A 53,848-nucleotide genomic window follows, 5' to 3' on the forward strand; every position below is an offset into this window, starting at 1 on the left:
TAATTTTATGAACCGTCAAGGTCGGATTTTTCTTTGAAAAGCCAAAAGAAATTTTATTAATTTCGTGGATAAGTAATGAATTAATTTTGTGTGAGCTTTAATTAAACACGTAACCTGCCCTTACCTAAATTGTAATAGCGACCCATCCCATGTGGCCTTGGCTCAAGATTTTTTTGTTCAGCATGACACTGACATGGTATGCCATGCTCCGGAAGATTAAAATAAATTTAAGGTTTAAGTTTAAATGTAACGTGGTGATTGACGACAGACTTAATAGGAAGGACTACTGTTTGATTTCCACAACTGCAATTGTGAAGGGGCTGTAAGTATAATCACTGTTAAGACTGATCTCCAAATCAGATTAGATCATCCTGTGGAACAGATATTGATTGTAAAAAAAAAAAATTACGAATTTTTATCTATTTATTTTTACTGAATTTAAATTTTTCTAAGTCTTAACCCCCCTACTAAAGAAAATATGATAACATAAAAAAGTTAGCAGCAAATTTCAACTAACTATGGTTACTGGTTAGGATTAAGATATTAATTAAATTAAATACTCAAATGGGTAATTACTAATTAGTCCTACAGAAATGGAATTTTTCATAAAGGGGATAGACTTGTTGTGGGTAATGGGTATGGCTAAAATGGGTCCCACTGGGTGTCACCTATTTGCATTACACCTAATCTAAGTTGTGGGCCCAATCTAGGTGTGCTTCCTTTCTCCTTAGCAATAACAATTTTGACAATCCCTTACCTCCTCCCCCTTGACCCCTAACCTACAGACCAAAACTTCCATTAATAATTTCATTTATTTATTCAATCACCTCTTTTCCCTTTTTATTTTTTGTGGTTGGCTTGCTAATTTTTTTATTTTTAATTATGTTTGCTGGCTAATCTTACTTAAGACGGTGGACACCTAGTTGTACTATGTGTATTAGACGAATAAGCTATCGTGGACACCCTCTTAAAAAAACTTATCATGGTACACAAATATTACTATTTAAATTGTTTTGTCTTTATCAATTTTTTTTTGTTGAATTAAAAATCTTTATCAAAAGTTTTTCTCTTAGTCATGAAATCAAATATTATTTTATGAAACGTGTGACACACATCTTTTGAGGGAACGATAATTTAAGTAGTTTTTTTCATCTCAAAAGATTAATCTTTAACTTATGATTAAGAGATACTTTGAACATCACAGAGTCACTGAATGGAATCCCCCGTTTCTTTCGGAGGTGCTAACCGGTAGTGAGGCAGAGATGACTAAGTTACATTTTGAACATGACCAAATGCGTAGTTCATTCAAATCTCACAATTTTGGAAGAAAAAAAACTAACAACAACAAACATAAAAATGAACTACAAAATATTTATGTAAATATTTTGGAAATTTTATTAAATATTTTAATGTTCATGATCAGATCGAATCAAACTTTTTTTATCAAACTATTTTAAATTAACAACATATACAAATGAAGCTATTATTTTTAAAAGGAGACATTCTTTCCTGGGAACAAAGTTACATTCTTATCTAGGAACAAAATTATAGGCACAAGATTTGGGCACATACACATTACTCAAAAAATTTAAAGAAAAATAAAATAGCCACATAAATTAATATAATTTTAATCATTTTTTATTAATTTTTTTTTCTTCATGTGTGTGTGCTTAACACCTCAAATTTATGATTGTGCCCAATTAAGTAATTCCCCTGATTTTTAAAAGTTATACAAAATGGTGATAACCAAGGCATTTTTACCATGTATTACAAGAATCCATGAAAATTTATAATTATGAATAAAAATAAAATGATTTTCTTGACCAAAAATAAAAAAATAAAAAAATGATTTTCAAGGAGGAGGAACCAACACCTTGTAAAGTAACGACTACATACAGTCCCTTTTTCTTTATCAAAGTACTGTACAGTCATTGTTAACTATGACCATGATCATGGTCCCACAAATATATATAGAGGATGGTGGCTGCAAAATTGAACGCTGTATAGATGGGAAGTCCCATAATCAGCCCATCACATCCTTAAATTAATAATATAGTTGCTATATACATTACAACATGACCCAATAAAACCAACCCCACCAACTTCAGCCCCATTCTTCTCTCCATGCAGGTTGCTAACAACTAACCACTGGTTTTCAGGGACACTGTCATCTTGCCAAGAGAGTGAGAATTTCATTGCCAACACAGCTGGATTCGATTGCAAGCTTAAGAGGAGTGTTGCCTTCTTTATCAGCTAAATGTGGATTGGCCCCCCTGTAAATGATTGACAACTCAGCAAATTTTCCCAAGTATACCAGAAAATATCAAACCATGAAAAAGCGTATGGATAAAATTTCCATGAAATCAGCTCTAGTTTGATATTAAATGCAACATTTATCATGGTGTTGTGATAAAGTAAATTCATGGTTAGAAAAGAAGAAAAGAATAGTGTTCAATCCACCAGTGTTCAGCTTGCTAAAGGATTTAATGAAAGACAAATGCTAACTAGTGCACGTAACTAGTGCACCACGTGCACTAGTTAGCAAGACCCTTAACGATGTGACAATAATGAATTAGAGACACTCTCTCTACTTCCGAAATAAAACAAGGTAAAAATACGTTGAAAAATAGCAGAACCAAATCATCAAAAATAGCAACAGCCAAGTAGAAAAATGGTATAATTATTCACTACTCAATGAACCAGACAGTAGAAATGACAAAAATAGCAGAATAAAATCATCAAAAAATAGTTTTTCAGCATGTCCAAGTTAAGTTTTGGGGCTTATGCTTTTGAGAAAGTTAGATGTACTACTATTCCAATACGTGGAAATGAAGAAAGGAATAGTGTTAAACTAATTTATCACTTTAAGGTGTATTTGGAAAATTTTACAAAGTTCTGCACGTACTCTGTTTAGCATGTATGATAAAATTAAAATTTTGACATCTTCGTCCAGTTTGCCGTGCAAATGCATTATTAACTAATTGATCACATAAGGAGAATTTGGGTATATAATACAATGGTTGAAAGTGTCTACAATACCTCAGAAGAAGCACTTTAGCAGCTGCGGGCTTCCCTCTGGTAATACAGTAATGTAGTGGTGTCCAACTTCTTGAATCACAAGCATTTACATCTGCCCCATGCTGTAGAAGAAGATCCACCATGCCAGCGTCACTTGTTAAGCAAGCCAGGTGAAGCACACTAGAACCATCTTGTATGTCCTCAATCAACTGATTCTCACTTTCAGATGATTTTTTGAAATTAATCAAAGAAGCTATGTTGGAAGAGTTACCTGCACAATACCTAATTATTCTTCGAGGACTTCCTGGCTTTTCAACACCAAAAACTTTTCAGGAGTTCAGATAACTTGGACAAGAAGACATACCAGAAAATGCTTGCTTACTGATGGCATTGACATCCATTTCTGACTTGACAATGTGCTGGTACACTGCCTTCTTGTCATTAGCACAGATGCTTTCCAACATTTGTTGTGCAGGGGTTTTGTCTTTCCGGCAAATAAATATTTTCTCAGCATACTGCAATAAGTATAAACTATTAAGTTCTGACTACAGTGTGTTAAACTTCCATTCATGCTACTACATGCTAGATTAGATAGAAATCATTCATAACTGGAGAAAAGGTAAACTTATCTTAAGTTTAAATAAGAAATAAAAATAAGATAACATACAGTTACCAAATATTCAGTATAGGCATTTATTAATCCCATTATCAAAATGCATTTGGGGTATCAGACACAATTTTTCACTGTAAGAAGAAAAGGGTATGGTGGGCTTAAATGTAGTTAAATAGGCTTGGTTGGGATTTGATTTGAGATCAAGCTGTCCCCAAAGTGATTTGGTACAACTTGAGACCCTAAATGGCCTTAAGTTAAAGAGAATTAAAGCGATAAAAAGAAAACCATAAATTAAATAGTTCATGAGTAATGAGTAAAACTTTTCTTTTTCTATTTTGTACTCATGTAAGTTGTTACAACTCACTCCAGCCCCATATTGCTATCATTCCATTGTTATTTTTACAGTTTCAGCATCTTATTGTAGAGAGCATTCTTCCTCTGCTTTGATAGTTTCTTCAATATAAAGAGTACTATTTCTTCTTCATTTCGCCTATCTGGTTCCTATCAAAAGGATTCAAGCCTCCCCTCATCTTTCTAAACAGGAAATGGCAAAAGAAACATAAAGTTCTCTAAGATTTACCTTTGCGTGAATGAACTTTTCCTTTAATGGATTAGAATCATCATGTTTTGGTTTTCTTGCATGAAATAGGTTGTCTCTATTTTCCTTGGATGAACTACATTGGAAGGTGCTTATAAACATAAGTTAAAAGTCCAAACAGATAATCCCATCAAGTTTTGTGATTCTTACCCAACATGAGTGTCATCATCTTGCAAAGTACTCTCTGAACATAACAGCTCCTCCCAAACTGAGTTTGCAAAATTATTGCCCAGAGACTCGAACATACTTAAGACAGAGTGGTCCCATACTTTCACATCAAGTGTCAGTGATCTTACCTGCCAAAAGTATTCTCCACCTTAGCCTTAGCTACAAAAGTGGAAATTAAAACAAAGGACTTTATTTTGAAGAAAACTTAGAAGCAGTTCCTTAACTGCTGTTCATACTGTTTTCCATTAAAAATACAAAGCAACTGTCAAAAATTATATCACTGAGATGCATTTTAAAACCGTTTTGTTGTATCTGTTTAATGAAAATAACTTTTTCTTTGTGTATAGCTAGCACAGTATTAACAGTGTCAACGACAATGTTTCAAAAAAATTAGAGTTCAAAAAAATAAAACAAAATAATGCAAACCGTTGAAAAAAGGGGAACAAAAAAGAAAAAGAGAAAAGAAAGAAAGCAATGTGTAGACTCTCATTTTATAAATAAATCAATTATTAATCGGAAAAATTGCTAGTAGGACTTGAATATATTGGTCTTATATGACGATCATTAATCAGTTTATTTATTTATTTATTTTACTTTTTGTACTTCCTGCATTGGTACTCATGCAATGATAACTTTATAGTCATACTGCAACATTCGTTCCTCAAACCCTTTCCTGCTAGCCTAATTCCCTGGATATTTTTGCTAGTTTATGTTTACAATTTTCTTTGCATGCTCACATTAAGTTTTGATCGGTTAATTTTAGTCAAATTGTCTTAATATTTTGCAGTGTTGGGACTCGCTAAGCTTAAAGATATAAAATGAGCCAAAATATGGTGTCTAAGACATGAACTTATTGTAAAAAAAAAAAGACATTGAAGAGTAACAACTGTTAGCTAGCAGGTCAGAGGTCCTTTAACCTTGTTTTAGCTTCTTCTTTTTTTTTGGTTTATAACCCTCTGGTTCCTAGGGGAAAGGGCCCCTAGTAGTCCAGAGTTCGGCCGCAAGGTAAGTAAAGTCTGGCCAATAAATTGCTCCACCCAGGAATCGAACCCGGGTTACCTTGTTTTAGCTTTTATTCAGTAAAAGATGACTCGAAATAAACCATCTACAACATTGAAGGCAAAAATTAACGTGTGACCTCAAATACTTACTTTTGATATATGCACCCCAAGATTACGATGAACACCGGAGCATTCAATGCATATAAGGATGCCGAGGTTTAGAGATGCCCAGTCTGGTTCAGGCTTACCACAATCAGCACATTTGTCATTCCCGCTCACCTTTCTAAGAACATCAATAGGTTTTTCATTTTTTATACTGCGTTTTTGCAACTGCATACTTTTAGATAAACGTAAGTGGTTACTTTTGGATCCAGACTTTACGACCTCAGTGCGGTCATCATCTGGAGAACTTTCTAACATATCATTCTTGTCGATTGAGCAAGAGTCACCGTTTTCTGAGTCAGCTGAGGGAGGCTGTAATATAATTATTTTATAATCATAGCAATCAAAATTAGTATGGAGATCAAAAGATGCATTTTAAAAAAATACGTATATTACATACTGATCCTAGGGTCTGGACACTCAACAAGGAGGCAATTACTCCATTTATCTTTTCCATCCACTCCATCTGGTCCACTGCATTTTCTGCCTGATTTGATTTCCTTAGTGTCATATAAGTAATAATAAAGGCCAACTACACATTGATAAATCTAAAGAATAAATACCTGCAATGTATAGCTCTTTGATGGCGAAATTATTCTGAAGCAAAATCTTAAATCTAACTGATCAGCATCAACCTTTATAGTTGATGTCAGCAGATTTACTGTATGACGTGCTACAGATTTTTCATCATGGACACCCCCATGGTAATGAGAAGAAAGCCATCGACTCAGAAACCCAGAACCATTTTCAGCGGCATTCTTTCTTGGAGATGGTTGATCATTGTCCTGAGACAGAATGCTCAGCATTTAATAAGAATGTACATCATCTTATTTCATGTGTTAGAAAGTTGAGTATAGTTGGTGACTTACATATGACACACTCCATGGTTTGCGGTAGTAATACAACATTCCTCGGCTATCAAGAACAAAATACCTTCTTTTCCAGTCACCTCTCAAATTGGAAGATCGCTTTGAAAGATATCCTTGTCGAATGATTTGAACCTAAACTTTGTACACGAGATGAACAAATGAAAATGAACAGGACTCAATATTGTTTTTGCCAGTAACGGGAGTCAAAATTGAAAAGTTGTGAAATTTAATGAAGTACTACATATCCTCAGAGAAAGAGGGAAATGTATTCTAAAATACCTTTCCATTTGCGGCAGATTCCTTTATTACATCTACTACTTCAGGTGATATCCTAGAAAAAGGTTGCACAGAGTCTCCAGTAGGAGAACCATTCGGGCCATTCAAGGACAGCCTACTTTCTTGATAAACCTGTTTCTTGTATTCCTGCATTCTTTTATAAAGTAATATCTGGTCCTTATCGAAACTTTCTTTTGACTGTTGTACATAATCCAAAACCTGCAACATAACTTGCTTAGTCAGATATTTAGGCATTCGATCCCTTACTTCTTAGTAGTTCTTAAAGACCAAGTTAGAAGAAAAATGGTTCCCAAACTTCACAGTTAATAATTCCCACACATAGACCAATATTGTGGCTCGCATGCAAGACTAGGTCTTATAGTTTCTCATTTTAGCCACTACATTGATCATAAATTTTAATTAATGATACAAAAATAATTTCTAAGACAATAAAAAAAGGTGCCTTGTAAGACAGGAAAGAAAATATTCCATTCAGTCAACATATTGAAAATACCAATCAAGGTTTCAAGCAAAAATTTATATTATATGCTTGTCACTGGGATAAACTAGTGGTTTCACATCTGGCTGATGCAACCCATGGTTCAAGGTTTTGAGTTTTGAAGTACGCTACACCAACAATTCCAAACATGTTATACTAACCCAATAGTCAGATGATAGATAAATTAACTACGTTTCAGCTGCATAACCTCATTGGTTTATAATTTTTGAAAAATCAATAGAATATTATATATACTTTTCGGTGAAAGAATTATGTACTATCAAGCAAAAATAGAGCTAAGAGCAAAACCTCGCTAATGAAAGGTTCCATCTCATGTAGTAGCTGATATCCCTGCGAGAGAAAGAATTTCCAGATATAGCATAAGTGCAACACTACATATGGAAAAGAGCCAGTTATGTGAATATACCTGTTGAAAGTATCGAAGATGGGCATCCATAATTCCAGTAACAACCTCTAAAAACTCAAATCTCTTCTTGACCTCAATGTTATTAAGAGAACCAACCTAGATCATGAAATATGTTATGTAGCTAAGACCTAATAATTAATATTTCATTCAGAGCAGATCCTGTTGCAAATTAAAATACCAGACTGAAACGGGCTTCCTCAAACGATGTTCTTGCATTCTTCAATTCCTGGAATGTCTCTACCAAATTAGATTCAAAAGGATCACAGTAACTCAAACAAGCTATTGGATAAACTTAATGAATACAAAATGACAGAAATTTTATGGAAATACCTCTTCTACGACGGTGGCAATATCAATCTTAGTGCTTTTTCTCAGTGACATAAACTTTTCACGTGCCTGCATCACAAAACCCGCATTGCTTGTGTTATGATAAAGAAATATGTGGGTGACCTTTCAGCAGCACTATAAACTTAAGAAATAAGTCACCAATTAATAATTTAAAATGCTAGAACTTTTCCAAAATAGCAAATCCATGAATCGTGTGAGCAGTTGAATATATCACAAAAAAAAAATGTAAGAACATCAAAATCGGTTTCTGATTCAGTAAACAATACAACTTAAACCAAACACGTGTAACAGAACGAAAGCAAATCTATGGATGCAGAGTTCACCACCCTCTGCAATATTTTCACAATGAGAAGTACCTGGTCATATACAAGGGAAGCTTTATCAAAACGCTTACGAGCTTCCTGCAAGCATTGCTTGAAGTGTTAGAAGGGAAAATAAAAGCAATACTACCAGTCATATGAACGCAAAATATGAATACATCAAATTGATATAAAAACTCAGGCTAAACAGGCATCATCTTTAAAACTGAATTTTGTCAACAAAAAAACATTAAAACTGAACAGTGGTAATTTTCACTATGAATAGTCGTATGATATTGATAGTTTCCCCAAAATAATATTAGCTACGTGTTTGAACAGAGAATTGGATATAAAGAAAACAGATAAAATAGCGCACACAAGAACGCAACCGACTGGTATCACGGAGTCTGGCCAATTGTGGCCATATCTTCAACAGCTGAGTGGCTGTTGGAATTTCTTGTAAGTGGGTTTAGGGTTACAAATTACAACTTGAGTTTAAATATTACAGTCCAGTTTACAAGTTTACCCCCAAAGCAAGCTTAACCCTCGCTCAGTTCCCCTTGTTGTGGTTTCAGCTCTACTCGCTTCGCTATGCTTGAGCAACTGCCCACTTATCAGTAAATATGAGCCATACACAACATTATGTTCCTTCACCGATTGTAATGAGTGCTTAGGATTAAAATTAGAAACAAAATGAGACTGTAGACCACCTGAGGTATCTTTTAGGAAAAGATTGTCATAATGAAATTTTGGAAGTACTTAATCTAGATGTTCCTTTACTTATAATTATAAGTTATAACTAAGTGTTTCAAGCTATTAGGGCAATAAGAAATCTTAATCGTAAAGTTATTAATGGAATTAGCTTAAGTCCTGGCATGGACACTGTCTTGGACATACACTAGAAGTTGAGGAACTGCTAGTATACCACATTAACACGTTTTCACCAAAAGATATTGGATTGCGCTGTAAGTACGTGGAACATTCTTTGGTTGCTGGGCTATAGTATTACCCTCCTTTAATTAATTTTGTTGAAAGTTTATGATAGTGATCTAATCATGTTTATGTCTTTAAATTTCTAAATATGACCTGAGCTATGAACTTTTAGCTAAATATTCTACTTTATAAACTTGTTTTACTATTGTTTAGAGAAGAGAACGGGATAATTGCACCCATTGATTGAGACTCGAGAAATGAATGGGAAATTTTCATCTATTATGGCTCCCCCACCTAATGGACTAGTCATCTGGGTTGACCTCTCCTCATGAGCCTAAGTCATAATGAATACGTGCTTTCATTGAGAGTTGGGGTACCAACTATTGTAGAAAAGATTATTTAATCTCAACTTAGGAGGTTCAGGCATGTGCAGAGAGACCCGTACAGTGTAGATTACATATTAAGGAGAGTATATCAGACAGAGAAGCGTAATCATTAGAGGTAGAGGAAGATCAAGAAAAACTATAGGTGAAACTATGAAGAAAGATTTAGAGTCAATGATTTGGTTATTAACATGATTTATATAGAAAATTATTACGTCGTTTGATCTATGCAGCCGACTCCACCTAGTGAAATAAGGCTTGGTTGTTGTTGCACTTAATAAAATAACAATATCAAAGTCTTATCTCACTGGGTAAATTCAATTGCATGGACCAAACAACATAATTCCCTATCATGTGTTTATTTTAGAGTTGTGTGTTTACCTCTAAATCTCTCTTAATGGTTTGACCTATAGTTTTTCATTGTTGCCCGTAACTGTCAATGTCATCAAGCTATTTGTATGAAATTGAGTGTATGGTGTGGGCTGCACATATCATGCTCTCTGTATTATCTATATTACAAAAGAATGAGTTAAATTATTTGTTTATACTCTTTTCCACATGCTTACATGCTCATAAATTCATTGATTATTTAAGGAGTTATCTATACCATTCTAATAGCAGAACTGAATATATGTGATATACCACATTATGTTAAATTCAATTGAAAAAAAGATGTCCAATACCAAGAGTTGTACAACAACAACTTGAGAGAGGAAGGGAAGAATCAAATTTCTTTATCACTACTTTACTTAAATATATTCACTATAGAATCTACTAGAGCTAGGCAATATCATAAAGTATGACATCTTAAAAGTACACAGGCTTTGTGTATAAGAACAAACACTGGTAGTATAAACATTAAAAACATCTAGAAGTATACCTTGACTTCATTGATGTCAATATTGACAATTTGTAGTAACCGGTCATCAATCATGTGCTCTACCTAAGAAGCCATATTAAGTATAGTCAGCATAATTAGAACAATTGCCTCTAATTTACTGAGTGGAAAAATCACAACCAGCATCAATTGACAAATTAAACTCCCCTAGAATCTCAAGGTTTATAAGTTAAAATGGTGGATAGCCACCAGTTTCACCAATGTTTAAGTGTTTTTCTTATTATCACTGGTTAAAATTAAAAAAAAAATCTACAAACAAAACTGCACTAGAACATAGGCAACACAAAGACACTATTTAGCAAGTAATAAATTTATATGCGCCCATTTTATCACAATTTGTTAATTGCTATTCTTTGTCAAGGAATAAGTACAGCAAACAGGAACGTGTTTAGAAACAACAAGATGGTTTAAGTGTCAAAAAGGAATTGCAATAGTAGAACTTTCATCACGTAAAATATAAAATCAACCATTAACGAAATAATACACTGCTGAAAAACAAGAAAGACAATGATAGCAAGAGTTAAACATTACCTGCGACCTAAGAAGTTCCTTGTATGTACTGATTTCTCTCAAAGCAATGGTAAATTTGTTCATTACAGGTCCTGGGAATACCCAAAACAAAATTTATCAAAATCAACAGCAAAGATAAAGTTGTATTTAATGGACTTAATGCAGTATTATGTATATTCAAAGGAAGCACCAAGGTTGAAGAAAAGCACATGCAAAGAGTAAACAAATAAAACATGCTTTATATCTGAAGCAATTTCACCCATATTTCCAGGGGATTTTGGAAGCTTATTTGATTGCTTTAAAGTATTCTGCACAGCATCGGATAAACCTCCAGCAACAATGTCCAGTTATACCCATCCTAGTTTTCATGTCAATTCAAGCCTTACATAGCCGGTGATTATCTTCATACAAGAATCTTTCCAGTTATTGCTTCTTACCAAACATAGGAGAATGAAAGTCATTATTATTATTTTATGAGACAGGGCAGTCGGTGGGGGAGCGAACTACATGGCTTACCTCCCAAAGCAACGAAATGAGGATCATTATGCCCTCCTCCAAAACTTTCAAGGGAGCTTACAAATGCGATCTCTCCATCATAAGCCTCTCCAAGCCCTTCCCTAAAAATTGTCAAAAGTACCAGGCATATGAGAAATCTTAAGAACAAAAAGACTTTGGTTATTTAATTTACCATAGTGATCAAATTCAAAGGTAATCCTTGGTTCATGATACTAAATGTTCTGGTATTTGCAATGTGTGTGGGTCGTATCATGATGAACATTTTTCCCCATAAGAGTCTTACATAGTGCACACACAAAAACTAGCTTTCTTCCTCTACTCCTATTCTGTTTTTTTTATATAAGTTGTTAACTCAAGACCTTGTGCACCCAACCCTGTTCAAATATTTTTTTCTCTTACATGCGCTTTTACATCCACTTTGGTAAAACCATGAAGCAATTAGTACATAGAGAAACTTTTCAGTTACTTGGCACATTCATAAAAGTTTGCATTTCACTCAAGACACACTTTCTTGCTTGTTTTTGTCACTTTGGTCAAGAATCAATCCACGAACAAGAATCACCGTGTTGTTTATAATCATTCAACAAATGACATGTTATGCAATTCCAACAATATACTTTAAAATTGTTTTTTAGTTATATACTATGAAGAATCGACTCAACCCGGACATAGACACCAAACACAACACTAATATTGACAAATTTTAATTGAGAAAATTGGAGTAATTGAATGTAACTATATGGTGAGCATCGAACCCACTTGGGTTGGTCTGGTGGTATTGGTTTGGGACCTGAGAGTGTGCTCCTCCTTAAGGTCTCTCAGGTTCGATATCTTATATGCAACTAAACTAACCAAGTAAGTAATTAATCGTATATATAAAAAGTGTAACAGTGGAAAATTGAAATTAGGAATGAAATGAAAATGATGAATTAAAACGTACGTATACTTTCGACATCCTTTGTAGAACTTGGTGCTTCTAAGGCGTAATGATTCAGCACTTTCCTCCAAGCATTGGAGCTGCATCCACAACCAATTCATTCATGATTTTAAAAATGAAACAACTTAACTAATTAATTTTCCACAATGAATAGAAATTAGAATATATAGAATCATAGATAGAAAAATAGAATGAATGAAGATGAAATTGATAAGAAGGAAAGAGAAGAAAGATCGGAAAGAATTACCTGTTGACGGAACATAGGAGTGTCATCGAGATTTGTGAAATGCATTTTGGAATAAGTTTAAAGAAAATCAAAATTATGATTATTCTTCTTCTTCAGAAGAGAAAGGAATCGCTATATGTATGTAAGTAACGGTTGCAGAGAGAGAGAGAGAATGTTGAATGAATGTTATTGGTATTTGTTTTGGAAGGAGTTGGGAATGAAGAAAGACGAGACGGTTAGCGCTGATTGCGATATTTCATGTCCATCGCTCTCGCACACACTAATTTTTACCCGCCTTTTCCCTTTCTCTCTCCAAAACAACCAACGTGTCCTTTTCATTTTTTATTTTATTTTTCATATCAAGTCCTTATCATTTCAATATTTATGTTTTTTCAGAAATTGGACCCTCACCTGCCCTATTCAGCCATATCCATCTTCTTGTTTATCTAACGGTTGGTTGATGAGCCAAGTTTATGGTGTACAAACGAGACACGTCTTTCACTGTACACAAGTTTGTTTTTATCATTAAATCAATAAGTTTAATTATTAAATCAAATGAGATGTGATATTTTAATCAAATGATAAGATTTATTTATTCAATACTGAAAATAAATTTGTGCATGGTGAAAGATTTATTTCACTATCTTATGCATGTTAGGGTCGGTCTAAGGTGAGAGAGCCTATCATATCTCTCACCTTGCGCTAGCACGCGCCACCATCCATCCCCATCTTTGAAACTGCATGGAAAGTAGACAGCTTCATTTTCATAAGTATGATAATGATGTAAGGTGAGCTATTGTTGTTGCTGCTGGAACTTTCAAAAGGTTGTGATCATTTCAGAAATCGTTCTTTTCCTTGAACTTATTATCTTCTATTTTCTACTAAACAGTGTTGGTCTCTTCTTGATGGAACTGTGCAATAACCGAAAATAAACTGAGTATGATCGAGGAATTCCTCGTCTGTTTTTTTTGTGCTGGGGACCAAAATCAATTAACAATAAATGAATAAGATTGTGCTTTTTTGTGAAAATTTATTGTTTTGCATTAAATGATACGTCCAACCTATTGTGTGCATTCATTCATAGTTCCAAACTGCCAGCCTACACTGCTTGAACTTGAATAGAATGTTGTAGTATATACAAAAATATTGGAAATAGAGGAGCAGAAGAAATGAAATTTCATCTACTACAAGAGATTAGAAAAACACATCAGAATACATTCACCATATTCCACCGAAAATGTTACCTTCATTTTCCCTTCAACTGGGGAATGGAATTAAAATGGTTTTTACTCTTCATTTCATCATAAAATATCCAAACCATTGAATAGTAACTTTATGATTTCATTTCACTTTCATCAAAGTACTTTCTACTTCTTTATTCATTAGATACTCAAACACACCCTTAATATTCTCATCAATGAAAGGTTAAGTTACTTGGTGCACCAGTAAAATACAACCAAATTGGTGAATGCGAGACAAAACTACGATAGACTACAGTAGAAATTAAAAATTAAGAGGAAAATACCTACAAGTGGCGAATACATAACTTGACAAACCTGCTAAAGATATTTGCATATTGAACCCCATGCTATCCCTCGTTCAATTAAAAATAAAAATATACAGCCCTTTCAAGATCGTATGATGAATATATTTTTTTGGTACATGTATGATGAATATATGAAAGCTTTCATAATCAAGATTCAACAATGATGACCAAATACAATTTGTGTAAATATAGTCCTTCTCGAAGAAAGGGAAAAAAGTTTTTTTTTAATACAACAGCATCTACCTTTTATTTTTGAAACAAATTCCATACTAGTCAAGTGTTGTAACAAAATCAAAACCAGTGACCAAATATAATCTATCCGCTGTAAATTTCCAAAATATCTAGACCACTCAAAATTTGTATATCATCTCATAATTTAAAACAATTTTCAACAAAGGAACCCCGCCTGATCAGTTTTCTAGAAATTTTCATTTTAAAGAACCAAGCACCGAATCAAATATACTCATCCAAATATTCTACTTATAAAGCCGCCCTTTGCTCTTTTGTCCTTCTTCATCCTATTTTCAATAGATGGGAATTCGATAGTGTTATACGCCAGGTCCAGCACAATAGGGTTACGGGCAATTGCCTGGAAAGCTGGTGGAAAGGGTGCAATGCGAGGTGCAGATTTCACATTTGAATCACCCACAGCAGACTCATAGACATCAAGTTTCTCCAATAGGAACTTCTCCAACTGAAACAGGTAGGAATTCATGTCAGAATATATCCATAAATGTTTGTGCAAATACTATTATTGTCTACGGAGATAAGACAAATTCAACAAAGTCAAAAGTTACAACTTCCCATATGACATGCTAATGTGTGACACTAAACAAAGGATCAAATAAGAAGTAGAAACATATGTACCCGTTCAGCTCCAGTCAATGATATATTGGAGATCCCTTCGGAGATATTCTCTTGAGTCTTCTTCTCCTCCATGATCCCCAGTGCATGTTCTATACAACTGTTGGAACGGCATTCATTGCTAAAGACCTCTAATTCTTTGATCATAGTCTGCCAAACCGAAGAGGAAAAGAAATACAAATCAGAAGAAAATACAATAGCAATCAAATCAAACATGAGGTTTCATATGATTTAAGAATTAATGAATACAAATCTAAAACTATCATTTAACCAACAAAAGTTTCATGAAAATGAAAACACTATGCCAATCCTAAAGTTCTTGGTGTGGGATTAGAAACAGTATACTAGTACAATGATCTCCTCTGACCTGACTTGCCCAATAGATTACCATCTTTGGATCTAGCTTAGACTGCTTAGTTGGAGGAGATCTAACTTTGACCAAAATTGTCTTTTGAAATATTCTCACAACACAGGTAATAGTGCCAGCATCTGATCTTAAAAATTAACTAAAATTACCTTATTATTGCCATCTAGCGTTTGAAGCTTTTTTAAGGCATCTTCAGCTAAACTGCGAGCACGACAGTACAAAGCGTATGCTTCAGCCCTCTTTCCAGCCACACTGTATGACTTTGCAACATAAAAGCACCTGCACATAAGTCATAAGCATGTACACCTTTAGTTTAGGTGGCAACATCTCTTTAAAGACCAGATACAGATGTGGTTGTACTGTACTGCTAGCACCACAGTAATCACACCACCTACTACTCAATTGCCCCTTCCTTGGGGCCATATGAAACGGGACAAAAACTTAATCTTGTTTTCAGAAACATCAAGGCATTAACCACACAATAAAGAAAATATTTGCATATGTTGCAGCTTACTGATAAGTAAACCACTTTGCCGTCAAAAAAAGATAAGCAAACCACTTTAACATTTATTCCAGAGTCCATTCATCAGATAAGAGATGACAAACTGGGTTTGACCTTTCCCTAAACTCTACTGTGATGGGAGCTTTAGGTACTAGGTTCCTCTATAATCATCTGTTAAAAGATAATAAACAACTCAAAAAATGAGGGAACTCAAACTGTCTTTTTTATTTGGTTACATGAGAGAAAACTCAAACTGTCTTTAGGAACTCAAACTGTCTGTAAATAAATATCTATGACATTTGATTAAATTTTTGTAGTGCTATCGGTATACAGATTTTCATTTTAAAGTAGACTTAAAAAAATTGGTTTCCAGAAAAAGCTGAAAATAACATGGGTATGCATGCATGCACAAATGAATTGAGGAAGCAAATAACTTAAGAAGGAATATATCTAAGATCAGGAAAATAAATATTTTCTGCCAGCAAGCAAACCTTTCTGCTCGAAAAGCCAAAGTTTTGAACGAACACTCTTCAGCAAAGCTAACTTCTTCAGGCTTTTGGTCCCTTCCAGAACTGACTAAATCAGATAGATCAGATGTATTCTGCAAAACAAATTACCCATACAAATTGTCATTCCATTTGAGGAGCTAAACATTTAAAGAAAAAAAAGCAGCAGCTTGGAGGAGTTTTACACAGAAATGTGTTCAATTAATGCCAGTTCACAAACAAAACACGGATATCAACCTGTAGCAAGAGATCATATAAACGAACAAGCTCTTCAGGTTTGGTGACTTTTTCATTTTTATCATCATTGCGCTTTGCAAGTTTACTTTTTGCAACCTTGACCAACAAGAGGTTGCGCTCAATGGTTCTTTCTCCTAAGACGGCACTGACAGCCTTATCAAGACCATTCAAATCATCTTTCACACTTTCTGCACTTCCTGCAGTGGCCTGAAATCCACAAAATAATAAAAATGGATAAAGAAAACTGGGGTATTATACATAATTGTAACAGCCAAAAGCCTAAATAACTCACTTCTTAACAAGTAAAAAGATTTTGTTATTGATTCATGATTAAAAAGCAATAAGTCAAGTAAATTCCTTAGTCAAAAAAAAGTCAAGTAAATTCCAATACCAAATCAGCCCGAATAAAGCCTCTAGCATCATGGTATGCGGAAAAGATTTTGTCAAAAATAACCAGTCTTTTGTCTGCTGAAATATTTTCTGCCAAGGGACCATGTATATCTTTCTCCAGCTCCTGGGCTGATAGAATTATTCAGATAGAAACATTACTTCATATAGTTAAACAAAGCCGAACTGTATTGAAAAGAAAAGTCACCATATATATATATATATATATATATATATATATATATATATATATATATATATATATATATATATATATATATACACTAAATTGCAAAACCAAATACAATTTTAAGAAAAGAAAATTGTGTGATTGTGAGTCACAAACAACAGAAAAGATTGCATTTTGCATGTATAAATAAAAGTGATGCCAGCTCTTATAACAATTCCTCTGTTGATACTACATAGCATGTTTGAATTTATAAATATAACATGAAACAAATTAAAAAATTAATACTGTATACAATTGTTGCTAGAAATTCCACTTCCAATAAACTTTTGACAATGTAAATTGAAACCCGGGAAAATCAATGGGAGCTCAAGAGTTAGATTTTAAAAAAATTGTAGTTTCCTTTGGCTCTGACATCCACACGAGTTAACAATTTCAAACAATATTAACAAATATATGCTGTGAATGTTTATGCTTTTTACAGTTACCAATTAAAACTCAGTTTAACACCAAAAGAAGCATTATGGATGTCAACAAAGGTACACAAATCAAAAGTAAAATTCACTACTCCAGGGATCACGTAACTATTTTCACTGGTCAAACTTATATTACCCCAAAGGGGAAAGGCAAAGTTCTAAATTGTCGCAGCAAATGTTATTTAGTCTAGGAACATTTCCAACCAACTTTATCACAGCATTCTAATGAAAGAAAACGAAATAAAAAAAAAATTGCAAAATAGAAATGCCATTTTCAAGAGTGGGCAAAAGAGACCACTAGGTGGTAAAATACATGGGGGCAAAGGTGTGGTTAAGTCCATCTTTTTTAAGTTTGATCAACAGCCGTCTAAATGTAATGAGAAAGAAACTACCAACCTTTCAAAATGGCAACCCTTGTTTTGGCATTCGATATTGGAAATCTATGGCCAAGCCAATGAAATTCTGTCATGGAAGCAGCTTGTTGAGATCTTGCCTCAGACATGGCAGCCTGGTACAGACACTAAGTTATCTTTCAAAATAACAAGCAATTGATTCAAGTAATAAGAATTGATCAAGACTTTTGCATGGAAAAATGTAAAACATTATACTTAAAAACAATAGCAAATGTAACTACTGCACATAATACTTGTAGGCAGAATAATATGTATTATCAGATTAACAATATTAGCAAAACAGAAGGAACCAAGCATCATGTTGAATCCGTTTTTCTTCAGATTTTGAAATATTAGTAGTTTTTGAGTATGAAAATAGGCTATTCAAGAGTTTATTAACATTAGAAATATAATCTTATGTGTGCGTGATTGTGTCCTCCCTGTTGAATAAACATGAAAATGAAATTCCACCTCAACACAACAAGTTCTCTAAAGAAATATTTGAATATACTGATTTGCAAATATATGCATATCACATTACTTGTTTTCCCTTTTGTCAAATAATTTAAACAAATGAAATGTACCAACCTCTAGTTTAGCCTTAAAAAGGTCCAATGCAGGTCCTTCCATATCCCCAATGTTTAATAGTTCAGAGGCTTGTAGATTTGACTGGCCAATTTTGTGAAGGCAGTATCTGATGCTAGGTTCTAGCTCCTCAACCCGCTCACGACACAAAACTTGGTTATCCAGATCTCCATATTTCCCTAATTCCTCGTATACAGCCCTATTAAATATGACAATGGATAAAAACTCAAGCAAGGTGAGTAAAAATAACAGAAGCATCACAAAAGCTAGGATGCTAGGTTACACACTAAACAAGTGTTTGTGTTTGCCCCCAAAAGGCAAAAATTTGAATTCTTTATTTAAATATCTAAAAGATAATTATTTTTCATCTTCTTTTCAAGGCAGTAAGTAAATATCAAGGAGACATGGTATATGTACCTAGCACTTTTGAAGTGCTTTAAAGCCACATCCCAGTTCTGATCTTGCTCAAACAACAAACTCCCTTTCATATAGGATTCATAAGCCTGAAAATCAAGTGAACAAACGGAAAGGAAAACATTTCATTTCTTCATCAGACATACAAGATAAAAATATTGTCTGCCCTGTTTTAAAAAAATAAGAGTAAATTATCAAAGCATTTGCATTTTAAAAACTAAGGACTCCGTTACATCAAAATAAAACTAAGGACTCCTAAAATTGATAAATAATTATTAAAAACAACAGAATAGAGTCCTGTGAGCTTAGCTCAGTTGGCAGGACATTGCATTATTTATGCCGGGGGCCGGGGTTGGGGTTCGAACCCCGGTCATCCCACTTATCCACCTTAAGGGTGGAATTTCTAGCCACTAGGACTAGGCTACTTGATCAAAAAAAAAAAAAACACAATAGAATATACATATTATCTTGGAACCAAACACTATAAATAATACTGAATCTTGGTAGAAAAAATACATTTTACTTCCTAGAGATTGGTGTGGGTTTAAATATGGTCTCCGAAACGAACTATTTTGTGCTATATTTGTGGATAATCCTAAAAAATAAGAGGCAAAAAAGTTTCCAGTTTGAAATCAAAGTATTGAAGTACTAATTTATTCCAAAATGATAAACTCTAAAAGGCCTTAAAAAAGAATAAGAAAAAAATTGATTCTGTATATTAGAACTAGGCATTTGAAATACTAATTCATCTTCTGTGATTGAAAAAAGACTAATCCATCTTCTGTGGTTGAAAAAAAAACTACCAAAAGAGAAGGATGCAAAATATAATGCAAAAAAAAAAACAAAACGAATAAATACTGCATTAATTAACAAATCATTTGGTGTAAATAAATATTGTCGCCACTGGCCTTTGTTGCAATACTGATTATTAAAAGACTAGTATCCAAAAAAAAAAAAGACTCACCTCAGCTTCCAAAGATGTCCTAGAGTCTGCCTTGGTTGCACACAATTGTGAAAACAAAGAAGCCCATTTTACCGCCTTCCGCAACCTACCAATCAGATAGATACGTTGAGATGCATTTGGTCCATTCGGAAGCTGCCTTTTCTCCATGGCATGACTCCAAGCTCTCTCTGCTGAATAGAGAATCACATGAAGAAACCTGAATTGAAAAGTAAATTCCAATGTTAAACATGTATAGATAACTTGAAAAGTTGCCAGAAAGATTAAATGTTTATTTTACAATTCAGCATAGTAAGTCATTTTCATTAAAAGGCAAAAGAAGACAAACCAAGACCTAATGATGGCTTCATGTTAAGGAAAGGAGGATTCAGATTTAGATAACATGCATGAAATATGCATGATAGAAATGCTAAGCAAGACATCTAGACGTGATTCAAGAGCAAGAATGGGAAAATTATTACTCAACAAATAAAAGATGCAACACCTACCAATAAGCTTAAATTCTTCACAGAAAACTTGGCCTACCAATGCTTATTATAAATTATCACAATAACCAGAATTAGGATGTTTATTAGGAAATGGATAAAGAAAAAGAATGTGAAAGGCAGAGAGAACCTTGGGGAGGGTGATATACTCATAGAAACCAGAATTCACACATCACAACAAAACAGCAAGACACTAAACAATGAAAACGTGTTATTTCTGAAATGAGGTAATTAAAAAAGAATGATATTCCTGCTGTGTGATATAGCTAGGTTTCTACAGAGAGTTATTGCTTCCCATCCATAACAGCACAACTGTCCTTCCAAAAGATAACCCACTCCTACACAATTTAACCTTTGACAAATGCAGCTATACAGCTCGGAAAACACCTTCCACCTTTCCTTCTCTTACTATAACTCACTTTCAACCCAACTCTCCCTTTATTTTTCTTAGTGTAGACTTTCAAGAATCAAAGTCTTAGGCCCAAGTGACAAATGGTGAACCATCTTCCCTCTTGGCCCAATGACCATTCCGGTCCCTAACATTTGGAAGCTGAAAATGAAGAATCAGCTTTATCGGCCCATTGTAGGTGCACTACAGTACACATCTGTTGCAAGACTAGAATTGGTTTGAAAGTAATAAGTAGTGTCAACACTGACTGACAACATATTGTTAGATCATTTGACGGATTAATATCAGCAAAAAAATTCAACATTTATCGGTATTCTAATTGCTATGTAAGTATCATCACGGTTATTCTTAAGTGAAGCCGGAAATAATTTGACAGTACCAAAGATAGTAAATCCTAACGCCAATTCAAAACAATCATTCTTTAGAACATTATTTCCTTCTATAACACAATTTCAAACTAATTCAACTACAAAAGTTCCAGAAAATTATATAGGAGAAGAGAGATAGAGTAAGCAAAGCATACCTTACTTCAGTGACATTAGCCTCAGTTATGGTTCTTTTCGCATATTTACCACGGCCGTGGGTAAACTTCAAAGATTTATACAACCTCCTCAATCGAGCTGTGCAATACCTCCTGCAGTGTTAAGGGGGGAAGTACATCTATTACCAATCTATAGATATTTGAACATATATCAGCCAAAGCAGAGAATTAAATCAATGATTTCCATCAGTTGCAGCTATCACATTAATTGAATGGTTGACGCCAGAAGGCTTGATGTCTTGAAAATGCACACATTATAAAGGATCAACTGTTAACCACATCATTCAGAACATGTTGCAGCCATTCCCACTGGTACAGTTCAGTTGTTATTGAACTAGTACATTGTGTGTGTGTGTCTCTCTCTCTCCCATGAACCATTTGTTTGGGATGCTAAATACTTGTATAGACAACAATAAAACAAATTCACATGCTGTTGGCAACAACAAAAATACATACCGATAGCGAGTGTAATCTCCATGGCGCAAACCATGCTGCATTTGTGCAGATTTTAAGAGCTGCAGTACTGTCAATCATAAAAGTTTCATTACTGAATGATGTATTATCTTTTTCATCTGTAATAAAAAGGAATATCAAGTGAACGAAAAATGAAAGGCATTGGATAAGACACAAACCGTTGATTGAGAATTTGGGAGCTATCTGATCAGAATTCGTTGATTTTGGATCATCGACTTCCATAGCTGATAATTGGTTATCTTTTCCCATCAAGTCTTCAATAGTTCAAAACATACACACAATAATTCAGCCAAATAAAAATCAAATTAGATCTAGCATTAGAGATCGATACGTGCATTTCGTAGGTGATAAAATAAAACTGAAGCTCCATCTGAAATGCAAACACAACAATGCAACAGATCTGATGGTTCCAATTTGTGAAATTTTCACATGCAAACCGGAACCAATAGTATCAATCGCACTGCGAATCGCGATGCTGAGTGAGTCTTTGCTGCGACACAATTCTCTGATGCGTTGTTGCATTTTGCAGTGGCCGCTGTCGCGGCCGCAAATGGCAGTGGAATTGCAAACTCGCGCGTGCTAAATGAGAGAGAAAGGAAATCGGAGGAAAATGAATACCTGGACGAGTTTCTTACTGTTTCTGGATGACGACGAACAGTTCCGATGCGTTTTCCGGCCAGTTGAATTCAGTTCGACTCCGAGTTGTGTTCTGATGAAGGGCAAAGCTGAGTTTTCTTGTTTTAGGGTTTTAATTGTTAAAATGCGTTTAATTAATTAACTTTGTCAATCTCATTTTATTTTATTTTTGGCAATTTACGTTTATGTTTCTTTTTTCTTTTTTTTTTACATGGCACACTGTGTTTGGTCGTTCGGGGAGAAAGTGAGACAAGATGATCTTATTCGAAAATAAAATAAAAATATTGTCCAAAATTCAAAATATAAAAAAAATAATAATAATAATAATAATAATTGTTTTTTTTTTAAAAAAATGAGAGAGTCTCGAAGCTCAAAAAACCTTAATTGTCCATAAATGCTTCTTTTTTTTTACGTTTTTTGCTGCATCAGTTAAGGTAAAATATGGCTATTTGGATCAAATCTTTCATATTCATTCTCATATCACCTTTTCAACTTGTACCAAAAAAAATATCACCTTTTCAACCCGTGATTTTTTTGTCCTTCACCAATTATATTACTGTACAAATTTTTTTTACAGTAATATTACTGTACAATATATTAGGGCCAAAACTTGGGTCAATATTAGAATTTCATATTATGTACACACTGCTTAAAGCACTTTAATTTGAATTTTAACTCAAATCTATTTTTTATCTCTCTTTAGTCCGTAAACATCTCTCTCTTTCTTCTCATTCTTGTCACTTCTCATTCTTCATCTCTTCTTTGTATTGCCAGATATGTTATAGAGAAAGAAAACAATAGCAGCGGGAGACGGTAGAAAGAAGAAGATCCATAATAGACCCGGTTAATGATTTCATCTATAATCATCTTTATCTCTCTGCTGTGAAATTTGTGGTTTATTCTTCTTTGTTTTCTAAATCTCACCGTAGAAGAAGAATGCACGGGAAAAAGAAGAAGAATTACACATGTTAATGATGACTGAATATTTTTTAAATTGTTCATCTCCCTTTCATTCATTCGTAGAAGACTAATTACATTATGTGTTTGATAAATTGTTGTTGTGGATTATCATAAATGTTATGTTGTTTTATTTGAATTTTATATATACACACCATGTGTTTGATAAAACGTTGTTGATGCTCCGAATTCGTTTTACATTTTTTTTTTGTTAAATATGTTTTTAGTCCGACATTTTGCCTTATAGTAAAAAATAGTCCCTATATTTATTTTATTTTATGGTAAAAAAAATCCTACAATTTTTTTTCGTTGTCAAAATCGGACCTTACCGTTATTTTTTTTAACAAATTGCTGATGTGACGTTGTTAGCCAATAACATTGTGACACATGTCTTTTCCCCCATATTTACTATGCACCTTTTCACACCAAATATTTCTTTTTAGGAGAAACGGTCATTTTTGTCCATCATTGTGCAACTCACTGTCATTCGAGTCCATCACTAAGAAAAAACAAAAAAAAAAAAATATTTGAATCTGCATTCTGTTAGTCATTTTAGTCCCCGACATTACATTTGGCCGTTAACTCAACAAAAAAGCTGATTTGACATTGTTTTGGACACACATCGACTGCTGTTGAGATGGCACCATGGACCAAAGTGAAAAATAAAATGATTGTTTTTCTTTATAAATAGATAGAAGGGACCAAATTGACTCCCTCCACAAAACATAAGACCTTTTCACTTTCCATCACCTTTTCAGTTTCTATTCCTTTCCTCTACCGTCCTACGTCGATCATCCAACCCCCAGGCATCGTACGTCGTTGTCGTCGCCTTCGTTTGGTCCTTCATTCTTCAAAACTGTTCACCGAAATTCGTTTGAGTATATCTGATAACACAACTGAGTGCCACAAGGTTAGTAAAAAATCTTATTTGTTTCCTTTTTGTTTTAAGCATGCAAATATACAATTATATTTTTGATTGTGTATCGATTTATGTTATTTGTTGTTCATTTTGTGTATTTAGGATTTATAGTTAAAATTAGTTTTGAATATTAGGGTTTGTTTCTTAGTGTTTTTTTTTGTTGACAAAGTTTCTTAGTTGTTAATACATATCTATGTTATTGTTTTTTAGAATGGAACCTGTGACTACTATGACTTTGCCTCTGTGTCAATCACGCCTCGGTGTCAATCTTATTTCTTCATCGCAACTCGTGCTATTTTAGTGGTTGTTAGCATACAAAAACAAAAAAAGAACATGAAAATCCTAATTCACTAGGTTAGGTTACCATCCAAACCGTTGTCATCAAAACAACACAACAAGCTTCTCAATCCATATCGATCGAAACTCACTTCCAACATTCAGCTTCTAGTATCGTGTCTCCTTCGGATAAATCATTCATATTCATTTTCAGTTTTATAATATGGAAAATGCTAAACAGTGCCCCCGGGACACTAGTTAAGGATATAAATATAGAAGTTTTATCTTGTAAATTGTGCATTCAATGTTTTAATGATGTGAAAAGTTATTCTCTCTCATCATTAACTTTATCATTTATTTCTTTTTTTAGTATGCTTAACTAGTACCCCAGGGACACTGTTTAGTATGACTCTTATAATATTTTTTCAAATTATCTCACTTGAAAGTTAATTTATTTTAATTTATTTTTGGGTTGAAACTTGAAAGTTGAAACTCTAGGCTGTTTGAAAAGTAGGACCCACGAGAATCAGGGAAAGGCATGGAAGCTTGGAATGCTATCTTATCCTTCCCGGATAACAACAGCAAACAACAACACTTCAACCCAACGCACTCTCTCTCTCTCACTCAAATCAAACACCGGTGGTGAATCAAAATGGCGTTCTCATCTTCCTTATGGTCATCTCTCTTCATTCCAAATCCCAACAAAACCAACCGTTTCTCTACATTCTCTCCTTCTCCCTCTCCCGCCAATCACAAACTCTCAACCACCACATTCGCCATCCCTCCACTCTCAACCGCAACAGCCGCCGACGTTTCCGGCGCAATTGACGGCACAACAATCGCAGTACTAAGCGGCGGCTTCGTTGCCGGTCTCACTGCGCTTGTCTCCCTTACAGACCCTGAGAGACGGAGGCGCGAACAGGCGGAGGAAGTTGGCGGGGACGATAAAAAAGTTGTAAAGGAGTATTTTAACAACGACGGTTTTCAACGGTGGAAGAAGATTTATGGTGATACTGATGATGTTAATAGAGTTCAACGGGATATTAGGGTGGGGCATGCAAAGACTGTGGAGAATGCTTTGATGATGCTGAAAGAAGAAGGATCACTTCAGGGTGTTACTATTTGTGACGCCGGCTGTGGAACCGGTTCTCTCTCGATTCCGTTAGCTAAGGAAGGTGCTGTTGTTTGTGCCAGTGATATTTCTGCTGCTATGGTTGCTGAAGCTGAGAAACAGGTTGCTTAATTTATACTATTTTGAAATTTTTGATTGGAGAAAGAAAAAGTGTATATAGGATTTACTGATTTAGCATTAGAATTTATATTTTACCTTATCTAAGTGTTAGTTTAGTAAATAAATTAAGGGTCTGTTTGGATAAACAACTTATAGCACAATGACAAGCACTTATGTACAAGCTTACATAAGCTATTTTTATAGCAAAAGATAAATTGCATTTATATGTGTTAAGTGCTATTTTCATAATCTATATCGGAGAACTTATGAAAATAAGTTGAAAAAAACTTTGGAAATTGTCATAAGTTGTTTTCATCAGTTCTCTCAAACGGTCTCACAAAACTTATGCCAATAGATAAGTTTGAATAAGTCAATCCAAACAGACCCTAAATGTAGGTCAAAATTGACTACAAATGTGGACATGGTGTGAAATATGGACTTGGATCACTTAGACACTGTGTTGGGTTTGATATTGGTTCGATGTTTATAGAGAAATATTTGTTGGGAGAGGTCAACTCTACAAATGAATCCCACTTAGTGTGATCAGTCTTTGCAGTTGTGGAGATTATCCCGGTTTTCCCTCTGAAAAAAACTCGGATTCAATTAAGTCTGCTTGATTTTTAGTTGGGAGTTCCCAAACATTCGTTATTTAAAAACCTTTTGTTTGGTTTCAAGTGGTATCTTTGTAAAATGAGTTTGCCTCAATTATTCCTTGAAACCAGTGTTGTGAATCGCGGATTGTAGTAAAAAAGCAGTTTGTTCAAATTCTGCTATTTGACAACAATGCTTGAACTCATTTTGAAGTGAAAGGGGAATGTTGCTTTTGCAAAATAAAATTCATGCAAACTGAAGTTTACAAATCTGTTTGTGCCAAGTTTTTCTTGCACCCAACACACTGTTTATGCCAAGTTTTTCTTACTACCAACCAGCTACAAATCTGGTCCTGTTAAATTTGATCCCTGACCAGGGTCCAGGGTGAAACCTTAAGAGATCAAATTTGCATGTGTGTGGGATCTCAAATTATCCAAAACCAAAGTTAAATTCATTCAAAACTATGTTTATCATAAGCATATCCAAGCACAAACTAACATGTTAAGTGTAATTTTTCACTCTGCAGGCGAAAGAACAACTTGTGCCATCTGCACTGCCAAAGTTTGTGGTGAGTGATTTAGAAAGTTTGGATGGATTGTACGATGCAGTGGTGTGCCTCGATGTTATGATTCATTACCCTCAGAGTAAAGCGGATGGGATGATTGCTCACCTTGCTTCTTTGGCAGAAAAGCGATTGATTCTGAGCTTTGCACCTAAGACATTTTATTATGATGCACTGAAGAGAGTCGGAGAGTTGTTCCCTGGGCCTTCCAAGGCAACCAGAGCATATCTTCATTCCGAAGCAGATGTTGAAAATGCGTTGCGCAAGGTTGGGTGGACGATAAAGAAGAGAGGCTTAATTGCTACTCAATTTTACTTTGCCAAGCTTATTGAGGCTGTTCCTATGTAGCAAGGCCAGATGATTCAGAGGTAAGTTTTGCATCATTAGAGGAAATTTCCAATGTATATTGTAAGCCATTTTTTTGTGCTTTTGTATGCTATGTTATCCTATGATTCTCTGAATATGTATATTTTATTCCTTCTTAGTGTAAACGATGCTGATGTATTTTATTTTTTTTGTAATGGAAAGAATATCAAATATGAAACTAGATGTCAAGTTGATGCATTGATTTAAGTTTATCTTACTACTCTCTTTGGGTGAAGTTAACAATTTAAAAACTTCCAAATTTTGGTGTCTCAAGTTATCGTTTAAACATTATACCTAAATAAAGAACAGAGGATATGCAAAACGATCTAGAATTGAAAGAATAAACATCAATTTCATAAAACAAATGTATATGAAGAGAATTTTTCACCAAAATGAAACAATGTGCAGCAAAAAAACTACTTAAAGAGAATAATTGATAACAAAAACTAAAGTGCCAAATTTAAGTGATTAAAAAATCCTTGTCCACGGATACTATGCCTGATTGCCCTGAAGAATACTTCATTTTCTTCTGAATTGTTTTACATCTTGTCTGCAATTTTTGTGATAGCATCAGTAAGCCTTCCAAGGGCTGAAACCAAGCTATCTGTGTGCTGTTTCTGCTGGTCTCTGGCCAATTGGGAATTGATGTTCTGAGCTCCAAGGTGAGCTTTCAGTATGTTACTATTTCTTCTTAGCACTTTGATGACATCTTCATTAAAATCTGTGGTCTCTTCAGAATCACCTGGGGATAATCGCTTTCTTTTGTATCCCTCATTGAACAAAGCTTCTCTCTGACACCCTGAATCAATATACAGTATTTCCAATGAGATTCACATAATAAAGGGACAAATAAAACCTCTATTGCAAAAACATCTAGTTTATCTTTCCTTTTTAATTACAAAATTATCTCATTTTCACTTCATTTTTGTCTTTATAGATTTGTGCATGCATCAGCTTGAAAGACGCAGATTGGGAAGTTCCAATGGATGCATATGAATATCTTGTTTTTGTAGGGTGGGGGGGTAACAAAGAGCTCTTTGCAAAAGAGCTGTTTGTTATGATTTACTTGGATCATAAAAATATGCTAACCAAAACTTGATTGCAACCAATAAAAATGCATGATTTGTAGTACCACAGGTCAAACTGAACGATTTAAACAGCTTAAAGGTTGAGATTATTATGTTATGAACAGGAGTGACTGACTTAGATTTAAAAAATGGCAAAACTGAGTTGATATGATTTACCTGGATCGTAGTTCCCTTGGAAAAATGGTTGTTGTTGCCTCTCTGCTGATCAGTTCAAACCAACAAGAAAATAATTGATCAATAAGAAAATAATTTCCCACTTCTGAAGATGTTTTTAGATTAGACCCAAATATAACACCAGCAATAGTGATAATACGTGGATTTCAACTGTTATGAGCAATAACGTCAACTGCATTTCCATACCCGACATTTAATTGGAAGTGAAAACACAAAGGTGTCTCCTTTGTTGAGTACTTTTGTAATGAGACGGTTTTGTGGGTATTAAAAATGTGATTTTTATCCGTTTCAATTCAAAGAAATGGAATTATTTGTCTATTAGCATTTTGTTGCTGCCGTAATGGAGTTTTCCTGCGGTTGTAACAGTATTCCGGCGCGGTTTTTTCTCTCTATAAAAACGGGAATAAAGGGTAACTGCATCTTCTTGTATCGTTTGTCGTGACAGTTTTTCTCAATAACATACCATTTTTTAAAACTTTGGTCGAAAGAGTTAAAAGGGTAGGGTTCAAAGTTTCGATTTTAATGATCTGTATTTCAAATGAAGTAAAAAGACATGTCCTTCATTCTCGTCACTCCAAGTAAGTCAATGGTAATTTTTATGCAAAAGTACAAACAAAATTGACTGTAATATAATTACAAAACTTATTAAAATGAACACAAAGATGTGATTAGAACTTGTTACCTGTTGAACTAGGCAGTATAATTGGTGTCATTTTCAGAGTTCCTCCAATGCTAATTTTCTTAGCATTTGGTGTTTTGAATGGACTGTTAACCATATTTCCATTTGTGTTTGTATCCATGTTTTCCTCCTCAGTGCTCCAACCCATTTTTTCACTATCAACAATAGCCTCATCCTCATCCTCCTCAATTTCATCCTCTTTATTACCTTGCTCTATCGCCGCCACACCTTCAACTTGATCACCATTCTCTGCTGCTCTCGGCATCGTTTTGATCAGTGTCAGTGGAAATGCAGCAGCAGTGCAAACCCCTCCATCCAATACATTGTACACAACAGAATCAAAGAAACCAGGCAATTTATTTTCTTTCCTCACATCATTTCTCATTATCCAAAAAGACTCAGACTCATTTTTAATACTTGTCTCCCATTTCTTGATCTTCCTGAAATCAGTTAGAAGATTTCCCCATCTTTTCCTACACTGAACAGCACCTCTTTTGACACCATGTTGTTGACACAATGATGAAACCAAATCCCATTTCGGATCAGTTTGAACCAACCCTGATGTTGATGATCTGTATCTACAAACTTGATCTCCATTTTCAATCACTTTCTTTGCCTCAATTAGAACAAGCGTTTCTTGTCTTGTCCATCTAGGGTGTCTTGTAGCTTTGATTCTTTCACCACTTTTTGGTTCAGCTTCTTCTGGTTGTTTTCCAACTGGTGTAGTCGGAGACTCGGCACTAGTTTCACAAACTTTCTCTGAATTTGGTTCAGCAATAGTTTCACAAACTTTCTCTGAATTTGGTTCATTCATCTCAGACATTGTGCTAAACTTTGAGAAAAATGAGAATGAAATATGAGATACTTTCATTCATTCATATTCATATATATAATAATAAATGTGCTTTTTTCTCAAAATGAAAGAACTTCCAAATGAGGATTAAATGATTTTCGTGTTGGCAACATATTTTCCACAAGTGATTATTTTCCAAATATTTGTTTGTACTCATTTATATAGGGTACCCTCACCTTTTAACTAAGGAGATATTTACTATATAGACCAAATGTAGACCAAAGATACAATGTTTAGGAAAAGTCAATGAGCCTCTTAAGTGTGCCCTGTTCTATTCTTCCAGGTAAAAAACCAGTGGCATTGGCGTTACATATTTATATTTAATTTTAGTATAAAGTACCATAAGAGGAGTTTATACCATTTCTAACGCTTTACTAACTTCCTTATTTTTCTTTTCTTTTAAGTAATCTTTTTCTAAGAAAAGAAAAGAATCGGATTTTCAAGAATCAATATTAAGGACATATCTTAAACTTTTATTGATAGGATAACAGCCTTGTGCATTGGACCTGGTTATCATTCATGGTACGAGATTTGTCTTTTGACAGCAATTCATGAGAAGATTGAAACGGTCTAATAATAAATATTCTGCGGGTTTGGTAATAAAGAAAATAAAAAGCATATCTCACATACAAGGATAAAACTTAAAAAAAAAAAAAAAAAACCGCGATAAAGATTAAGCTTTGTCTAATATGTACAAATGAAACAAGTTTTTCACCATGTACAAAATTGTATTATTATTGGATTAATAAGTTTCGCAATTGAATTAATATGTTACTTCATATCTCATTTGATCTAATGGTGAGATTTATTGATCCAATAGTAAAAATAAGTTTTTGCATGATGAAATACTTGTCTCACTTGTTCATCCTAGACTTGACCACCTGAAAAAGAATGTCAGTGATATTTTCGCAAAAATAGTGTACTCCTACGTTAATAATAAGAGATCGAAAATTATAATATTAATAACAATATCAAGAAAAAAACAATATCAAATAGTTTTATTATTATTTTTAATAATAGTTTAATGATTACAATATAACTCTAAATATTTTAGAGAGATAAACTCTATTTACATACTAAGTTTTATTTTCTTCGTTTATGGAAAAGGGAGTGGTTGAGTCATTTTTTCAATGCGTGCATATTTTCCCCTTTCAATTTAAATAAATAGTTTACGCATAGATTAAGGTTTTATTTCGTGTTTTTTTCTATCGTGACTTCATCATTTCAATGCGATGTTGTTTAGTTTTCTGCTTTTGTGCGGTGTTTATTTGATTATTTGTCTTTCTACGTTGTTCGTTTGTTTCAAATTAACATATTAACTTCTATTGATTATTCTTTCAACCAATTATTAAGTTGCAAGTAATCCAATATTGTATAATGATTTTTTTATTTATTTTTGGGTACAATATGTTAGTATCTTTTTTAATTTAACCAAAAATATTTCATTAAAGTTTAGAAGTAAAAAATATATAAAACTACAATACATGTGAACATAATAAACAATTCATTTTCAAATATTTGTTTTTGACCAAAATTCATTTTCATATATTAATATTAAAATACTTTAATTTAATGTTTGTTAATATGACTCTTATATGGGTGTCTTAATTGAAAAGAGTTCATTGTATATATTTAAAAAGTTACAAGCTTATCCATAACATGGTTCATATCATATGTTATGAATAATCATCATTTAAAAATTATTTAGAGTTACGGAGTTAGTAATAATATAAAAATATATCTACCATTTGCTAGTTTAACATATAAAAAGTCGAAATTACTTGTGTCGGACGTCATGATCAGGGTTCGAACTCTGATCCTTCCACTTTGTGTGTATGAGTTTTCAATAATTTTCATTTCGTCTATCTACAGAAAAAATAATCTCATTATAAAAAAAAAAAGTCTCGTTAAGTTCTTAAATAATTATCCAACAATTTTTTTTTTCTAAGAGGATATTTTTATGGTTTGCACAAAATGCCAATTACTATTAAAAATTTGTACACACAACAATAAAATTTTAGATTCAAATTTTAAATGAAATTATTGAGCCAAACAATATTAATATTTGTCAATTAATTAGATCTTTTAAATATTATTTCTTTTTTGTCACGGATTGTCATAATAAGAGAAGACAAAGAAAAGCCTAAAAACATAAAAACCCAGTCCAAAGCCCAAAAGCAGAATCCACAATCTTACAAGTACACCCCACAACTAAACTAACATATATATATATATATATATATATATATATATATATATATATATATATATATATAGCACACAAAACAAGTACAGTAGACACTATAGCTTTGAAGAATGTTTTTTCATACCCATATAGCTTGTCCCCTTGTCCTATAGGCTATAGTTCTATAAAAAATAAAAATTTAAATCCTATTTTACCCTTTACCATTTTTAAATAATTTTTTTTTCACTTGTGGAATTTTTCATTCCACTTCTCTAGTTTTTCATAAATACAAAATAAATTGACTGAATTTTCTGAAGATTTTTTTTTATTTATTTATTATATTATACTTTAATTTGTTATATTATTTACTTATTTTTATTAACTTTTAATATTAGGTGTGATTAATTATGTGTTTGGAACTGTACTTATGTTTGTGGCCTTGAATTGATGTTAAAATATGATGTATGACTTCAATAAAGATGAATTGCTTTCGGTTCTCGACTTGTGTTAACCTTAAAGCTACAATTCTTGGCTTTTGCGGTGAATAAAATTGATTCTTAAATTAATGTCACATAGTTTATTTTTATTGACGAAAATACTCACTTGTCTTTGTCTATTATATTTTTGTCAAATCAGTCGTTACATACAGAGGTGAAGCCTCTCATATCAATGGGGTAGCCTGGTTACCCAAAAAAAAATCAAAAATGTATTTTTCTTTTTTAATAAGTAGGTATAATTTTATGTTTAATTAGTTTAGTAGTATATATTTAGCTACCTCATATAAAAAATGGTAGAAATAATATAGTAAATTTTTTTTATCTCTTGATAGATTAATTTGTTGATATTTTTTGACATTTTTTAACCTCTACAACAAGTACATAGATTGTTTACCAAAAAAAATACAAGATACTACATGTAACCTTTTGACTCATTGAACATCTCATAGTTTTTTATTTGCCATTAACTAAATACTTCCCCCTTAAAGGTTGGATTGGTTCATACCTCAATGCTCCAATCCTAAACGAGTTATGTTCCAGGTCCTTACTAAAAGTTTTATGTAAATTATAAATTTGATGTCCTATTTCTTAATAAGTCAATAATAGAAAGAAGCCACACAAATAATAGAAAAATCAACTTTTTTTTTTTGACTAAAAATAAAGGATATTCATTCATTCAAACTGATAGAGTACATCGATGTAATACAAATTCAAATTTGGTAAAAACAAAAAGGATGAATCTGCAAACAAACTCACAGCATCCATGTTAATAGCATAAAACGGCAAATTACATAAGCCTACATATATGACTATATTGAAGTGTCTGGAATGTCCATGCCCCCAGATCTGCAGCGTTGATGACACAAAACTCGACATTGGATAGATTTGTACTTGATCGGATCTAATCCTTCAACCTGAAACAAATGAACACCGCACAAGGACGGGAAAACAAAATACACCGCACAGAGACGGCACAACAGAATACACCGCACAAGGACGGGATAACAAATAACACAAAACCAAACAAATATGTGAAAAATTAAATCACACTTATTTAATAACGAGAAAGAAAAAAACAATTTGGAGGGGTGATTTTAGGTCAAAATTTGACCTGAAATCACCCCTCTTTGATAAACTAAGAAGAAGAAAAAAGGTGACGGCTAGGGTTAGAATTTAGAAGATGAGAGAAAAAGAGAGAATGTATATAATAGAAAAATCAACTTATTTTCTTTTGTATGGTCAATTTGGTATCTAAATATCTAACCATGACAATATACCACGAAAGAATTTTTTTAACCAATGTGAAAACTGTTAGAATTAGAGATACACAAATAGGAAAAGAGAAAGAGACGGTTAGGATTTCAATAGAATACCAATAGCTTAACATTACAAAAAGGTTACTGGAGAGAATATATAATAAAACCTAATGGACTCTAGACTAATAGGCCCAATAACATAGACTATTATTTTATTATCTAACACCTACTCTCAAACTCATGATGCATCAACAAGAAGCATTATGAGTTTGTCAAACAAAATACGAAAATAAAATAAACTACCAAATAAAATAAACTTCTAACATCACCCCTCAAGCTAAAGCTTACTAAGCTTTAAGCTTGTTACAAATTAGCCTTGACAATAAATCAACCCAATTAAGATCATGATCAACTGAGAGCAGTCACTCGCAGTCAATACAGAAACCATCAAAGAAGGGCGAAACAAATCAAATTAATCCAACATCCAATCTAGTCCGGTCCAAAGTCAACCAATCCAAATAGTACCAAATCAAACAAAACCGGACCAAACAGAAGAATCGGCCAATAGAGAGAGATGCAATCAAACAGTGCAATCAATCAAAAGAAGTGCAATAGGGAGAAGTACAATGCAATCAGAAGAGAAGTGCAATAGGGGGAGAAGTGCAATAGAATCAGAAGAAGTGCAATAGGGAGAAGTGCAATACAATCAGAAGAAGTGCAATAGGGAGAAGTGCAATACAATCAGAAGAAGTGCAATAGGGAGAAGTGCAATACAATCAGAAGGAAGTACAATAGCTGAATACATAAAATCCTTGGAGACCGAAACCAAAGAAACAACAAAATTGTGACCATAAGTATACCTCTGTTCCATCAAAGCGGAAATCAATAGCTTTTCAATCCAATAATTCCAAAACAACAACTTCAAGTAAATTCCAACTCACCCAACAAGTGCAAGCGGCGACTTCTTATTTTGTGAATTGATTCTCCTTCAACCAACCCATTGCAAGTTGTACTAGCATTCCTTCAAGCAAATTCCATGTTCAATAACACATACTAACGCCTCTAATTCAATCTAAATGCAAAATAAATTTGTTCCTTTAATCAAACCCGAATCAAGAAAGCAAACAGATCAAGAATACCAAACGACCAAAACAAATATATTCCCAAATTTTTGGGAATTCAATGACGGAAGCAACGAACAATTCAAGGAGGATCGAACCATGCTCTTGATGCCATGTTAGAATTAGAGATACACAAATAGGAAAAGAGAAAGAAACAATAGAATACCAATAGCTTAACATTACAAAAAGGTTACTGGAGAGAATATATAATAAAACCTAATGGACTCTAGACTAATAGGCCCAATAACATAGACTATTATTTTATTATCTAACAAAAACAAATTTCGTAAATCCACTAAACAAACTTCGTAAAAGACTTGTGCATTTGCACGAATCATGTAACATTACGATAATTATTAATCTTTTGAGAAAACAAATACACATAAATTCATGCATAATAAAGAGATACTCAACTCTAATGGATGAGTCTTTTTTTTTTATCCTCTGGTTTCTAGAGAAAGGAGACCCTAGTAGTCCAGAGTTTGGGGCGAGTTCTGGCATCAAGTGGTTTCAGTCCCCTCACAAATGTAGTTGCGGGGATCGAACCGCGGTCCTCCCTACCAAGTTTAGCGTCAATCACTACTGTCTACTGAACCAGGAGTATGAAATATGCTTTTATCGCTATCAAATTGAAGTGAGACGAGAAGTGAATCGACAGATTGACTAGGTTTGGTTTATTTTTCTAGGATATATGGTTGTGTATGTTAATTATACATCATCAATTGAACTGCTTAAAATTCTAATTTCTCAAAAATTAATTATCCCATCTGAACACAATCTAAGAAAGATAGCTTGGACATAAAAGTAAGGGTCATGCTAAACAGTGCCCCCGGGGTACTAGTTAAGCATACTAAAAAAGGAAACAAATGATAAAGTTAATGATGAGAGAGAATAATTTTTCACATCATTAAAACATTGAATGCACAATTTACGAGATAAAACTTCTATATTTGTATCCTTAACTAGTGCCCCGGGGGCACTGTTTAGCATTTTCCTAAAAGTAATTAATTAATTAAGGCCAAAGTTACATGAAAATGTTGGCATATATATATAGCAAATTAGCAATGGCAAACCCCAAGGGATATAGAGCTCATCATCAAGCCTGATGAATCCAAAGTTTCCAATCACAAATTTTCAAAGTTTCATCATCATTCATTGAAAGAGCACAAGTTTAAAACCGCCCTTCCTTAAAGTAAGGTCAGGTCCATGTCCATCCAAACTTAAATTTTCAATGAGGTACTTAAAAGCAATTGGGTATGAGTTAGTTACATGACTGGGTAAAGTAGTGATAAAGGTAACTCACAAAAATAAATAACCTCAAGTACACATAGATTCTCATTATTATTTACATCTTTGTCTTGTCAATTTTCATGGTACCCATTTTGGAGTTTGTGGCTAGAGTAAATAAGGCATGCGTGCACAACGAAGTTTCGTATTATTATTTGATTTCAATTGTTTATGTTCTCATATGTAAAATTTTCCACTAAGCATAGCTAGGTTAATTAGCTATGTCATATTAATTATGAACGAAAGAGTAAAATATTGAATATATTAAGAGAATTGACTTATTAACTTATATATAATATTTAGAATTAGAGGTTTTGGTTAGAGATGCGCCTCTCGAATAAGTCTTGATGACCATTATACTTTCATTTTCGAAAGTCATGTTTAGGGATAAATGATTTAGATTTCATGTATATCATTCCGAATCAAGGAATGGCAAAGTTATTTGGCAAGGGGTATGAAGAAGTTTTACCAAAGTTCTTCTCGATTCCAGCGACTAGAATAACTCTTTTGTCACAATGACATTTGAGAAAATTAGGATTCATGCTTTCACACAAGAATACATTCTTGTTTGTTTCATTTTTCTACGATTTGAGTATCAATTCCACCACTCATCATGTTTCTTTATAAAATGTTCTAATAAATTTACGGAGAAGAATACACAAGAGAATGAAGAAGAAAGTTTTATAATGGGAAGATGTCACTATTGCAATGCAAATTAGGTTTCTAATGTGTTTCAAAAATTGGGCAAATCATTTCCACTTGTGTGGCTATAATGAATTGAATAATAATAGGAGTTGTCATATGTCCACTTCAAATTCAGTAACAAAGAAAATTATCAGAATGACTAAATTGTTCGATGTCATTCAAAATAAAAGGTTTATTTATTTATAATTCGAAAAAATCAGATGGATAATTGTTCGACCCCTACAATTTCATGAGATGAAACAACTATATACTCTATTTTTATTTTATTTTTTGACAAAAGCTATATACTCAAAATTTAAAATAGTGGGTTAGTGGCATTAAAATAATATAAATAATATGTACATGTACAAAAATAGCAATAACATATAATATAATATAAGATACTACATTTGTCACGTTATTTGTTAATATAACCACTTTTTTCAAGTGACTCAAAGTTGTAAATACTACTAAAATCTCAAACAACCACCAACTTTTAAAATCTACTATACACTCTATGGTGTAAAGTTTTTTAAACTGAAAGTGCATGAAAACAATCTCCTAGAAATAAATGGCTATTTTATCATTTGGAGTTTGGACCCATCCATTATAGTAGTTGTATAATTATAATTATTTTATTAGAAAAAATAAGCATAAAAAATGAATTAGAGTTCGAGAGTAAATGATTGGCCATGTGATTAGGTATAAGTGAAGATGGCTGCTGATTGGTTGAAACTTATCCACACACACTACCCAAAGGAAGGAGAGAGGCGACATCCTCATATTCAAGCAGTTCCTTGAACAAACAAATCAACAACTACAATAAACAAATAATTCTATAAATTAATAAACAATACTAATAAAATCAAATAATAGTAATGGCTAAAGGTTATTTAGATATTGAAGTTGATGATAAAATATAGGTAAATTCTAATATGAACCACTTCATCAAGTGGTCCATGGTGGATCAGTTATAAATAACATTATAACGAATATGAATTTTACAAAATTCACCGTTGGATTGAAAGTTTAGATCATCCATAGAAAAATTGAAAATCATTTGATACGTTATTGAGACACATCAAGATTAACGGTTTATTAAATAACGTAAATTTTGATGGGTCTCAATAACATATCAAATGATTTTTAAAAAATTTTAAAAAATTTATGGATGATCTATACGATATAAATTTTTAATCCAACGTTGAATTTTGTAAAATTCATATTCAGTATATCACTTGTCTACGATGGACCACTTGTGAAGGTGATCAACTGTAGCATTAACCATATAATATAATGTCTTTATCAAATTATCCAAATTAGCAAATTCATTAGACACTATTGAAGTCATTTTATTTTTTAAGGGATGTTATTCAAGTTGAGTTGAGATATGAATATCAAATAATAGTGTAATAATACTTTAGTAAAAACATACTGTAAAAAGAAATAAAAATGCTTTAGTCAACAAAGAAAATTAATGTAATAAAAAACTATTATTTAATTTTTTAATTGTTTTAGCAATTAATCAAAACTACTTTAATCAAAGAATAAAAGTAATGTACTAAGAAAATACTATTGTACTTATTTATTTTTTATAATTTTTTTAAAATCGGATATTCTCTGCGTACAACCGCAAATTTTGTGGGAACCAAATGCGTGACATGCTTTCTCTAAAAGTTTTAATGTTGTTGTATGCTCAAATCAGTGATCAAACCTATGACTTTGATTAAGATAAAAAAGACACGTGTTGTCTCGTTTTTTCTTTTGGTTTGCAATGGAGCTGATGATTAAACTCAGACCCCTAACATACTATTCAAATCCAAACATCTCACCACTAAATTAAACTTAGTGACTTGCGCGTTATCTCATTAAATGCTTTTGTTATTTTTTTTTTAGGGTCATGCTAACTAGTGCCCCTAGTGCCCCCGGGGGGGCACTAGTTAAGGATACAAAAAAAGCAATTTTTGCATTGGAAATTACACTTTTTATACTTTACAAACATTGACTACACAAGTTTTAATATAATTTTACTATAATTAGTATCCTTAACTAGTGTCCCGGGGCACTAGTTAGCATTTTCCATTTTTTTTATAATTGTTTCAGCAATTAAACATGATGTACAGAAGTACTCCAGTGGTGGCCTTGATCCAAAGCAAGACATTTTCGTACACGACACTCACCTTGATACAGCGGCATATGCTCGATTGGGATGTGCAACTTACAAGACACACAAGATCTAAACTTAAACACAACGTGTTTGTTATTTATTTTTCAAATTTTACCGTATAATATTGCAATTTTTCTGATATTCTTACGTTTTAATCCACTATTAGACAAAATGGTGAGGAAACTTAGAACATATTTTTTCCGGAATAAGAGGAGATAAAATGCTCATCAACGTTGGCTTTGATCTTATTCATTCATTTCAATATTTTTTATTATTATAATTTTTTTATTATAATTTTTTTCCTTTTTTATTGATAATGTAAGGAAACCGTTTTGGTCAAAAAATTATTTGATTAATCTCATGATATTGTATTAATAATTACTTATTTAGAATTTTAGAATTTTGATTGTGGTCATATGGTGTATTTAAACTTTACAATCTCTGTCATTTCACTCTAATAATTTACTCTTTATATTTTTTCATAGCAAAATGAGTCTATTCCTGATTCTTCTATCATTTCGGTTGAAACTTCTTCCATTATTCCTAGTCCAAACCAAAAAATTGCTAGCCTTGTAGCTAACTTGAGAAATCTCTTGACTAATGATTTTGATCTTCTAATGGAAGATCAAAAAATTATTGGTGAATTCATCGAAATCGTTAATAATCTCAAACAGCTAAAACCCCACCTTGATGTCAAACAAATGAGACTTTTAGTCTCCACCCAAATATTGGCCAACTCTTTCAAAATCAATGTTCCTTATGTCTTGGACTCCATCCAAAAGTTTGATTATACTCATGAAAGTGATTTTGATACCATCCTCGAGGACCAATTAACCTATTTGTGCCAAGGAGAAAAATTCTTGCATGAAGAGATAGCTATCCTTGTTGAGAAGGAAGCGTCTATTAGTAGAGACATTGCTTCTATCGACAAACACAATGCTTCTCTTGAGGAAGAGGTTGCAAAGAAAAAAGAAACAAAATTATTGAAGTGGTGGAGAAAAAGAATATTGCTCTTGATAGGATTGCAGCTGAAGTGGATGAAGTCAACTTTGTACGCTTTTACCATGATAGAGAAGTAAATAACGCAGGGAAAGATCTCGATGTTGCTTTTGATAAAACACGATATGAAAGAAGCTTGGGACAACATCAAAGATTTATTAGATTTAATGTAATTTTTTTTGTAATTTAAAATATTTGTTTTCCCTTTTTTTGCCTTTTTATTTCGAATATGTACCATTTTAAAAAGAATTACTATCTTTTTATTTTGAATATATACTATTTTAAAATAAATTATTCTATTCCACCCTCAAGTGCGCTACATCGTGTTCTAATGTATTGTTTGATTTGGGTCGCATGTGAGCCCTCACATTTTTTTTTTGAGCCCTCACATATTTGTCCCTTGAAAAATGTGTCTCGATGAGTTAAGGTTTGTGGGTGTTGTATATAAATTACTCTTAGTCTCGATTCTCAAGCTGTGAGAAACTTTTTAGGTGTACCGGAACAGTTGCCTCTCAATCGAGGCTAGGGGGCTAGATGGCACGTGACATCTGCCCCCTTCTTCTAGCACCAATATTTCGTTCCACCCTCAAATGTGCCACACCACATTCTGATGTACTTTTCGCTTTGAGACGCATGCGAGCCCTCACGATTTTGTCCCTTGTAAAAGGCGCCTCAATTGGGTTAAGGTGTGTGAGTGCTATATATAAACTACTTTTAACTTCAATTTTCAAACAATGTAAAATTTTTTAGATGTACCAAAAAATAAATCATAATAAGAATCTCATTTATTTTTTCTTTTCTTTTTCAGATATAATAACACTGAATTATGCATGCATATATCGATCTTCTAAAAAAATGCATATACTGAAATTTTGATGCATTAAAGATACATATAAATAGTGATTTATTTTAATTAAAAATGAACTATACAATGCACCCGTCACTGTTTAAAAAAAATTTGACCAAAAAACTTATTTATTCTTGTGATGTTAATAAAATCAATATTATCTTAATTTTAAAGTAATTTAAACATTTGACAGTTTTTTTTATAATAACATTTGACAAAAAAAAATTAACAGATAATAATTTTTTGAAAGAAGTATAATAATATTATTTGACTATTGGTTTTTTCCATTGTAAATAAAATTAATAAGTTTTTTTGGTCAAAAAGTTTCAAAAAAATATTAATATGCTTCACACTATTTGGCAGGTGCATTGTAAAATTCCATTTCCCAATCCAACCTAAAACATAAGGAAAACATTTCGTCATTCTTAAAATATTAATATATTTAGTCATTCTTAAAAGAATTTAATTTATATGCACCGTCAGTGTAAAGTTATTTTATATACCGACACATCATGTATGGTATTAAAAATACATGAAGTGTCACATTCATTAGATGATGTGGCAACGCATCATTGGATGTATGTGCAAAAAATCTTTACACTGACGGTGCACAACAATTAAACTCTTCTTAAAATGTAAATTGTTTTTTTCCAAAAAAATGTTTAAAATTAATTTTATTTTTAACTAACTAATTTGTTTTCAAATCTCCCTCTTTCTTTTTTATTTTATTTTTATCGATAATATAAGGAAAACGATTCGGTCAAAAAATATGATTTGTTTAATCGCATGATATTGTATTAATAATTAATGAGATTTTTTATTGTAGTCATATGGTCTATTTAAACTTCAACGCCCTCTTTCATTTCACTCCAACAATTTTCTCATAATAAAATGAGTCACATTTCTTAAACTTCTATCATTTCTATTGAAACTTCTCCAAACCAAAAAATCACTAGCTTTATAGATAACTTGAGAAACCTCTTAACTAATGATTTTGATCTTCTGATGGGAGGTGAAAAATTTATTGATGAATTCATCGAAATTGTTGATAATCTCAAACAATTGAAATCTCACCTTGATGTCAAACAAATGGGCCTTTTAGTCTCCATCCAAATGTTGGGCAACTCTTTCAAAACCAATGTTCCGTACGTCTTAGCCTCCATCCAAAAATATGATTATACTCAGGAGAATAATCTCAATACCATTATCAGAGACCAATTAATTTATTTGCGCTAGGAAGAAAACTCCTTGCATGACGAGATAGCTATCCTTGCTGAGAAGGAAACTTCTATTGACAGGGACATTGCTTCCATCAACAAAGACATTGCTTCTACGGGAAAACACAATGCTTCTCTTGAAGAAGAGGTTGCAAAAAAAAAAAAGGAACAAAATTATTGAAGTGAATAAGGAAAAGAATAATGCTCTTTACAAGATTGCCGATGAAGAGAGTGAAATCGACATTGTACGCTATTACAACGATATAGAATTAAATAGCGCGAAGAAAGATCTCAATATTGCTTCTAAAATGAATCGCGATATGACCGAAGCTTGGAACAACATTAAAGATTTATTAGGTTTAATGTAATAATTTTTGAAATTTGAAATTTTAGATTTTCCCTTTTTCTGACATTTTATGTTGAATATGAACTATTCTAAAATAAATCATAATAAAAAGTATTTTTCTCTTCTTTTTCATACATAATAACACTGAAATATATCAATGTTCTAAAAAAAAATGCATTTACTGAAATTTTGAAGCATGAGATACATACAAATAGTAATTTTTTAATTAAAAAAATGAATTATACAATGCACCTTGTCACACAAGTGATGCACCCATTGATATAGTATGAACCTGTTTAAAACATTTTTGACCAAAAAACTTATTTATTTTTGTGATGTAAATAAAATCAATATTCTCTTCATTTTAAAGTAATTTAAACATTTGACAAAAAATTGAACAGATAATAGTTTTTTGAAACATATATAATAATATTTTCTGACTACTGTTTTCTTTTAACAAATTAAATAATGAGTTTATTATTATTTTTATACATACATACTAATCAGTGCATTTATTTCAAGGTAAAATAGAAAAAACAGTACATAATATAATTTAATATTCTTTTGTCAAAATGTTAAACTATTTTAGTCGAGAGTTTAATTAATATGCACTGACGGTGTAAAATAGTTTTACACGATCGTTCAATAAATAACCATTATTTTGCCATGTCATGTCAATAAAGTGGGGTGAAGTGGGATGATGTGGCGGAAAACATGGTTGATATTGGTTGACAGTGTAAAATTATTTTACACCGTCGGTGCATATTAATTAAATGCTTTAGTCAAATGTAAAAATTAATTTAAACTTATGGTAATATTAATTTTATTTACAATAGAAAAATAAACAATTTTTTTGGGTCAATTTTTTTTTAAAAAAAATTAATATGCTTCACATTATTTGGCAGGTGCATTGTAAAATTCCATTTCCCAATTTCTCAATCCAACCTAAAACACAAAGAAACTCATATATTTAGTCATTCTTAAAATTTAAATTGTTTTGTTTACCAAAAAAAGTTAAAAAATTATTTTTTAAAAAGTTTTAATTAAAAAATCCAACTAATTTATTTTCACATTTTTTTCTCTCTATATTTTTCTCTTTCTTCTCTGTTTCTTACAAAGTCTTAAAAAACTCATATTGTTCTCGCCTTTGTCTGGTTTCTTTCTCCAAAAAACAACGCTACCGGCGAGCATAATCTCGCCGGAAAATTACCCTACGCTGGCCACAATTTCAATTTTCAGCTTCAATTTCCGATCTTTTATTTATTTTCTGAATTCTTGAAGCCAGTGTTTGGGTCCTCAAAAACAAAAAAAAAACCTCATTTTTTTGATTTATTCTTTTATTGTTGTTCAAGCAATGCATAGAGAAAAGGTGAGATTTTATAAAAACATCATAGGATCATATGTTTCTCAATTCCTTATGTCTTAAACCTTTTACAAAGATTCAATTTTTCATCTTTTTTCTCCTACCCTCTTTCTCTTCCTCTCAGAATTTCAAGGTTTTTCTTTGTTTTGGAGAAATATGGTATTTGAATTCAGGTTAAAATTCTGTAGTTTATTATTATTTTTTGAAAAAAAAAACATTCTTTTGAGAAATGTTTATTTTTTTCTTTTCTTGTTGCTGAATTTGAAATTGAAAATTCAGGTTACATCATGTTTATGTTGTTGTCTCTCCTTTGAAAAATTGAGTTTTTGTTCTTGATCTATTGATGTTAAGGGCTTTTCCAGGAATTTTCCCTTGAGCTGGTTTTTTATTTTATTTAAATTTTGCAGTTGAATTGAATTTCATGATTTCTATGGATTATTTTTTTTGGGTTTCAATATCCTACATTTGTTTTTTCTTTGCTTGAAAATGGTTTCAATTTTGTTAGGTCTTTGGTAGGTAAGCAATGGAGTCTAATTGTGGTTTTTAGTTGAAAGATATATGCAACAATTTTCTACTTAATTTTTGTGTCTATCTCTTTGAATTTTGCAGTTTAATGATATATTAATATAGATTTTATATGTAGCAAAGTTTAGAATATTAAATTATTAATTTTTTCCCTTCCTATTTTTTTGTGCCATGTTTAATGTTTTTTTTCCTTAAATTATTGTACAGGTGAAGATTGTGATGAATAGAGTCCAAAGAAGCTAACAAGTTTGAAACTTTTCAGCAAAACTTGTGATTTATTTTCTTCCAGATTTTGTGCTGAAGGATGCCTTTTGAAGTCATGGATCAGAGGGGTGTTTCTGACATTTTTGATGATATTTCCTATCATTCTGAGGTATTTATCTCATTTTTGTTTATTTAAATTCTATTCCATGATCTTATGATTTTAATGATAATTTTTTTGTTCTGAATTTTGATGAACATCAGTACTATTTACCTCCAATTCTTTTTTATTGTTGTTTTAGTAGAATTCTTCATTCAATATAATAACATTAAATACTATTAAGAGAGAGAATATTGTAAAAATTATGTGTATTAAATTAAAGTGCTAAAAACATTTGTTGCACTTTCCACAAGGCAATAACTATATTTTATAATCTGTACTTTATAATCTTAAATGACACTTAAAAAGAATTGGAGCCAATAATTCAGTTTAGAATTTGGATTTTTTTTAATTTTTTTTTCAATTTTTTTGGGTACTGTACTTAACACTATTGTCTCATTTTGTGCAGAGGAATGTTGGATTAAGGAAGCCAAAGTACATGAATGTCCAACACCCCCAAGGTGAGGAACAAATCATTGCATTATTTGGTCACAATAGCCCTATATGTTTTATTGGTTTGCGCGTTTATCCCATCATTAATGCTCCGGAATATTTCTCGGATTTTTGTTTGAATTCATTATAAATGTTTGTGTGCTCATGCATAAATTGTTATCAATGATTGTGTGCTCATGCAATAAATTGCTCATCCAAAGTACATGAATGATTCTGAAAGAAATGTAGTATATGATGTTTGTGGCGATAATACTCTTACTGCATTGGTTCTTTTTAGACAATGTTCGTCTTGCTTTATGCTTTCAACAATATATAAATGTTTGCTGAATTGTAGCTAATATATGTGTTCCTGATATATGTTATTTGTGATTTTATTGCTTTATATCATGATAATGTGGAACATAGTGGTATTATTCCCTTCAAATTTTGTGTGCGCATAAGTATATTTCAATTACTACTTTATCTGCAAAACATGTTCCTCATTGCTGAAGTAGTAAGTTGTGTTATATTTATGTTGTTAGGAATGAATGGAATGGTAGCACCGCCTGGTAGCACTTTGAATACTTCATTGCCCTTTGAAGTAAATGGAAAATCTGGATTTCCGATGTCGCAAACTAATCTATCTGAGGAAAGTGTAGAAAAGCTACCTTTTGGCGCAGAACATGGGATTGCTGGTGTATTGAAAGGTTCTAATGAATCCTTTCGTTATAATCCCCAATCATGGTCTGACGTGTTTAGGCAGTCAGCACCTACCTCGTATCGTCTAGTTGGGAATAAGCTTGTCGCGGTCGATGCTGTTCCCCACGAAAGTAGTCTATTCTCGAGCTCACTTTCTGATATGTTTAGCCAGAAATGTAAGAATATTTTTCATGCATGGTTACATTTTATTTGTTAAGGTTTTCCGATTTTACTTTAGTTAAATCAATATCTTTGTCGTGTTGATATGCATGTCTTGGTGCAGTGAATCTATTGGCGAATAATCTTCTGTCCAATCAGCAGACTACTGCCGGTTCCCTTCTGGAGGAAGATCCGTATAAATCTCTTGAAGAGATGGAGTCTGACTATATACATAATCTCCTTCCTGATGAAGATGACCTATTTTCTGGTGTTGCTGATGATTTAGAAAACAATTCTTATGCTAGGATTAAAGATGACTCGGAAGATTTGGATTTGTTTAGTAGTGGCGGAGGCATGGAGCTGGAAGGAGATGAACGTTTAAGTTCGCTGAAAAGAACAAGTGGTTTGGATGGAGATAACAGTTTCTTTGGAGGTTCCAAAGGAAAATTTCCTTTTGTTGAACAGCCTTCTAGGACACTTTTTGTTAGAAACATTAATAGCAGCGTTGAAGATTTTGAGCTAAAGTCTCTATTTGAGGTGCGTCTTTATTGTTTTTCAGTGCTAAATGTTTTCTTAAATTTTCAAGAAACATTTCATACCATTAATCATAAAACGTAAATGGCCTGTTATGTTTTATCTGTCAGCAATATGGCGATATCCGAACCATGTATACAGCTTGCAAGCATCGTGGGTTTGTGATGATTTCTTATTTTGATATAAGGGCAGCACAGAAAGCCATGCAAACACTACAAAGCAGGCCATTGAGGTCTAGGAAACTAGACATACATTATTCGATTCCAAAGGTATTTTCCTGATAACGCATTCTGTATGCATAATTCATTTGCCATACACATCATTTGGATATAGTGATACTAATATGTGCTTCGCTTTTTTCAACCGTCTCAGTTTCCTACTTTTTATGTTTTTCCGAAAGATGTATCTTAACTTGATTGCATGTTTAGGTCAATGCTCCAGAGAAGGATATTGGTCATGGTACGCTGATGTTATCTGGGTTTGATTCATCTGTTTTGAATGATGAGCTTATACATTATTTTGGATTTTATGGAGAAATTAAAGAAGTAAGTGTGCATTGTTAGTTTTTTTACCTATCTTGGTTGCTTGTAATAATTTATTAACATAATACAAGATTCCTTAAATGTTATGTTTTTTTATTGCAGATCTATGAATATCCCGGAATGAAGCACCTCAAATTTGTAGAATTTTATGACGTCCGAGCTGCAGAAGCTGCACTTCGGGCATTGAACAGGGTTGAAATTTCTGGCAACCAGATTAAGCTTGAACCTGGTCATCCTAGGTTCGCGAGATGGTGGTTATACCCACTTCTTTTTTCTATTTTATTTCTCTGATTTGTTGCACCTCTTTTAACATCTTTTTTTTTATTTAAAAAAGTACCTTTTTTTTTAACGATTTTCATCAATTTATGTGTTCCTATCTATGTGATATTTTGTAGATAAGGTTTTATTTTGGATATTCATATTTATTATAGATCTTGATTTAAAAGTAGTTATACTTTCCTTCTAAAAGTTATTTTCTTCCTTTAACAACTATGAAAACCTTGCTTTTGTAGTCTGATGCAACAGTCTTATAAGGTGCAAGATGAAAGAGATCTTGGTCGTAGCATTATTGACAACTTACAATTGAGACAAAAGCGTAAGATTTTATCCGCCTCAACTTATATTTTTCTCTTTTCATAGGAAGCAAATGCCGTTCTTGATCTCACTAGACATTATTTTACAGCAACAGTGACTTCTGGAGCAATAGATTCTGCCAGTTTGGAAAATGGATATAACCAGAGATTTCAATCTGCAATGCAGCAACAGCCTTTGAATGGATTTTTTGATAATTCATTCTTTCATGTCAACTCTGGCGTCAACAACACTGCGATAGGGGCATCTACCGGAAAAGTTTCTGGCGTTTCCGAGTCCAGTAACCCTGTCGATGCAATGAAGTTTGCATCCAGTCCGACAACATTTCATCCTCATTCTTTACCAGAGTATCATGGAAGTTTAACTAATGGTAGTCCTTATAACTTTTCTAGCACCATTGGCAACAAGGCTGGTAACATAGGCGCTGGAGTGACAGAAGCTGCTAACGGCAGGCATATTCATGGAATAAGCTCAACTGGGAACTTAGCAGAATTCAATGGAGGAGGTGAGTGTACTCGATGTTTATTACAAATGTTATTAGCGTTTACATGAATAAGTTTAATGGTATCTTAGGGAAATCTAAAAACTTTACAATAATGGATTTGGTTATTAATGAAGATTCATCACTTTTTTACTCGTGTAATTTTATACTGATACCAAAAATATTGTTTATTTTTTTGGTAATATGCCAAAAATATAACAATCTATTTAAATTCTGCGACTTAAATGAAGTTATGATTTCCTGTTTATCTGTCATTAAGCATTCTGAAATGAATTCGGGTCTTCAAATCAGCTTTTGTATCTTACATTCTTACTTATAAGTAGTTGAAGCAACGTAGTTGTATGCTGAACTGATTTGTAATATGGATTTAGTAGTTTTACATTTGAATCCTTGTGTGAAATCTTTGTTTTCTTTAGGATCATCCGGAAACGAGATCCGCGCACATCATGGACTTAATCATATATGGAGCGGCTCCAATTTGCATCAGCAATCGCCATCAAGTAACATGCTTTGGCAGAAAACGCCATCGTCATCATTTGGTAATGGTTCTCCAGGCCTGCCTCAAATGTCAAGCTTTGCTAGAACACCTCCTCATTTGCTGAGAACACAACATTTGGATCATCATGTTGGATCAGCGCCGGTTGTTACAGCCTCTCCTTGGGAAAGGAAAAACTCTTACTTGGGAGAGTCTCCTGATGCGTCTGGTTTTCACGTGAGTTCTCCTGGAAATGGAGGTTTTCATGGTTCTTGGCAAATGCGTCCGATGGACTTTTCTCCTCATAACAACATGTTTTCTCATGTTGGTGGGAATGGTACTGAACTCTCATCCAGTGCTGGGCAGGGCTCGCCTAATCCGTTGTCACATATTCTCTATGGGAGACAACCTACGACTACAATGTCGAAATTTGATCCTGCCAATGAGCGAATGAAAAACGGTAACGGTTATAGTCGTAAGAGTGAAGCTAACACCATGAGTAGTGCTGACAGAAAACAATATGAACTTGACCTGGGCCGCATAATGCGTGGAGAAGACACTAGAACAACACTTATGATAAAAAACATTCCCAACAAGTATGTTAATAGTCTCCTCAGTTTTTTCTTTTTTGATCATTTTGCTGCTTATTTCTTTTTCTGTCTACTGCTGAATGTTGCAATGGTAATATTGTTAATCACCTTAAAATCATTGTTTTATTTTAATAGATTGTTTTAAGATCCGACAATTATTTTAGAGGCAGTAAAGCATTCAAACTTTTTTCACCGGTTCTTGATTTGACCTATGTTTATTTTTTGGTAGGTATACTTCAAAGATGCTACTTGTTGCCATAGATGAGAAATGTCGTGGAACTTATGATTTTCTGTATTTACCAATTGATTTCAAGGCAAGTATTTATTTTTGGTTCTTTGATTCTTTCCTTTTGAGATAAAATCACGACTATGTTTCTAAATCAATTCTACAATGTTTGCAGAATAAATGTAATGTTGGATATGCGTTCATAAATATGACTGATCCTGCTCAAATTATTCCTTTGCACCAGGTTATTTGGAAATACTTATGCAGTTTTAATTTTAGTTTTTCTATTGTTTCTTCAATTGTTGTAACTAATATATAAGAATTGTTTTGCAGGCTTTCCATGGTAAAAAATGGGAGAAGTTTAACAGTGAAAAAGTTGCATCACTTGCATATGCTCGAATTCAAGGAAGAACTTCTCTTATTGCTCATTTCCAGAATTCAAGTCTGATGAATGAGGATAAACGTTGCCGCCCTATTCTCTTCCAGACAGAAGGCCCAAATGCTGGCGATATGGTAAACCAACTACTTCTTTTATCAAAGCTATTGAATTACTGCTATGCTTCCTTGATATTTTGCTTCATAGATCTGCTTTTGATATTATTTCCGTGTCCTCGTTGCGCCAATTGAAATATAATGCATACTTTCTCACTGACATCTTAAAATATTTTCTCTTTTATACTCGGCTATCGATATATTGTCTTCATGCATGAGAATGCTATAAAACAGTTTGACTTTATTTTATCTTTTGTTATTGAAATAACTTATACATAAACACTTATACGATAAACATTTATGCTATAGACGCTCAAATAAGTTGTTTATCCAAATATAGCCTATATCTTTGACATATCTACTCAGCATAATGGTTCTGAGATGATATCTATTTTTTCTTGCATAACATAAATCTCAGTGAATAGCTAACAAAGATAATCATTGTCTCTACAGGAGCCTTTCCCCATTGGAGCCAATGTTAGAGTGAGACCTGGAAAATCTCGCAATGCTGGCTACGAGGAGAATCGCAACCAAGCTCCTCCTTCAACTTTAACAAACGGAGAAGAGTCGTATGCAAATGGAAACTCCGACTGAAATTGCATGGAGGCAGGCACTAACTGTTCAATATTGCACCATATATAATATGTCATTGATATCGTCAACCCCCATGTATATTGACATGAGGAAAAGGGGCTCAGAATTTTTTTGCCTTTAGGAGAGGAGCCTCACTCAAAGTTTTTCGCGGAAGGTGAGGTACATAACCAACCAGAATGAAGTTACTGTCCAGTATTATTTTGTTTAAATTTTTGCATGGCGTAACCGAGGCTCGAAATTTTGGCAAGCTGTGAGCACATTTTGTAGTTCACATTCATCGTGCGCGGTTCAAGAGTACTTGGCTGATTTTGTTGTGCATTATTGTGTTGTTCATAATGTACTATTTTTACTTGATTCTGGAGTTTTTGTACTCTTCAAGGGTCAGTTTTTGTCCTTAGATTTAAAAGTCATTATTGTTGAGGATTATATTTTAATTGCAACATTTTTAGTTACTATATGTTAGAACTTTACTATTTTGGATTATATTGCTATATCTCTTCTAAATGTTTGGTTCTCTTGTTATCCTAATTTTGCTTTCAAACTCAGTTTTAAATAAAAAGCTACATAACTGATACTATCCAGTTATTGGAATTTTGGTTGGAGGATATATTAGTAAACTTATTCTTAAACCAAACTTAAATTTTTAAAATGAGGTTAAGCTTTAACTCTGGCTAGTTAATATGGTTTCTTTTTTACTGAAAATAGCCATTTTAATGATATGAAAGGCTTTTTATATTTTTTATTGGCTTAACTACACATATGGTCCTTACGTTTATTTTAGGTTTCAATTTGGTCCCTTACGTTTAAAAAGTATCAATTTGGTCCCTTATGTTTATTTTAGGTTTCAAGTTAGTTCTTTCCGTCAATTTTGTCACATGTGACAGTCAATTTGCATATGTGGATAGACACGTGACACTTGGACACACTGACACGTGTACTGTTCAAATGGTGTTAGTGACAAAACTAACGGAAATGACTAACTTGAAACCTAAAATAAACGTAAGGGGCCAAATTGATACTTTTTAAACGTAAGAGACCAAATTGAAACCTAAAATAAACGTAAGAGATCAAATGTGTAGTTAAACCTTTTTTATTTTATAAAATTCATTAAAGGCTTTAAAAGCTTTTATTTCATGTTATCCATGTTTTAAAAATTGGATTAATTTCTTTTAGAAATGTTACCCATTTCTTTTTTAAACTCTTTTTGACATTTTTTTTTTGTATTGATTGAAATTTATGTTAGTCAAATGAATTTATATGGAACTTATATGAGTAATCTAAGCTGGTGTGGTACACATATTTCAAGTGAATTCTTGGATTAAAAATATTATTTTCTGCCAATAACTTACTAGGAAATATTTGTACCAAAAAAAAAAAAAACTTACTAGGAAATATAAAGCTAAGAGTTTGATAAGAGCCGGTTTGATTTAGTTTCTAAACATTAGATTTTATAGAATTGTTTCTAGAAATTGTTTTCCATTTTTTAAAAGCGAAAAACCATCTAGCTCAGTTGGTAATAACAAGCGAGATATTAGTTATTTTCTGCCAATAACTTACTAGGAAATAGTATAAAGCTAAGAGTTTGATAAGAGTCTGCTTGATTTAGTTTTTAAAAATTAGATTTTATAAAATTGTTTTTGGAAATTGTTTTCCATTTTTCAAAACCATCTAGCTCAGTTGCTAATAACCAGAGATATTATTTATAGGTAGGGATTGAGATATAAATTACATACTTCCCATTTTTTTACACAAGTTTTATTAGTTATAAAAACTTTTAATTGTGTCAAAAAAAATCAAACTTTTTAATAATGTTTAAAATCTTGTAAGAATTCACTTTACCGCCTTCTCATTTTTTTTCCTAGTAGTTTAGTTGGTAGGGACATTGCTATATATGGAGATTGGGATTTGAACCTCTAACACTTTATTTATTCACTTTAATGGTGAAATTTTAGCCACTAAACTATTTGACAAAATATTCTCACTTTTTGTTGTTGACCGAATACCACCTTCCCACTTAAAAATTACAATTTCATAAGAATATTGAAAGTCATGAGAATTTATCTTATTCTATGAATCTTTATAGCTAAGAATAAATATTTTTCAACCTTCTCTTGGTTGGGGAAACTGGTTATAAAGACGAGTGCTCCTCCATTTGTGGTTATTGGGGATCCTATAAGCTACTAACTATTCTAGTTAGCTTGGGCTAAGAAGACCGTGTCAAGCTTTAGATTCGACTTTGGGCAATGCCGTAAAAAACAGTTGTAAAACTTAGGGCACTTGATCCGCAAACCGATGGTAGGCAGGTTGTACAATTTACAGGATCGGATTTTGTAAGAAATCCGATGTGACATGGTTATACAGGTAAAAACCGTTGCGGCTCGTTGTATTTACTTTGGGGAATGTTTATTCTAGACATGAAACAAACACTTTGGGTCAGGTGACCGAACACGCTATGGCCGATGGACCGGTCACATAAATGGACCAAATTGAGTTGGTCTACTTATTTGTATGTCACCAAAGAAGTTTTGAAGAAGGTGAATTGATGAAATCTGTTGAAGTAGGGTCATGGGGTTGCCTTAAAGAGAAACCCGTTCAAAAATTCGGAAAACGTTTCCCGAAAGCAAGCGAGCGGGAAACAGATTCCGAAGTTTCAAAATTTCTGTTTGTATTTTCCGAAGTCAAAGCCCAAAGACAAAAAAAGGTAGTTTGGGGGATAAGAGATAGGGGGGAAAATTTCTCATCCCACTACCCACTTTCTCGCCCACCCCCTGAAAATTCCATTTTTGTCCTTGATCAAAAAATTCGGAACGC

General features: G+C 32.8%; 5 protein-coding genes and 1 long non-coding RNA gene across 15 annotated transcripts; 3 read left to right on the top strand and 3 right to left on the bottom strand.

Moving 5' to 3' along the window:
• Positions 1–1,634: 1,634 nt before the first annotated feature.
• LOC123916029 (ADP-ribosylation factor GTPase-activating protein AGD3-like) lies at positions 1,635–12,993 on the bottom strand. Of its 6 annotated transcripts, XM_045967350.1 has the most exons (20): positions 12,703–12,986; positions 12,459–12,535; positions 11,519–11,619; positions 11,024–11,094; positions 10,475–10,537; positions 8,336–8,380; positions 7,962–8,027; positions 7,810–7,857; positions 7,632–7,727; positions 7,514–7,555; positions 6,709–6,924; positions 6,430–6,561; positions 6,124–6,345; positions 5,961–6,047; positions 5,549–5,872; positions 4,380–4,525; positions 4,212–4,305; positions 3,383–3,533; positions 3,040–3,289; positions 1,635–2,273 (listed from the first exon to the last, which is right to left on the bottom strand). In XM_045967350.1, exons 1-20 carry the CDS (start codon positions 12,745–12,747, stop codon positions 2,168–2,170), a joined length of 2,382 nt encoding a protein of 793 aa, XP_045823306.1. In that variant the 5' UTR covers positions 12,748–12,986; the 3' UTR covers positions 1,635–2,167. The 6 variants fall into 6 exon arrangements, with proteins under 6 accessions (XP_045823306.1, XP_045823309.1, XP_045823307.1 ...); XM_045967351.1 differs by lacking the exon at positions 1,635–2,273 and having other exon boundaries at positions 3,140–3,300; positions 12,703–12,989; XM_045967354.1 differs by lacking the exons at positions 1,635–2,273; positions 4,212–4,305 and having other exon boundaries at positions 3,140–3,289; positions 12,703–12,991.
• Positions 12,994–14,184: 1,191 nt separating this feature from the next.
• On the bottom strand, positions 14,185–22,916 carry LOC123916031 (signal recognition particle subunit SRP68). Its single transcript, XM_045967356.1, has 14 exons — positions 22,633–22,916; positions 22,173–22,268; positions 21,997–22,063; positions 21,523–21,633; positions 20,109–20,304; positions 19,148–19,233; positions 18,734–18,929; positions 18,150–18,261; positions 17,095–17,222; positions 16,704–16,910; positions 16,452–16,561; positions 15,608–15,737; positions 15,095–15,241; positions 14,185–14,921 (listed from the first exon to the last, which is right to left on the bottom strand). The coding sequence occupies exons 2-14, from the start codon at positions 22,261–22,263 to the stop codon at positions 14,691–14,693; spliced, it is 1,812 nt and encodes a 603-aa protein (XP_045823312.1). The 5' UTR covers positions 22,264–22,268; positions 22,633–22,916; the 3' UTR covers positions 14,185–14,690.
• Positions 22,917–25,301: 2,385 nt separating this feature from the next.
• On the top strand, positions 25,302–27,733 carry LOC123916033 (magnesium protoporphyrin IX methyltransferase, chloroplastic). Its single transcript, XM_045967359.1, has 2 exons — positions 25,302–26,036; positions 27,151–27,733. Exons 1-2 carry the CDS (start codon positions 25,455–25,457, stop codon positions 27,532–27,534), a joined length of 966 nt encoding a protein of 321 aa, XP_045823315.1. The 5' UTR covers positions 25,302–25,454; the 3' UTR covers positions 27,535–27,733.
• Positions 27,734–27,884: 151 nt separating this feature from the next.
• Positions 27,885–30,488, bottom strand: LOC123916032 (trihelix transcription factor ASR3-like). 2 transcript variants are annotated; one of them, XM_045967358.1, is made up of 3 exons: positions 29,497–30,488; positions 28,797–28,838; positions 27,885–28,351 (listed from the first exon to the last, which is right to left on the bottom strand). In XM_045967358.1, exons 1-3 carry the CDS (start codon positions 30,362–30,364, stop codon positions 28,092–28,094), a joined length of 1,170 nt encoding a protein of 389 aa, XP_045823314.1. In that variant the 5' UTR covers positions 30,365–30,488; the 3' UTR covers positions 27,885–28,091. The 2 variants fall into 2 exon arrangements, with proteins under 2 accessions (XP_045823314.1, XP_045823313.1); XM_045967357.1 differs by having other exon boundaries at positions 27,944–28,351; positions 28,797–28,841.
• LOC123916034 lies at positions 28,118–28,686 on the top strand. Its single transcript, XR_006812035.1, has 2 exons — positions 28,118–28,214; positions 28,490–28,686. It is a non-coding gene; the product is annotated as an uncharacterized LOC123916034 (long non-coding RNA).
• Positions 30,489–43,880: 13,392 nt separating the features above from the next.
• Positions 43,881–51,520, top strand: LOC123916035 (protein MEI2-like 4). 4 transcript variants are annotated; one of them, XM_045967360.1, is made up of 15 exons: positions 43,881–44,321; positions 45,048–45,213; positions 45,611–45,662; positions 46,176–46,508; positions 46,616–47,028; positions 47,136–47,294; positions 47,454–47,570; positions 47,670–47,818; positions 48,080–48,162; positions 48,250–48,663; positions 49,077–49,731; positions 49,955–50,039; positions 50,127–50,195; positions 50,285–50,464; positions 50,897–51,520. In XM_045967360.1, the coding sequence occupies exons 2-15, from the start codon at positions 45,145–45,147 to the stop codon at positions 51,035–51,037; spliced, it is 2,919 nt and encodes a 972-aa protein (XP_045823316.1). In that variant the 5' UTR covers positions 43,881–44,321; positions 45,048–45,144; the 3' UTR covers positions 51,038–51,520. The 4 variants fall into 4 exon arrangements, with proteins under 4 accessions (XP_045823316.1, XP_045823318.1, XP_045823319.1 ...); XM_045967362.1 differs by having other exon boundaries at positions 43,986–44,321; positions 47,670–47,806; XM_045967363.1 differs by having other exon boundaries at positions 44,011–44,321; positions 47,670–47,806; positions 48,256–48,663.
• The last annotated feature ends 2,328 nt before the right edge of the window (positions 51,521–53,848 follow it).

Source organism: Trifolium pratense, linkage group LG3 (genome assembly GCF_020283565.1).
Source record: "Trifolium pratense cultivar HEN17-A07 linkage group LG3, ARS_RC_1.1, whole genome shotgun sequence".
NCBI lineage: Eukaryota > Viridiplantae > Streptophyta > Magnoliopsida > Fabales > Fabaceae > Trifolium > Trifolium pratense.

Coding starts and splice junctions, on each gene's coding strand:
- LOC123916031 (XM_045967356.1), bottom strand. CDS start 22,263: ATGGGAAAAGATAACCAATTATCAGCTATGGAAGTCGATGATCCAAAA. Junction 18,930..19,147: donor AAGCACTTCAAAAGTGCTAG/GTACATATACCA, acceptor CATATTTAATAG/GGCTGTATACGAGGAATTAG. Junction 17,223..18,149: donor AAGGGTTGCCATTTTGAAAG/GTTGGTAGTTTC, acceptor TAATTCTATCAG/CCCAGGAGCTGGAGAAAGAT.
- LOC123916032 (XM_045967357.1), bottom strand. CDS start 30,364: ATGAAAGTATCTCATATTTCATTCTCATTTTTCTCAAAGTTTAGCACA. Junction 28,842..29,496: donor TATACTGCCTAGTTCAACAG/GTAACAAGTTCT, acceptor TGAACTGATCAG/CAGAGAGGCAACAACAACCA. Junction 28,352..28,796: donor CCAAGGGAACTACGATCCAG/GTAAATCATATC, acceptor ATATTGATTCAG/GGTGTCAGAGAGAAGCTTTG.
- LOC123916033 (XM_045967359.1), top strand. CDS start 25,455: ATGGCGTTCTCATCTTCCTTATGGTCATCTCTCTTCATTCCAAATCCC. Junction 26,037..27,150: donor TTGCTGAAGCTGAGAAACAG/GTTGCTTAATTT, acceptor TTCACTCTGCAG/GCGAAAGAACAACTTGTGCC.
- LOC123916029 (XM_045967350.1), bottom strand. CDS start 12,747: ATGCATTTCACAAATCTCGATGACACTCCTATGTTCCGTCAACAG. Junction 8,381..10,474: donor TTGACATCAATGAAGTCAAG/GTATACTTCTAG, acceptor CAATGCTTGCAG/GAAGCTCGTAAGCGTTTTGA. Junction 6,925..7,513: donor TGGAACCTTTCATTAGCGAG/GTTTTGCTCTTA, acceptor GTTATGTTGCAG/GTTTTGGATTATGTACAACA.
- LOC123916035 (XM_045967360.1), top strand. CDS start 45,145: ATGCCTTTTGAAGTCATGGATCAGAGGGGTGTTTCTGACATTTTTGAT. Junction 46,509..46,615: donor TGATATGTTTAGCCAGAAAT/GTAAGAATATTT, acceptor GTCTTGGTGCAG/TGAATCTATTGGCGAATAAT. Junction 47,295..47,453: donor TACATTATTCGATTCCAAAG/GTATTTTCCTGA, acceptor TTGCATGTTTAG/GTCAATGCTCCAGAGAAGGA.